The sequence below is a fragment of the Oncorhynchus keta genome, chromosome 11 (genome assembly GCF_023373465.1).
Source record: "Oncorhynchus keta strain PuntledgeMale-10-30-2019 chromosome 11, Oket_V2, whole genome shotgun sequence".
Taxonomy (NCBI): domain Eukaryota; kingdom Metazoa; phylum Chordata; class Actinopteri; order Salmoniformes; family Salmonidae; genus Oncorhynchus; species Oncorhynchus keta.
The window spans coordinates 28403174-28465859 of NC_068431.1; the positions used below are offsets into that span (position 1 = coordinate 28403174).

Below are 62686 nucleotides of genomic sequence, written 5' to 3' on the forward strand. Positions count from 1 at the left end.
GAATTTCTTTCCTTCTCAATGCGTTTGAGCCAATCAGTTGTGTTGTTACAAGATAGGGGTGGTATTCAGAAGATAGCCTTATTTGGTAAAAGACCAAGTCCATATTATGGCAAGAACAGCTCAAATGAGCAAAGAGAAACAACAGTCCATCATTACTGCAGTCGCAAAAACCATCAAGGTCGATGATAAAAACTAGCTCTCATGAGGACCGCCACAGGAAAGGAAGACCCAGAGTTACCTCTGCTGCAGAGTTCATTAGAATTAACTGCACCTCAGATTACAGCCCAAATAAATTCTTCACAGAGTTCAAGTAACAGACTCATCTCAACATCAACTGTTCAGAGACTGAGTGAATCAGGCCTTCATTTAAAACATTTTTTTTTACCATAATTTTATCAGGTAAGTTGACTGAGAACACGTTCTCATTTACAGCAACGACCTGGGGAATAGTTACAGGGGAGAGGAGGGGGATGAATGAGCCAATTGTAAACTGGGGATTATTAGGTGACCGTGATGGTTTTGAGGGCCAGATTGGGAATTTAGCCAGGACACCGGGGATAACACCCCTACTCTTACGATATTTTAATGACCTCAGACAGCACCCTACAGAGGGCAGTGTCCCCAATCACTGCCCTGGGGCATTGGGATATTTGTTTTAGACCAGTGGAAAGAGTGCCTCCTACTGGCCCTCCAATGTATGAGTATTTATGCGAAACGCCCACGAATGGCCATCATTTGGTAAGCCAAGCTGACGACACATAGTGGCAGCTAGGTTGAGTTGGTAAGCTAGCTAGCTTGTAGCGTTCTAGTAATACCAGGGGAGAGGGATGCCTGGGTGAGGTAGTCCGAATCTCACATGGTATAGCTGGCTAGGCTAACAATCTTCCAAGACGGCGTGCGTGCTGAGACACTTATCTATGGAAAGTGACCTGTTCGAGTTTTAAATGGTCGAAGGATGACTAGTGCCCGGTGGCCTCGATAACGAGCATGGCAGTGGAGGATATCTTGACATTGTTAGCACCAGAGTATGGTGGCCAACACACACACTACCTGGTGGACTAATCCTGGACTTATATACTAGGCGGTGTCAGACGAAGGCCCAAAAAATGTACAAAGACTCCAGTCACCCAAGTCATAGACTGTTCTCTCTGCTACCACACAGAAAGCAGTACCGGAATGTCAAGTCTAGGTCCAAAAGGCTCCTTAACAGCTTCTAACCCCAAGCCATAAATAATCAAACAATGAATCAAATAGTCACCTGGACTATACCACCCCCCCCCCCCGCCCCTTTGTTTTTACACTGCTGCTACTCGCTGTTTATTAACAAAGGTATAGTCACTTTACCCTTACCTACATGTACAAATTACCTTGACTAACCTGTATCCCAACACATTGACTCGGTACCTTACCACCTGTATATAGCCTCATTGTTGTTGTACTGTGTTATTTGTTTTTTTAATTTTTTACTTTCGTTTATTTAGTCAACATTTTCTTAACTCTATTTTCTTAAAACTGCATTGTTGGTTAAGGGCTTGTAAGTAAGTATTTCACTGTAAGGTCTACTATACCTGCTGTATTCGGCGCATGTGACAAATAACATTTGATTTGATTCAAGTCAGCATAAGACAAGGAAGCCCGATATCCTCCGATATAAAAGGGATAGGTAGGAGAGAGCTGTCACAGCCTTGGAGGGCGAATTTCACACTCCGACCCACAGGTCACAGGCTGTTGGTTACAGACTGACAGTATACACAATAGCTTTAGATTACCCAACCGGTACCTGGGAATACCAATCAGAAAAACAGGAGCCGCAGAGCAATTGGCTAAGCTAACTTTGCGAGAAGAAATAGGAGACAGTGCATGGTTTTACATGCACCGTGGGGCACATCCTCCCACGCTGTCACGTCACTGGCGTGACTTTGTTGTTATTATTACTTGACCTGCGCAGAGCGAGAGGGATATAATCCATACTTTCAACTGTACTGACAATTATATTTTGGGTTCTGATGGGGTATGACAGTTGAGCTAAGCTCATGAGGCATTTCTAAGTTAAATTATTCAAGAATTAATGGGTATACATTACATTATTAATTTAAAAGTCTAAAAAAGATATCTAGCAATCACAGATTGCTCTTTTAAAGACCAAACTTCCACAATGAAAACAAGTGATAAGCAAAATTTGAACAGATTTGTCAACTCCATATTTAATTTATTACGTCAATTCATTTTGACGGCTTGAGCATTTCATAGTATCCATCTGTAAAACCCAGCAAAAACAACAAGGTGAAAAATGTGTAATGTTTAAGAATTATGCATTATCAAAAGTTTGCTGTGGTTCCCATGAGTGAAACACAGTAACAGTGATGATACAGAGCATAGCACACATAATGTACCACTATCAGCATGAAACACCCGGGTAGGGCACGTGTCATCTTCTGATTGCTTCACCATTTCAAAATGTTCTCACTTGCACTTGTTGGCGTTGCCAAATTTCAACGACTCCCACTTATTCGCAACATTATCAACATCACCATTAGCAACATCAACAACCTCACCATAAAGAGGAAATGGCTACTGTATGATGGATTAGGCAGCACCATTATTGCATTACAACCGGTAAGCCCTTGTCCCATTAAGAAATAACTGTGTGTTCTTATGAGTTTTCTGTAGCTAATATACAGAGCAGGATATAACAAACATTTGCTTGATGAACATTGTGCTGCTGGAGCCAGTTGACTCACCCGGAAGTGGAGATGTGCACATTTCAGATTAAATGAAAAATTTGCAGAAATACCTAGACAAGATTCCCTTGAACACTCAAGCCAAATCTCAAAGCTCTGATTCATATGTACACTCCTTGGTGCTCCATACCTTATGCCCTACAAGAAGAAAAGTACACATTCTCTCTACTTCTCTCTTTGTGTTGGAAGATGTGCTGAGTTTGCACATTGAACTGAACGATTTGTACATTGTGGTTTACAGGGAAGCTTATATGACGCATGGCGGCAGCATACCATCAATGATTCAAAGTGAAACCGCAGCACAAAAGGAGGTGCATATTTTGACGTCATATAGCAATATAGATATGAAAGAAACCAAGTCATCACAGTCTCATTCAGCAAGGACACAACAGCTAATGTTTGACCTGTAGGGTGGGGGTCTGTTAATGTGTCAGAGTGACTCAGTGTAGTCTGTACCGGTGTCAACATAGACACTGCCACACCTTTATAGTTTTATGACACCGAACATTGATAGTCTATCAGCTTGTATACGACCCAGAGGAACAGTAAAACAGATCCTCACCTGGAACATCAACTGTCCTCAAACAAAATCAGGCTTTTATTGAACACTTTTTAAAGCGGTTAACGTCATCACATCCTAACCTTGAAAGGAAAGGCATATGAAACTCTCCTGGGTCAAATCAAATAACCTTTTAACAACAGATTATGCTGGGGACTGGCATAACGAGTATGTGTACAGACATTAAAAACAAGTAACATAGAAATTGTAACTATCATTCACTTAATCAGAACTGTTATGAATGTCATCGCATCATCACAGTTCACATGTGAACTCAAGACAGCCTGTTTGCATCAAATCTGTAATTCCTCCTTTATTTAAAAAATAGCACCAGTACAGACACAGAGTGATTACCATGTAAGGCTGGCTGGTAAGAGGCAGGAGGCTGATGTGTGTGTGTGTGTGTGCGTGCATAACGGGATGTATTGCATTACACCAGGGATTTCCCCTGTACTTGCAGAGGGAACATGGTGGACGCTTTAGTTAGCGCAGGCTTTTGAGTTGACTCTCTGTTAGTGTGGGCTATGATAATCACACCAAGCTTCCCTATAGCAACAAGCTAGCATGGGTCCAGTTCAGTTACATCTTCAGAAGAAAATGCAGGGCTTCTTTCAGATGGATGCTTAGTTGTAAAAACTCCTACTCCATCTCAACATTATCATTAAGTTTTTACTCAATGAAGTGTGTAGCATGAAACATACTGAATGTTTTGAATTTAAGGTGGACAATATGAATGAAAGGATAGATTGTTATGATTAACACATTACAAAACAACAAAAAAAAATCAACTGACACTTGACATGCCACTGAAAGAAGACATGCCCAAAATTGTTTCTTTAACATACTTTTACATTTTTCTTCCCACTTAGTAGTGACACGTCAGGAAATACTTTTGAATCTGTCAAGGGAAATGCCCACAGACTCCAGCCCATATTGTATCCAGTGTCCTTGTGAAGCAACCAACAGGGTGGCATGATGCATCCTATCAGCACATTCACACAAACACACACACGACCGATTACTCAGTGCAACTCCCTGCTCCCTAATGGTAGGTAGGATAGTAGTCTGACAAATAGCTGCAATTTCATACTTCTATTCATGATTAACACTGCAGTGTAAGTGACAACAGAATCAGTGCCCCATCTAACATTCCAAACCTTCAGCTCTTCCCAAGAATTGTGATGCTTTGGAAACTTTGATAATACCTCGAATCATTTAACCGTTACAGTCTAATCTATGGACGTAGAGTACTTTAGGCAACTACAGTGCCTTCAAAAAGTATTTATACCCCTTGACTTATTACACATTTTGTTACAGCCTGAATTCATTATTCATTCACCACACACAATATCCCATAATGCCAAAGTGAAAACATGTTTTCAGAATTTTTTGTAAATGTATTGAAAACAGAGATATCTCATTTAGATAAGTGTTCACACCCTGAGTCAATACATGTTAGAATGACCTTTGGCAGCAAATACAGCTGTGAGTCTTTCTGGGTAAGTGATCCGTTCCCCAGTTTCTGTGTTGAAGTTTGTGTATTTGCATGTGTATATTTCAGGAAATGGCTTCCTGAAATCCCTCAAGCAGCTGATTGGTCGACTCTATGGCTAATTGGAGCTGACCCCGCCCCCTCGTCAAGTTACAGCTGTATCCCATTAGACTCCTTCTCCAGTTATAAAAGCCAGTAGTGTTCTGTTGTTCAGGAGAGAGATCATTGTTGGAGAGATTGATTGTGATATGGAGAATTAAATTGCTGAGAGCGGTGTTGGTTGCTTTTCAGGGAGCTGAGGGTTATATAGCGTTGGTTGTTTCTCAGAAAGTGATTTGGTATGTACTATGTTAGTTGTTGCTGAGGGAGCTGATTGGGTATGTCTATGTGTCAATAGGACGCACTGTTTTGATTATTGAAATTGTTTGTGTTATTCTGTTTAATTTGTTCCCAGGGGGGAAGGCACCTAGGGAGTGCTTAGGCAAGAGGCCTGCGGGCATACATATACCTGTAGTATATTCACTGTCTAGGTACACTAGGTAAGACCTGGGTGGACCACCCCCTGTATTTTGGTTAAGGCACCAGGTGGTGCTAAATTAGGTAAGTAATGGTTAGGCAGGTAAGCTAGGAGAGGTAGCTTTGATATTTACTTTCTTTTCTTTGGTTCTGTCCAGCCCCTTTTCCCCATATTACCATGTGAATGAATAAATTCCTAGTAAATGCTAAATTCTCTGCCTTTTGTCATCCTTCCTCGCACCTACAGTCCATACCTCTTTCACTTCACGGAGAGTTGAGTTGTAGTAGGGTGTTGCGTTCCCTCTTCATAGAGGCATGCGTAACATAATGGGGGCTCATCCGGGATCATTCCATTAAACCCAAAGAGCTCGAAGAGCTTTACATACCTGGATTGTACAACATTTGCCCATTATTCTTTTCAAAATTATTCAAACTCTGTCAAGTTGGATGTTGATCATAAATAGAAAAACATTTAAGTCTTGACATTTTCAAGCAGATTCAAAACTCTGACTAGGCCACTCAGGAACATTCACTGTTTTAGGTTATTGTCCTGCAGAAAGGTCAATTCATCTCCCTGTGTCTGGTGGAAAGCAGACTGAACCAGGTTTTCCTCTAAGATTTTGCCTCCATTCCATTTACTTTTATCCTAAAACTCAAGTCCATAATGATTACAACCATACCCATAACATGAAGCCACCACTATGCTTAAAAATATGGAGAATGGTACTCAGTAATGTGTTGTATTGGATTTGCCCTAAACATAACACTTTGTATTCAGAACAAAAAGTGAATTGCTTTGCCACATTTTTTGCAGTATAGCATGTGCCTTATTGCAAACAGGATGCATCTGTTAAAATGTTTATTCTGTACAGGCTTTTCACTGTCTATTAGGTTAGTATTGTGGAGTAACTACAATGTTACTGATCCATCCTCAGTTTTCTATCACAGCCATTAAACTGTTTTAAAAGTCACTATTGGTCCCATGGTGACATCCCTGATTGGTTTCCATCCTCTCCAGCAACTGTGTTAGGAAGGAAGCCTGTATCTTTGTAGTGACTGGGTGTGTTGTTTTTTTCATCTACCAATAGGTGCCCTTCTTTGCGAGTCATTGGAAAACCTCCCTGGCTTTGTGGTTGAATCTGTGTTTGAAATTCACTGCTTGACTGAGGGACCTGACAGATCATTGTATGTGTGCGGAACAGAGCTGAGTTTTTTATTTTTTTATTACTATTATTGCGCATAGAGTGAGTCCATGTAACTTGTTAAGCACATATTTACTATTTTATTTTTACTTCAGGCTTTTGCCATAACAAAAAGGTTGAATACTTATTAACTCAAGACATTTCAGCTTTTCATTTTTAATTAATTTGTAAAACTTTCAAAAACATAATTCCACTTTGACATTATGGGGTATTGTGCGTAGGACAGTGAAAGAAAAATCTATATTTATTCCATTTTAAATTCAGGCTGTAACACAACAAAATGTGGAAAAAGTCAAGGGGTGTGAATACTTTCTGAAGGCACTGTATGTCACTGGAAAGTGATGTTTAACAGCAGAATAGACTATTCGTAGTATAACTTTCCATCATTGTTCATTACTGAATATATGTTTTAAAGATGTCATCTCGGGAATTCCAAATTATACTGACAGGGTCATCAGTGATGTAATGTGGTTTCTTGTGTAAACCTCAATCTTTCCATATTTTCTGCTGTGCTCAACACCATAAACATCTATAGACAACTCAGTAAGAAAGAAACATGACATACAGTGCATTCGGAAAGTACTCAGACTTATATATGTTACATCCTTATTCTAAAACAGTGACATTTTTGCATTTAAAAACTGAGGGGGTCCTTGGAGATGTTGAGCCCGGACCTGACAGACCAGAATCAGCTTTGCCGCCCTTGATCCAGAAGTTCCCGCGCCTTCCTTGGGGGCTTCCCATTCAAGATCGGCTCCGGAGGTTCCTGCGTCTTCTTCCTCTGTTCTGTCTTCCTCTCCGGTGGCTTCTACCTTGGGTTCAGAACCGGGCAGCAAGGATGGCTCTTAAAAGTACACAGAGAGCTAACATTAATGACATGCATGTCAATCTCTCATGGCTCAAAGTGGAAGAGAGATTGACTTCCTCATTCCTTGTTTTTGTAAGCTGAAGGTACCGAGCTGTCTATTTAAAATACTAGCACACAGCTCGGACACCCATGCATACCCCACAAGACATGCCACCATAACAGACTATGAGAGGCGCAAAGTACTACATAGAGCCATGACTACATTGAACTCTATTCCACATCAGGTAACTGATGCTAGCAGTAGAATCAGATTCAAAAAGCAGGTAAAAATAGACCTTATGAAACAGCGGGACTGTGAAGTAATACAAACATAGGCACAGACATGTATACACACACATAACATACACACATATATGGTTTTTGCGTTGGACATGTGTGGTAGAGGAGTATGGGCCTGAGGGAACACAGTGTGTTGTGAATTCTGTAATGAATGTATTGTAATGTTTTTTAAATTGTATAACTGCCTTAATTTTGCCTTGTCAGCAGCTAATGGGGATCCATAATAAATACAACAGCAAATAATGCTTGAGGAATCTTAACTAAAGTGCCTGTGAATAACACTAGGACGCTGTGTTCCATGCTATACAAAACCCCCTCAGGGACAAGAGTAACTCATAAAGGCAATAGCAGAAGCAGAGTATCAGTGGAGATAGTCTTGAGCACTAACACATCACCCATCCAAAAGGCACAGGATGGCAACTGGGCAACGAGCCACCATGTTGGCTCAATGATGAGTAATGATCACATACAGTATGTCAGGGGGAGGGAGCGATCATTAGCACCCCAACACTCTGGCTGTGGAAGGATGGAGGGAGTGTGAGTACAAAGAGTTCTTTGAAAACCACAGATGAGCACCAGAACCAGGCTAAAGCAAAAACTGTGAACTTCTCAATGTGAAGTGATCACTGAAGACTTGTAAGGAAAATCTTTACTCATTGCAGCAAAGTGTTGATTTCTATCATGCTAACTCTACGGACCATCACACTTCAACAAATCTCCATGTAAACCAAATGAATTGCATGCCCATATTAAGCTTTCTGGCATGTAATCATATTCATTGGGAATGTCATTTTTCTCCTTTTCACATTACAGGATGTATGCAAAAAATTGATCAGAATTCGGTAGACCTCAAGATTAAATGATTCATTCAATTCCGGATAACCTGACTGGTCATAATCTTTGTGCAAGGTTTGTTCACCAAGATGCAATGTAAGATGCCTTACTCGTATGTATTATAAAATAGATTACTTGCATTCAAATTAGAGCTGCTTAGAACTATTGATGTTTCATTTCAGTACAAACGTACATTTTTCAGACTAAACAATACCAGTCCTCTATCACTTTCCCTTATTAGTGCAAACCACCAGTGCCAAACTATGAAGAATGAATGAAATAAGAATGAAAGAGAAAAAAATGAATACATTGAGGGTGTGACAAAGGTGTTGCAGTTTTAGTCACACAGAGGGCTGACTTTGCTTATTGAAAGTATGGTGACCTGCTCCATCTTCTGGACAAATATAATATTGCAAATTGGAAAATAAAAATGGCAAATTCAGAGAAATAGGCACAATCAAAGAAAGAAAAAAAACACCCCCGCTCAGGTTAATTTATCAGTTAAAGAGAAGACTACTTACTAATGGTTTATATAAACTACATAACCAAAAGTATGTGGACAAATGCTCGTCGTACAACTCATTGCAAAATCATGGGCATTAATATGAAGTTGGTCCCCCCTTTGCTGCGATAACAGCCTCCACTCTTCTGGGAAGGCTTTCCACTAGATGTTGGAATATTACTTGCTTCCAGTCAGCCACAAGAGCATTAGTGAGGTTGGGCACTGATGTTGGGCGATTATGCCTGGCTCGCAGTCGGCGTTCCAATTCATCCCAAAGGTGTTCGAAGGGGTTGAGGTCGGGCTCTGTGCAGGCCAGTCAAGTTCTTCCACACAGATCTCGACAAGCCATTTCTGTATGGACCTCGATTTGTGCACGGGGGCCTTTCCCAAACTTGCACAGAATCGTCTAGAATGTCATTGTATGCTGTAGAGTTAAGAATTCCCTTCACAGGAACTAAGAGGCCTCGTCCGAACCATGAAAAAACAACCCCAAACTTTACTGTTGGCGCTATGCATTAGGTCAGGTAGTGTACTCCCGGCATCCGTCAAACCCAGATTCGTCCGTCGGACTGCCAGATGATGAAGTGTGTCCATCAGTCCAGAGAAAACGTTTCCACTGCTCCAGAATCCAATGGTGGCAAACTTTACACCACTCCTGTCGACGCTTGGCATTGCGCACAATCTTAGGTTTGTGTGCAGCTGCTCAGCCATGGAAACCCATTTCAGGAATCACCCAACAAACAGTTATTGTGCTGACGTTGCTTCCAGAGGCAGCTTGGAACTCGGTAGTGAGTGTTGCAAATGAGGACAGGCGATTCATCAAATCCAAATACATATTTGTCACATACATGTGCTTATCATATGTTATTGCAGGTGCAGCGAAATGCTTGTGTTTCTAGCTCCAACAGTGTCGTAATATCTAACAACTAATATCTAACAATACACACAAATATAAAATAACGTAATGGAATTAAAAATATATAAATATTTGGGGACGCGCAATGTCAGAGGTATAGACACATACAGTAGAATGGAATACAGTAGATTAGGATAGAATATAGTAGAATAGGATATAATGAGATGAGACATGCAAAATATGTAAACATTATTAAAGCTGCCAGTGATTTCAAGTCTATGTACACTACCGGTCAAAAGTTTTAGAACACCTACACATTCAAGGGTTTTTCTTTATTTTTTTTTACCATTTTCTACATTGTAGAATATTAGTACATCAAAACTATGAAATAACACGCATGGAATCATGTCGTAACCAAAAAAAAGTGCAAAATAAATCAAAATATATTTTATATTTGAGATTATTCAAATAGCCACCCTTTGCCTTGTTGACAACTTTGCACTCTCTTGGCATTCTCTCAACCAGCTTCATGAGGTAGTCACCTGGAATGCTGTTCAATTAACAGGTGTACCTTCTTAAAAGTTAATTTGTGGAATTTATTTCCTTCTCAATGTGTTTGAGCCAATCAGTTGAGTTGTGACAAGGTGGGGGAGGGTATACAGAAGAGCGGCTCAAAAAAGCAAAGAGAAACGACAGTCCATTACTTTAAGACATGAAGGTAAGTCAATACGGAACATTTCAAGAACTTCTTCAAGTGCAGTCGCAAAACCCATCAAGCGCTATGATGAAACTGGCTCTCATGAGGACCGGAACAGGAACAGAAGACCCATAGTTTTCTGCAGCAGAGGATACGTTCATTAAAGTTAACAGCACCTCCGAAATTGCGGCCCAAATAAATTCTTCACAGAGTTCAAGTAACAGACATCTCAACATCAACCTTTCAGGGGAGACTGCGAATCAGGCCTTCATGGTCGAATTGCAGCAAAGAAACCACTACTAAAGGACACCAATAAGAAAAAACTTGTTTGTGCCAGGCAACACGAGCAATGAACATTAAACCGGTGGAAATTTGTCCTTTCGTCTGGAGTCCAAATTTGAGCTTTTTGGATCCAACCGCCGTGTCTTCGTGAGACACGGTGTGTGTGAAAGGATTATCTCCTAATGTGTATATCCCACTTTAAATAATGGAGAAGGTGGTGTTATGGTGTGATGGTGCTTTGCTGTTGACACTGCCAATGATGTATTTACAATTCATGACACACTTAACCGGCATGGCTACCACAGCATCCTGCAGCGATACACCATCCCATCTGGTTTGTGCTTAGTGGGAGCATCATTTGTTTTTCAAACAGGACAATGACCCATCACACTTCCAGGCTGTGTACGGGCTATTTTACCAAGAAGGAGAGTGATGGAGTGCTGCGTCAAATGACCTGATTTACACAATCCCCAGACCTCAAAAACTTTTTTTTTAGGTTGTTTGGGGATGTGTCGGACCGCAGAGTGAAGGAAAAGCAGCCAACAAGTACTCAGCATATGTGGAAACTCCTTCAAGACTGTTGGAAAAGCATTCCAGGTGAAGCTGGTTGAGAGAATGGAAAGTGTGAAAAGCTGTAATCAAGGTAAAGGGTGGCTATTTGAAGAATCTGAGTTTTTTTTAACACGTTTGGTTACTACATGATTCCATGTGTTATTTCATAGTTTTGATGTCTTCAGTATTATTCTACAATGTAGAAAATAGTAAAAAATAAAGAAAAACCCTTGAATGAGTAGGTGTTCTAAAACTTTTGACTGGTAGTGTATAGGGCAGCTGCCTCTTATGTGCTAGTGATGGCTATTTAAACAGTCTGATGGCCGTGAGATAGAAGCTGTTTTTCAGTCTCTCGGTCCCTGCTTTGATGCGGACCATGCCTTCTGGATGATAGCAGGGTGAATAGGCAGTGGCTCGGGTGGTTGTTGTCCTTGATTATCTTGGCCTACCTGTGACATCAGGTGCTGTAGGTGTCCTGGAGGGCAGGTAGTTTGCCCCCAATGATGCGTTGGGTAGACCGCGCCACCCTCTGGAGATCCCTGCGGTTGCAGGCGGTACAGTTGCCATACCAGGCGGTGATACAGCCCATTAGGATGCTCTCAATTGTACATCTGTAAAAGTTTGTGAGGATTTTAGGTGTCAAGCCAAATGAAGAGGCGCTGTGATGGGTACACCGAGGAACATGAAGCTTTCCACCTTCTCCACTGCGGTCCTGTAGATGTGGATGTGGATGGGGGGTGCTCCCTCTCAGAATTTGTTGACGTTGGGTGAGAGGTTGGCACCACACTCCCAGGGCCCTCACCTCCTCTTTGTAGGCGGTCTCGTCATTGTTGGAAGTCAGGCCTACTACTGTTGTGACGTCTGCAAACTTGATGATTGAGTTGGAGGAGTGCGTGGCCACGCAGTCATGGGTGAACAGGGAGTACAGGAGGGGGCTGAGCATGCATCCTTGTGGGGCCACAGTGTTGAGGATCAGCAAAGTGGAGGCGTTGTTTCCTACCTTCACCACCTGGAAGTGGCCCTTCAGGAAGTTCAGGACCCAGTTGCACAGGGCGTGGTTCAGACCCTGGGCCTCAAACTTAATGATGAGCTTGGAGGGTACTATGGTGTTGAATGCTGAGCTATTGTCAATGAACAGCGTTCTTACATAGGTATTCCTCTTGTCCAGATGAGATAAGGCAGTGTGTGGTGCGATGGCAATTGCATCGTCTGTGGATGTATTGGGGCGGTAAGCAAATTGAAGTGGGTCTAGGGTGTCAGGTAAGGTAGAGGTCAAGGATCATATCACTAGTCTCTCAAAGCACTTCATGATGACAGAAGTGAGTACTACAGGGAGATAGTCATTTACTTTAATTATCTTTGCTTTCTTGGGTACAGAAACAATGGTGGACATATTGAAGCATGTGGGGACAACAGACTGGGATAGGGAGAGATTAAATATGTCCGTAAACACTCCAACCAGCTGGTCTGTGCATGCTCTGAGGACGCAGCTTGGGATGCCATCTGGACCGGCAGCCTTGCAAGGGTTAACACGCTTAAATGTCATACTTACATCAGTCACGAAGGAGAGCCCACAGTCCTTGGTAGCAGGCTGCGTCCGTGGCACTGTTTTATTCTCAAAGCGGGTGAAGGTGTTTAGCTTGTCCGGAAGCAAGACATCAGTGTCCGCCACATGGCTGGTTTTCACTTTGTAGTCCATGATTGTCTGTAGACTGTGCCACATACGTCTCATGTCCGTGCCGTTGAATTTCGACTCCACTTTGTCTCTATACTGATGGTTTTCCTGTTTGATTGCCTTACGGAAGGAATAACTACACTGTTAGTATTTGGCCATATTCCCAGTCACCTTGACATGGTTAAATGCGATGGTTCACGCTTTCAGTTTTGCGCAAATGCTGCCATCTATCCACGGTTTCTGGTTAGGGTAGGTTTTAATAGTCACAGTGGGTACAACATCTCCTATACACTTCCTGATAAACATCCGTCACCGTATCAGTGTATTCGTCTGTTGTTCTCAGAGGCTACCCAGAACATATCCCAGTCCGCGTGATCAAAACAATCTTGAAGCATGGATACTAAATTGGTCAGACTTGAATAGTCCTTAGCACGGGTTCTTCCTGTTTGAGTTTCTGCCTATAGGAAGGGAGCAGCAAAATGGAGTTGTGATCAGATTTGCCGAAGGGAGGGCAGGGGAAGGCCTTGTCGGCATCCCGGAAGTTGGAGTAGCAGTGGTCGAGTGTTTTAGCAGTGCGAGTACTACAGTCAATGTGTTGATAGAACTTCGGAAACATTTTCCTCAAATTTGCTTTGTTAAAATTCCCAACTACAATAAATGTGGCCCCAGGATATGTGTTTTCCAGTTTGCGTAAAGTCCAGTGAAGTTAGAAGGCCGTCGTGGTATTGGCTTGAGTGGGAATATACACAGTTGTGACTATAACCGAAGATAATTATCTTGGGAGGTAATACAGTCGGCATTTGATTGTGAAGTATTCTAAGTCCAGTGAACAGAAGGACTGGAGTTCCTGTATGTTATCACAATCACACCATGAGTAGTTAATCATGAAACATACACCCCCGCCCTTGTTCTTCCCGGAGAGATATTTATTCCTGTCTGCACGATGAACTGAGAACCCAAATGGCTGAACAGACTCAGACAGTATATCCCGAGAGAGCCATGTTTCCGTCAAAGAATATGTTACAATCCCTGATGTGTCTCTGGAAGGAAATCCTTGCCCTGAGCTTCTCAACTTAATTATCCAGAAACTGAACATCAGCGTGCACGCCTCCTGAGTCAGACTAAAAATCCACTCCGAGTTTTGGAACAGCCTCTGGGATCAGTTCAATTGCACTGGGGGATACGAACAAAGGATCCGTTTCGGGACAGTCGTATTCCTGGTTGTAATGCTGGCGAGTTACCACCGCTCTGATATGCAAAAGTTCTTCCCAGCTGTATGTAATAACACAAAACGTTTTCCTGGGCTATTAATGTAAGAAATAACACAAATAAAATACTGCAAAGTTTCCTAAGAGCTTGAAGCACAGCAGCCCTATCCGCGCTTCAGCACTAGGCGGTCCTGTGTTGTAAGCATGTGGCCAATCACTTCACGGCTGAGCCGTTATTGCACCAAGACGTTTCCACTTCACAATAACAGTAGTTGACCGGGGTAGCTCTTGCAAAGCAGAAATTTGACGAACTGACTTGTTGGAAAGGTGGCGTCCTATGACGGTGCCAAGTTAAAAATCACTTAGCTCTTCAGTAAGGCCATTCTACTGCCAATGTTGTAGAGATTAGAGATTGCATGGCGGTTTGCTCGGTTTTATACACCAGTCAGCAACGGGTGTGCCTGAAATAGCCAAATCCACTCATTTGAAGGGGTATCCAAATACTTTTTATATATAGTGCATTCAGAAAGTTCAGACCCCTTGACTATCTCCACATTTTGTTATGTTACAGCCTTATTCTAAAATTGATTAAATCGTTTTCCCCCTAAATCTACACAAATAACCCATAATGACAAAGCCAAAAACAGTTTATTTGCAAATGTCTAAAAAAATGTAAAACTGAAATATCACATTTACATAAGTAATAAGACCCTTTAACTCAGTACTTTGTTGAAGCACCTTTGGCAGCGATTACAGCCTCAAGTCTTCTTGGGTAAGGTACAAGCTTGGTACACATGTATTTGGGGAGTTTCTCCCATTCTTCTCTGCAGATCCTCTCAAGCTCTGTCAGATTGGATGGGCAGCATTGCTGCACAGCTATTTTCAGGTGGTCCTTCTGTAGCACAGTTGGTAGAGCATGGCGCTTGTAACGCCAGGGTAGTGGGTTCGATTCCCGGGACCACCCATACGTAGAATGTATGCACACATGACTGTAAGTCGCTTTGGATAAAAGCGTCTGCTAAATGGCATATATTATTATATATTATTATATTATTTCAGGTCTCTCCAGAGATGTTCAAGTCTGGGCTCTGGCTAGGCCACAAGGACATTCAGAGACTGGTCCCAAAAGCTACTCTGTCTTGGCTGTGTGCTTAGGGTCGTTGTCCTGCTGGAAGGTGAACCTCCGCCCCACTCTGAGGTCCTGAGCAGGTTTTCATCAAGGGATCTCTGTACTTACTCCGTTCATCTTTCCCTCAATTCTGACTAGTCTCCCAGTCCCTGCCACTGAAAAACATCCCCACTGCATGATGCTGCCCCCACCATGCTTCACCATAGGGATGGTGCCAGGTTTCCTCCAGACAGGACGTTTGGAATTCAGGGCAAAGAGTTCAATCCTTGTTTCATCAGACAAGAGAATCTTGTTTCTCATGGTCTGAGAGTCCTTTAGGTGCCTTTTGGCAAACTCCAAGCAGGCCGTTCTGTGCATTTTACTGGGGATTGGCTTCAATCTGGCCACTCTACCATAAAGGCCTGATTGGTGGAGTGCTGCAGAAATGGTTGTCCTTCTGGAAGGTTCTCCCATCTCCAGAGTTACTCTGGAGCTCTGTCAGACTGACCATCGAGTTCTTGGTCACCTCCCTGACCAAGGCCCTTCTCCCCCGATTGCAGTTTGTACAGGTGGCCAGCTCTAGCAAGAGTCTTTGTAGCTCCAACCTTATTCCATTTAAGAATGATGGAGGCCACTGTGTTCTTGGGGACCTTCAATGCATCAGTCATTTTTCGGTACCCTTCCCCAGATCTGTGCCTAGACACAATCCTGTCTCGGAGATCTACGGACAATTCCTTCAACCTCATGGCTTGGTTTTTGCTCTGACATGCACTGTCAACTGTGGGACCCTACATAGATAGGTGTGTGCCTTTGCAAATCATGTCCAATCAATTGAATTGATCACAGGTGGACTCCAATCAAGTTGTAGAAACATCAAGATCAATGGAAACAGGATGCACCTGAGCTCAATTTCAAGTCTCATAGCAAAGGGTCTGAATACTTATGTAAATAAAGGTATCTGTTTTTATTTGTATTAAATCAGCAAAAATTTCCACAAACCTATTTTCGCTTTGTCATTATGGGGTATTGTGCATAGATTGATGAGGGAAAGAATGTATTTAATCCATTTTAAAATAAAGCTGTAAAGTAACAAAATGTGGAAAAGGTCAAGGGGTCTGAATACTTTCCAAATGCATTTTAAAGTATATGTGAACCACATGACTTCCATGACAAAGATCCAGACCACTTTATCAATGTGCTTCATTCAGAAAATGTTGTTCATAAACATACACCGAAGATTGACCATTGAGCATAGACCTAATGATTCTTACTCTCTCACGACTGTGTTGAGGGGAAAAAAAAGTGCCAAATTTGCTACGTAGATTTCCAGAAAATGAAGTGGTCATTGAAGGTCTCACATGCTGAATAGGAGACAATTCGTTGGTTTAAGGGAAAGAGGGATAGAAAGAAAAATAGGTTAGAAAAATACCAAGACAGAGCATAAGGAAGAGACCCTCCCAGGAGAATGGACTGGTTTTGAAGGTAAATAAGCACACTGTCAAGGCTACATATGATAGCGACATACAGGAAGGAAAGAGAAGCCAGAAAACAACTAAAATATTACAGCAAAAAAAGTAGCCATCACCAGTCATTCCACTTATGGATTAGATGTGTGAGTGGCTCAAGTGTAACCAGGGAGGAGTCCCTAATGGCACCCCATTTCCTTTATAGTGCACTACTTTTGACCAGGGCCCATAGGGTTCTGCACTATGCAGCGAATAGGATGCCATTTGGGACAGACCTTGTTATCGGGACAGACTGTATGGCGCTCGGCTGACTGGGACCGGACAGGGCCATATACACGGAGTATACAGTACCAAACATTAGGTGCACCTTCCTGGAGTTGCACCCCCTTTCACATTCAGAACAGCCTAAATTGGCCAGGGCATGGACTCAAAGGTATTGAAAGCGTTCCACAGATATGCTGGCCCATGCTGACTCCAATGCTTCCCACAGTTGTGTCAAGTTGGCTGGATGTCATTTGGGTGGTGGACCATTCTTGATAAAGACATGGGAAACTGTTGAGCATGAAAAACTCAGCAGCAGTGCAGTTCTTGACACAAACCGGTGTGCCTGGCACCAACTACCATACCCCATTCAAAGGCATTTAAATATTTTTGTCTTGCCCATTCACCCTCTGAATGGCACATATACACAATCAATGTTTCAATTGTCTCAAGGTTTAAAAATCCTTCTTTAACCTCTTCTCACTTTCATCTACACGGATTTATGCGAATTTACAAAGTGACATCAATAAGGGATCATAGCTTTCACCTGGGTCAGTCTCATGGAAAGAGCAAGTGTTCTTAATGTTTTGTATAGTCAGTGTACAGTCTGACCTTTTAAGGCATATTTGAGACAAAGATTTGGGGATGGTATTTATTTAGAAACGTCTAAAAAGTTATAATAATACCAGTTAATTTTCAAAGTGTTAAGATGAATGAAAATACAGAATTTCAGGGTGTTAATTCACATTTTAAATTTAACATTACTTGAAAAAGTAAAAAAGGCACAACGCTCGCTCAACATTAAAATGTTATTTTTTACCTCTTGAATGATAGGGCAAACTGAAGATTTCTGCCTAAATAGACATACCCAAAAGTTACAATTTTTCATGATGGCCATAAACAATAACAGGTAATGTTGCATAGTTTTAGAAATGTCTGGAACTCACCTTTCTAAGAAAAAAATGTTTGAAATTGCCGAGGTGTACTCACTTTAGAGGACACAAGCTCAAGTACATAGTAAAAACATGAAAATATGAAATGAAATCTATATTTTTTTTCTTTCAATGCAACAAAAATGGAGAAATAGGGCTTGAAATGACTGATGCTTTGTAAATATAGTAACAATCAAATGATAAATGACTTACTATAAAATTGCACCTTTCTTTAAAATAAACATGATCATACTTCATTACAGTACAATCAATACGGTCACTATTTCATATAACTGACAGAATTTTCTTCTAAATGTCCACTGAGCAGCACAGAGACAATTCAAATGTGTGCAGACTCGTTACTTCAGCTTTAAGCACGTGATTTCATCAATCTGTGACCAAGAAAAAGTGGTCTTGTTTAAATTTTAAGAAATTAATTAGTATTATTTCATGTTAAGAGCTCTAAATCCGGCTGAGAACATCAGAGATGAAACCACAACTGCTGGATTCGCTAGACTGTCCCCTTTTATATATGTATCAGTTACTCAGAGGAAGAGCAAATCGATTCTGTCTGGACAGGGCAGAAAATGTGACATGTCGCTCCCTTTGCAAATGTCGGGTCCACTGAGCGAGAGTGGGCACTATGAGGCACAGGTCCCTATGACATTCAAACAGCGCCTCGTACACCAAACTGTCAGTCGGAATTGCTCCAGAGCCACGCAAAGTGCCCCATATAGGAGACTTAACATCCTAAGTAAAAATGCTTGATTTTTCAGCCATCAATGGCCTTCCTCAGAACTAGGTTGATGGCAGAAACATCAAGCTTTTTAACTTTGCTTAAATAAAACAAGGAATTTTAAAATGCTGAGTGTTGTACCTTTTTATTTTCAATTAAGGTGCCCTTCACTTCTTCCAAATTAAAAAACATTACTTACATATTATTTTACAGTTTAAATGAAAAGGTTAAGTTTTTTTGTAAACGGAATGTTATGGGAAGTGTCCAAACTTTGTATTTCACTTGGTTTTGACAAACTTACCCCACTGGTGATAAACTTCATCATGCTTGTTCTGCAGTTGCAGGGTCACAGATAAAACATGAACAAACTCTTCAAAAACACCCAAATACATCCTTTTAGAAACGGTAATGCTCTCAGTATAGCAATGCAGGTCTTGAGAAATGCCCGGAGAAGGCCTACACGGAGAAGTATCACTTGAGTCAACAAATTAGAATTTAAAGTTTGGAATGACGTCTAAAGAGTTGCATCGTTATACTGAGAGCAATGCTGTTTTTAAAAGGACTTATTTGGGTGTTTTTGGAGCTTTTGTTCATGTTATATCTGTGCGCCTGCAACTGCAGAACGCGCATGAGGAAGTCTATGGCAGGTGGGGTAAGTTTCTCAAAACCAAGTGAAATTGCAAAAAAGTGTCTGGACACTTCTATAAAATGCCATATACATCCAAAATACAGATTTGGTTAAAATAAAGTGAACCTGTTCATTAGGTAAAAGACAAATACAGAGCCTGTTCAGTACAAATACATCTTCTACATTTAAGTATACAGATTACTCTGAGCCTCAGTGATTATGGCAAACTTTCGGAGGACGTCAGCGCTCAGACAAGGCTCCAACTGGGGGTAAAATGTGTGGAGAGAGAGGGCGAGAGAAAGAGAGATCAGCAAAAGACAAAGCTTTTGAGAACCCTGAACAGTGATGAATAGCTACCATTAGGACATTGATACTGATACTGGGATGACTTAGTCGGGATTGCAACTTAACGTTGAGTTAGAATACAAAAGCTGCAATTTCGAAATGTGGTTGTAAGCTACATTTGTTTGATCGGTAAGTTAGTTTTGATAGCTGGCCGCTAGACTTGTAGTAAGCATGGTCGAATTACTGACTGGGATAGGCCCCATTGTTCATCAGTTATATTGAAAACTGCTAACATTTGCCTCTATCTTATGGCAAAATGTCTAGAACTGCAGGAAATGAGTTATAAAACTGCAAAGTCTTCTCTCCACCCCACGGCAAAATGGGCAGAATTTTAGGAAATCAAATTTAAAGCGCAAAAATGTTCTGCTCCCTGCTCTACAATGTATTCGCTCACCTTGACCAACTTGCTTAGACACAACAGGGCAGGTTTGTAGGTTTCCATGGTGATAGAGTCTGGGCTGATGACATCAGTGTAGCATTGGTACAGAACAGCTGGAATCTGATGGACTTGGCAGTGGCTCAGTACTGAGGAAAGAATAGAGATCCATTTTAGTATTTGGGTTATTCTGTGTGAAAAGGAAGCAGAAATTAACCAAAAATAACCATAATGTAATCCATAGAAAGGTCCTAAGGAGAAAGAATGACAAATTCAGCAAGTTGGCTAATATGCATGATATGGCAAGAATCTTTGACAAATTAAATCATGTTCCGTTAATGCAAGTGCTTTTACGCAAATAATACATGCCTGAACATGGTTGGGGGAAAATTCCATTTCAAAGTCGATCAATTTAATGAATTGAAAATAGTCCATTATTTAATTACGTGGAATTAAATGGAAGACTTCAACCCAGGGAATCAAAGACATCAGTATGGTGGTACCTGCAGCTGGCAGTCCAGTGAGGATGTTTGGCTGCTCTAGTGCAGGGCAGAGGGCCTGGCCCTTGGAGGCACTGCTCTTGAGGGAGCGTAGGAAAGGGACATCGCTACCGTAGAGGTAGTCTGGCGTTTTGTACTCAGCCACAGGGCTGTCCGACAGCACCATCACAGTGAGCCCTCTCTTCTGGAGGCAGCCAAACACCTAGAACCAGAAGGAAGGAGGGAGAAAGAGAAGAGGCCGTAGTCATTGTTGACCAGTACTTTTACAGTCACATCTACTTATAGTCATATCAAGCAGTGGGCAACCTGAACCTCTAAGGCATCTATAAAATCACAAGAGCATTACCTTTTCTGTCCATTGAAACAGTTGGTCCTCCGCAATGTAACAAGTGCTTTGGCAGACCAGGACCTTCAAAAGCAACACAAGAATATACTTTAAAGCAGTCGTCACCAACCAGTCGATCGCAAGGCTTTCCTAGTTTTTCCCTTCCTCCAAGGCTTTCCTTGTTTTTTTAAACACTTTTTACCCCTTTTTCTCCCCACTTTTAAGATATCCAATTGGTAGTTAGTCTTGTCCAATAGCTGCAACCCCCATAGAGGCTCAGGAGGGGCAATGGTTGAGAGCAATGGTTGAGAGCCATGCGTCCTCCAAAACACAACCCGCACTGCTTGACACTGCTCGCTTAATCGCTTAACCCGGAAGCCAGTAGCACCAATGTGTCAGAGTTAACACTGTACAGCTGGCATTAAAAAAAGAAGAAGCCCAACGATAAATCCTCAAGTTACTATTTTTTAAAATTAGTTTTGCACTGTTTGTGGTAGGTGCACTTGATTCAACTGCCCTTCACACCGGGTATCGTAGTGTTCCCATTTGAACCATTTCATGTGCCTGACGGTACAAACTCTACTCGCCCGGGGAGCAAATTAAGTACACCCATAGGTCTACCACTGGCCAATCAGATAGCTCAGATCACCGTGTCTGGAGCGTCCACAAGCCCACAGTGAAGCTGATAGTTGACTCAGTGTGAGATTTCAAAACATTAGCAATCATGACTAGAACCTGTCAAAAAATACAGCAAAGAGCTGCTGTTTTAGTCAGCACTGTCACATTTACAAGCCATAAAATAAACCTCCCAGTGAAGCACCAGTGACTCGGTCAATAAGAAAGTGGTCAGATGAAGCAGATGCTAAGCTACAGGACTGTTTTGCTAAGCTATAGGACTGTTTTGCTAGCACGGACTGGAAAATGTTCCGGGATTCTTCCGATGCACTGAGGAGTACAACACATCAGACACTGGCTTCATCAATAAGGCCATTGATGACATCGTTCCCACAGTGACTGTACCTATATACCTCAACCAGAAGCCATAGATTACAGGCAACATTCGCAATGAGCTAAAGGGTAGAGCTGCCGGTTTCAAGGAGTGGGACTCTAACCCAGAAGCTTATAAGAAATCCTGCTACACCCTCCGACAAAACCATCAAACAGGCAAAGCGTCAACACAGGACTAAGATCGAATCGTACTAAACCGGCTCCGACGCTCGTCGCATGTGGCAGGGCTTGCAAACTATTACAGACTACAAAGAGAAGCACAGCCGAAAGCTGCCCAGTGACACGAGAATACCAGACGAGCTAATTTAGTTCTATGCTCGCTTCGAGGCAAGTAACACTGAAGTATGCATGAGAGCATGAGCTGTTCCGGGCGACTGTCTGATCATGCTTACTCATAGCATGCGCTGACCAGCTTGCAAGTGTCTTCACTGACATTTTCAACCTCTCCTTGTCTGAGTCTGTAATACCAACATGTTTCAAGCTGACCGCCATTGTCTCTGTGTCCAAGAACACTAAGGTAACCTGCCTAAATGACTACTGACCCGTAGCACTCACGTCTGTAGCCATGAAGTGCTTTGAAAGGCTGGTCATGGTTTACATCAACACCATTATGCCAGAAACCCTACATCCACTCCAATTTGCATACCGCCCCAACAGATCCACAGATGATACAATCTCCATTGCACTCCACACTGCCCTTTCACCCCTAGACAAAAGGAAGACCTATGTGAGAATGCTCTTCATTGACTACAGCTCAGTGTACACCATAGTGCCCTCAAAGCTCATCACTAAGCTAAGGATCCTGGGACTAAACACCCCCCATTGCACCTGGATCCTGGACTTCCTGACGGGCCGCACCAAGTGGTAAGGGTAGGTAACAACACAGCCGCCATGCTGATCCTGAACACGGGGGCCTCTCATGGGTGCGTGCTCAGTCCCCTCCTATACTCCCTGTTCACTCATGACTGCATGGCCAAGCACCACTCCAACACCATCATTAAGTTTGCTGATCACCGACAACGACGAGACAACCTATAGGGAGGAGGTTAGAGACCTGGCCGTGTGGTGCCAGAACAACAACCTCTCCCTCAATGTGATCAAGACAAAGGAGAATGTGTACTACAGGAAAAAGTCGGCCGAGCACTCCCCCATTTTCATCGACGGGGCTGTAGTGGAGCAGGTTGAGAACGTCAAGTTCCTTGGTGTCCACATCACCAACAAACTAACATGGTCCAGGCACACCAAGACAGTCGTGAAGAGGGCACGACAAAACATATTCCCCCTAAAGAGACTGAAAAGATTTGGCATGGGTCATCAAATGGTTCTACAGCTGCACCATGGTTGCATCACTGCCTGGAATGACAACTGCTCGGCCTCCGACCGCAAGCCACTACAGAGGTATTTTTTCTTAATACTGCATTGTTGGTTAAGGGCTTGTAAAGTATGCATTTCACTGTAAGGTCTACACACCTGTTGCATTCGGCGCATGTGACGAATAACATTTTATTTGATCCACTCGCACTACAAAATTTATCGAGACTTGTGTCGCTATTAGCGGCTTGCCTTTCTAATATCGAGGAGTAGCCTATTTCACGTTCTCTGATCATACGAGTAACATGAATTGGTGCATGAGTCAGAAAACCATCAGAGGTAGCCTCTCACAAAACCCACCCTCTGCTGAGACTGACCATCAGATGCAGGCACCATCAGTCCAGTAAAATAAACAACTTCAATTAGTAATGCTACAAATGATATATTACCAGTGGGATCATATACCTCAGGTTTTGAAATATATATATTTTTAAATGGTCTGAGAAGCACGACATTGGCTGGGCAATTCAAGAATAGTCTATATGCATTGAGAATGTATTGAGCTTATAGCCTATGCACAAACCTCACTGCTACAGAACTGATTTTGATAGGTTAATGTTGCATAGGCTTAGGATGAAGTCATGATTTTTTTTTATCACAGCCTGCATTTTGACAAAGTGATCTCAGCTCATGAAAGGTTGGTGACCACTGCTTTACAGAACCTGCTATAATCGCTGAGTCACTGACTACAGCAGCAATGAAAATATTGCTGGAACACACCTTTAAAGGTAGAGTCAGCAATCAAGAAACATTTATGAAGGTGAAGCGCAAGGCTTAACTTATGTTTTTATCCCACAGCTATAATATTGCAGCAGTGTGAAGCGCACGTGTCTTTATTTTTGGAAAGTGCAACGTCTGACATAGCGCTCATCTGCAATATTTGCGGTTCATCCTACTGCTCGTTGCAACGTCACATCACTGCATCTCAGTTTAATTTGTATACCAACTCAGCGGCCTTGTGGTTAGTGTCCATCCTGAAATTGGACGATCGATCCCTGGTTGAGTCATACCAACGAACAGGACCATATGCCTCTCTGCTTGGCACTGAGCAGATGGATTAATGCTGCAACAGACTAGTGTCCAAACACAGGCTTCTGAACGATGGGCCGTTGTGGTTTGGACAAGGCTTAGACCTTTAAGTGTATCCTATGTGCAATTGTTGGTGTGCATTGTGTTTGATCAGCCACTCACTGCTGGGTTGTCCCTGTGTCGGTAGAAGAGGCAGGCTGGCTCTCCAGGCAGTGGGGCAATGCTCTGTCTACTGGAGCCCCTACTCCTCTCATTCCATAGTGACACATGGCCCACTGCATCCCAGCTTTCAGTGTTCAACACATATGCAGACAGAAATCCTGAAAACAATAGGAGGGAATTTTCATTCCTTGAGAGAAAGAGTTAGACCAGGAGTGTATTCATTAGTCGGATTATGTTGCAAAAGTTGACAGAAAGCTGTTTGGTTGCATTTCGTTCTTAAACGGAAGTTGTAGTTCATTTTAAAAGTATGGTTTTCATGCGTTGCCATGTCCATCCCAATAGTCTGCAGAACGCTTGGCACAAGCTGCACATCTATAAATGACCAAATCTTCCATACTCCAAAGTGAAATCAAGTGAAATCCATAGGGTTCCTTCCACCAGTCACTTTGTTTTTTAAGAGAGGTGACTGAACTACAAATTCCGTTTAAGAACAAAACAGGACTCAACAGCTTTTCATTTTGAAGAGCGTTGAGTAAACTGTTTGTTGTAAAACGTTTTACAACGGAATCCGACTAATGGATACACCCCAGTCGTCACAGGTGAGCTTTTATTTAACTAGGCAAGTCAGTTAAGAACAAATTCTTATTTACAATGACCGCCTAACCCGGACGACTCTGGGCAAATTGTGCGCCGCCCTAAGGGTCTCCCGATCACGACCAGTTGTGATACAGCTTGAAATCGAAACATGGTCTGTAGTGACGCCTCTAGCACCGAGATGCAGATGCCGTGCTTTTGTCCGCTGCGCCACTCGAGAGCTTACCTGCAGCATTAGTGCCCACGGCAATGATGAGGTCTGAGCATTGCAATTTGTTGCTGCCAGAGTCCTCAAGTGATTGTGCGACTTCAGGGCACCACACAATATGGACCTCCCTGTTGAACCAGAACACCAGTCAGTGAAAAACTTTACACTTAGTCACCGTGTACTAACGTATTGAAATAATAAAAGGAGTTGTGTACAGTTGAGAACAGAGGACATGTTATTTTGACAAGCGATGGATATTTCAAAAAAGCCATCTACTGCATAAGCTACAAACGCGAACCATTTCAAAGCCTTCGCTAACTAGTTGCCAATTGAAACTGAAAGCTCAATAGCGTGCAGTTTGTGAGTCGTTAGCTAGCTTTGTGTGAGTCGTTAGCTAGCTTAGCTACCTCTTTTCTTCTATCTCTCTGTGAATTCGCTCATCTTCGTTTTCATCATCCAGATCATCGTCGTCTTCTTCGACTGCACGCGAGTAAACAGATAAAACCTCTCCGAAAAACGTTGCCATCGTATATTGTATGACTGTAGCTAGCTAGATGACCGTGCTGACAAAAAAATGGGAGAATCTCAATTGTCACTCCTCGCGTCCTCTCTCTAAAAACCCATTGGAGGAGCAGGTCAGAAGGTCTGGACCAGCTGGTTTTCTCATCCAATGGATTTTGAGAAAGAGGCGAGGAGAGCAGTGTTGCCAACTGATTTTCAGGGGAAGTTGCTAGAGGCAGGTCGATTTGTTGCTAAAAGTTGCTAAATGACGTTGTGATCATTGAGCGGAATACACAATAACGTTACTCAAATTGACTGAAAAAAGTTTGGATGTTGCCACACACATACCTTACTTGTTAACAAAATTAAGGAAGTTTCCTTTAAAATGATTCATAAATATTATCCTGCCAACCACTATATGAAGAAGTTTAAGGAAAACAAACTCAAATTGCTCCTTTTGTAATGACCACACAGAAACAGTGTTGCATCTTTTTTGGCATTATATGCATGTAAGAAAACTGGCAAGACATTGTTAATAATAGGGTATGTAGAAGGGCGAGCCGGTCAAGGATCGATTCAGACAAGGTGGTAAAATTTGTACGACAAGCGACAGTTTATTTCAGAGTGAGAATATCTGGTACACGTAAATACGGCTCTCCCGTTCGCTCGCACAGAACAGCAGGAAAAGAGGCCGTTAAGAATCAGTACAGCCCTAATATACGGCACAGAAAGTAGGTTGATTCTGGGAGATCGGATCTTTGGATTGGTTCAGCTGGGGTGTAGTCTGTAGTCTTCCGCCATTGGCTCAGTTGTCTGTCCGTCATCGTAGAATCCTCTTCGGGCACACAGTGTTCGACTAAAAAGGGAGATTATGTGTGTAATGTGGGAGCTATCCTGTAGGGGACCCCACAGGCTTTACTGTGAGTTGTAGCCATGTATTTAGCAGTAGGCTGGTCACTTGCATAAGAAATAGCAATTCTTTACAACATCAGTAGGTTTATAATTGAACACATTTATGAAGATTTGACACTATTGTGGAGAGATGTACTGTTTGGATTCTTTACATACAATAGAAATAAGCTAAAACATTTTTATGTAATTCATTTCATTATTATTTTGGCCAAATTTCATATACACAAATGTAAATTTACAAACAGAAAACCACATTTTCGTGCCCTACAAAACGAAATTGAACTGTATTTTAAGACGGTTAAATGCTCTACTAACAAAAAAGCTGTTAGAATTGTAAGTATATGCATGTCCCTTAAGGTCCTTGTGTAATTGTAATGTGATATTGTACGCCCTAGCTCGAATGTACATTGTTTGTAATCTATGTATGCTTGTGTTCCCTCATGTGCTTTATGTATTGATTTGTTGTTCATAAAAAAATAAATACATTTTAAAATGGAACGTGTGATGTGACTGAGTGTGTGACAGAAAATCGTTTTTGTGTCATTTAGAGGGAAATGCATTTTAGCGTTTGAGTCACTTTTCAAAAGTTGCTAAAAGTTCCAAATACATTTGTAAAAGTAGCTAAATTTGTTGCTAGGTGCTGTTTGAAAAAAAGTTGTCAGGGTAGACTGAAAAGTTGCTAAATATAGCATCAAAATTGCTGAATTGGCATCAATGGAGGAGGTAACGCTTACGATTCCTCGTGTGTACTTCCTTCGTTTGATTTTTCTCAGTTTTTCCCTTGAGTTCAACGCGACAGTTACCCCTATCACCGCCTATCGTGCTGGAGTGTAACAAAATATACAGTCGCTAGTGAAAGTCTACACCTCTTGCAGTCACATTTTGCTGCCTTAATTTAAATCTAAAACGGGATCTAAAACGGGTAAAGCTTTTGCTACCGATCTACACAGCCTACTTGACATTTTCAAAGTGAAAGAAAATTATAGAGCATTTTCCAATTATTATTATTATTATTATTAACTATGATGTATTGATTGTGTATGTTCTCACACCCAATCATTAATATTTTGTGATGGTGGAAGCACCTCAGGCAGCCATTACAGCTGTGAATCATTTTGAATAAGATTCTAACAACTTTGCACAACTTGTAGAGTAAAAAATACTGTATATCGATTGGTTTTGTCAACATTGCTCAAGCTCAGTAGGCTGAATTTGGTTAGGAATCATTGATGGACTGCAATATTCAAACATTGTCTGTGATTTTCAAGCAAATTTAAGTCAGGACTGAGACTGGAGCACTAAGCAACACAACTTGGAAAGCCATTCTGGTCTGTTTTTGGCAGAAAAATGTGTGGAATTGTCCCGCTCTATCCCAGGGTTAGATATTCAGACAACTCCTCAGTCCCTGCCGGTGGCAAGCATACCCATAACATGATGCTGCCACCACAATACTTGAAAATACAGGTTTCACTCTGTGTTGTATTGGATTTAACCCATCACATCTGAAGTTTTTAAATTTAGACCTAAATGTTCACTTCCTACAAGTTGTCTTCTAGTATTACTTAACAGCCTTGTTGCAAACAGAATAGATTATTTGGAGTGTAATTTTTTTCAACACAAACTTCCATCTTTTCACATATTTTCATACAGTCCAGTAATGTGGAGTGAATGTAATGTTGTTGATACTCTGTATTTTCAATTATTATGGTAGCAGCATCATGTTATTGGTATGCGTGTCACCAGCAGGGACAAGGGAGTTTGTTAGGATCAAAAGAAATATGAAAGAAGCTAAACCCAAGTAAAAAGTTAGAGGAAAACCTGCCTCAGACTTCTGAATATATACCCTTGGGTGGAGTTTTATTTTTCAGCGAGACAATACACATTTTATTGCCAAAGACACACCCGAATGGTTTTCCAAGTGCTGTTGAGTGTTCCTGAGTGGTCCAGACTCAGTCCTGATTTAAATCTGCTTGAAAATCAGAGACAAGTTTTGAATATTTCTGTACATCAATGATTCCCAACCACTGAGCTTGAGCAATTTTGACAAAAACAATGGAATGCCACCTGTGAGTCGCAGCCTTCTAAGGCACTGTATCGCTGTGCTTGAGGCAATTGGATATCACGAAATTGGGGAGAAAAAGGGGGTAAAATACACAACAAAACATTTATGATATACTGTCTGTTGCCCCAACAGTAGTGCAAAGTAGGTAGAATCTTATTCAAATCTGTGCGTAAAGTAGAGAATCTCACACATGCACAGAAGTTTCGGACCTTTACCTATTGGGAAGAGGGTTCCAGAGGATATTTTTGCTTTGTTCATAATGTCTAGTCAATTCTTAAATACGAGCATACGACTGGGAAAAATCCACTTGAACACCCCTCCAACTCGTAATTACTAGTGGTAAACTAGTCTATCATTTCTGAGCTCCCACATGATGAACTCCAACTTCACCTACTATTTTTAATTAATTATTTTTTCGAATGTGACAACTGTGCAAGGAGCGTGTAGACTTTCAATAGGCATTATAGCTCTGCTGGAACCCATCTGTCTTATAGGTAGATTAGATAATATAAAATCCACGTGCTTACTGTGGGTGAAAAGCTTACCCTTAGATCAGACCGATATTATTATTTAATTTATTGTACTTTTTACCCCAAAATTGGTAGATACAGTCTTGTCCCATTGCTGCAACTCCCGTACGGACTCGGGAGAGGTGAAGGTCGAGAGCCATGCGTCCTCCCGAAGCACGACCCTGCCAAGCCGCACTGCTTCTTGACACACTGCTCGCTTAACCCGGAAGCCAGTCGCCCCAATGTGTCGGAGGAAACACCGTCCAACTGCTAACCGTGTCAGCGTGCATGCGCACAGCCCGCCACAGGAGTCGCTAGAGCACGATGGGACAAGGACATTAACCTGGTAAAGGAATACACTTTCTGGCCTAAATTCAACACATCACTTAGTAACTGCCTCCTTATTTTCAAGCATGGTGGTGGTTGCATCGGCAAATATTGGGGAGTTTTTCAGGATAAAATTAAACAGGATGGAGTTAAGGCTGTGAGAGGATTTCACCTTTCAGCAGGACAATAAACTACAACACAAAGCCAAATCTACACTGGAGTTGCTTACTAAGAAGTCAGTGAATATTCCTAAGTGGCCAAGTTACAGTTTTGACTTAGATCTGTTTGAAATACTATGGAAAGAAAATGTCTGTTTAGCCACTATTCTGACAGAGCTTGAAGAATTTTGAAAATAATAATATGTAAATATTGCACATTCCAGGTGTGCAAAGCTCTTAGAGACTTACCCAAGAAGACTCACAGATGTTAGTGTTGTCAAATGTGTATGGACTCAGGGAGGTGAATACTGATGCAACGTCTATCTACATTTGATTAATTAAGAAATGTTTGCATTTTTCTTCGACTTTGACAGAGTATTTTGTGTAGATTGTTAACAAAAAATGACAATTACATCTATTTTAATCCCACTTTGTAACACAAAAATTATGTGAGGAAATCCAAGGGGTCTGAAAACTTTTGCAAGGCAATGTTCATGTAGAAATGGCATCAGAACATTAACATAAGGTTTAACCATATGTATCTTTCCATCCTAGGTCTCTGCTAGATGCACAGTGAAGTGTCCACATCAATGGTCACAGAAATGTCTTGAGGAGTGCTGTACTGGTCTGAGAGTGGAGGAAGTTAGTATGAGTATTGTCCCAGTATCCCAGGTCCAGTGGTGATGTCATGGCCTCCACGGAATGATCCCAAACTGTGTTAAGGGAAAGGCAGGAAGCACAACTTTTCTCATAAGGCTGACATGTTTATATGCAACCACATTCTCAGATCAGTACAACATTTTTGTCATTTCTAACCCCAATGCTGCCAGTGCCTTGAAGTCATATTTGTGTTGAGCAAGGTAGGGTGAAAATTCTATTTCCTAGGATATGTGCTACTATGGTATAGCAGTGTATCCCCAATAATAATTTAGCATGTTGACGCCACTCCCCAAAATCTAATAAATATAAAACATTTTCAATATATACATTACCATTCAAAAGTGTGGCACACCTACTCATTACAGGGTTTTTCTTTATTTTTTACTATTTTCTACATTGTAGCATAATAGTGAAGACATCAAATCTATGAAATAACACATATGGAATCATGTAGTAACCAAAAAAGTGTTAAACAAATCAAAATATATTTTATATCTAAGATTCTTCAAAGTTGCCACCCTTTGCCTTGATGAAAGCTTTGCACCAGCATCAACCAGCTTCATGAGGTAGTCACCTGAAATGCATTTCAATTAAAAGGTGTACCTTGTTAAATGTTAATTTGTGGAATTTCTTTCCTCCTTACTGCGTTTGCGCCAATCAGTTGTGTTGTGACAAGGTAGGGGTAGTATACAGAAGTACATCTAAAATAAGCAAAGAGAAACGACCGTCCATCATTACTTTAAGACATGAAGGTAAGTCAATGCGGAACATTTCAAGAACTTTGAAGGTTTTTGTGACTGCACTTGAAGAAACTATCAAGCGCTATGAGGACCGCCACAGGAAAGGAAGACACAGAGTTACCTCCACTGCAGAGGATAAGTTCATTAGAGTTACCAGCCTCAGAAATTACAGCCCAAATAAATGCTTCACAGAGTTCAAGTCAGAGACGCATCTCAACATCAACTGTTCAGAGGAGACTGATTGAATCAGGCCTTCTAAAGGACACCAATAATAATGAGAGACTTGCTTGTGCCAAGAGACACAAGCAATGGGCATTAGACCAGTGGAAATCTGTCCTTCGGTCTGATGAGTCCAAATTTGAGATTGTTGGTTCCAACCGCTGTGTCTTTGTGAGACGCAGAATAGGTGAACGGATGACCTCCGCATGTGAAGCATGGAGGAGGTGTGATGGTGCTTTGCTGGTGACACTGTCAGTGATTTATTTAGAATTCAAGGCACTCTTAACCAGCATGGCTACCACAGCATTCTGCAGCGATACGCCATCCCATCTGGTTTGCGCTTAGTGGGAATATCATTTGTTTTTCAACAGGACAATGACCCAAAACACACCTAGAGGCTGTGTAAGGGCTATGTCACGAGAAGGAGAGTGATGGAGTGCAGCATCAGATGATGTCTTCCACAATCACCCGACCTGAACCCAATTGAGATGGTTTGGGATGAGTTGGACCACAGAGTGAAAAAAAGCAGCCAACAATTGCTCAGCATATGTGGGAACTCCTTCAAGATTGTCGAAAAAGCATTCCCCATTAAGCTGGTTGATAGAATAACAATAGTGTGCAAAGCTGTCATCAAGGCAAAGGGTGACTACTTTGAAGACTGTAAAATGTATTTTGATTTGTTTAACACTTTTTTGGTTACTACATGATTCCATGTGTTATTTCATAGTTTTGATGTCTTCAATTTTATTCTACAATGTAAAAAATAGTAAAAGTAAAGAAACCCTTGAATGATTAGGTGTGTGAAAACATTTGACTAGTACTGTATGTACCGTTGAAGTCAGAAGTTTACATACACCTTGGCCAAATACATTTAAACTCAGTTTTTCACAATTCCTGACATTTAATCCCAGTAAAAATTCAGTGTTTTAGGTCAGTTAGGATCACCACTTTATTTTAAGAATGTGACATGTCAGAATAATAGTAGAGATAATTATTTATTCAAGCTTTTATTTCTTTAATCACATTCCCAGTGGGTCAGAAGTTTACATACACTCAATTAGTATTTGGTAGCATTGCCTTTAAATTGTTTAACTTGGGTCAAACCTGTTGGGTAGCCTTCCACAAGCTTCCCACAATAAGTGGTGTGAATTTCGGCCCATTCCTCCTGACAGAGCTGGTGTAACTGAGTCAGGTTTGTAGGCCTCCTTGCTCGCACACGCTTTTTCAGCTCTGCCCACAAATTTTCTATGGGATTGAGGTCAGGGCTTTGTGATGGCCACTCCAATACCTTGACTGTTGTCCTTAAGCCATTTTGCCACAACTTTGGAAGTATGCTTGGGGTCATTGCCCATTTGGAAGACCCATTTGCGACCAAGCTTTAACTTCCTGACTGATGTCTTGAGATGTTGCTTCAATATATCCACATAATTTTCCTTCCTCATGAAGCCATCTATTTTGTGAAGTGCACCTGTCCTTCTTGCAGCAAAGCAACCCACAACATGATGCTGCCACCCCCGTTCTTCACGGTTGGGATGGTGTTCTTTGCAAGCCTCCCCCGTTTTCCTCCAAACATAACGATGGTCATTATGGCTAAACAGTTCTATTTTTGTTTCATCAGACCAGAAGACATTTCTCCAAAAAGTACAATCTTTGTCTCTATGTGCAGTTGCAAACCATAGTCTGGTTTTTTTTATGGCAGTTTTGGAGCAGTGGCTTCTTCCTTGCTGAGTGTTTCCTCCAGCATCTTCACAAGGTCCTTTGCTTTTGTTCTGGGATTGATTTGAACTTTTCGCACCAAAGTACTTTCATCTCTAGGAGACAGAACGCGTCTCCTTCCTGAGTGTTATGACGGCTGCGTGGTCCCATGGTTTTATACTTGCGTACTATTGTTTGTCAAGCAGAGGCACTGAGTTTGAAGGTAGGCCTAGAAATACATCCACAGGTACACCTCCTATTGACTCAAGCTTCTAAAGCTTCTAATTTTCTGGAATTTTCCAAGCTGTTTAAAAGCACAGTCAACTTAGTGTATGTAAATGTCTGACCCACTGGAAGTGTGATACAGTGAATTATAAGTGAAATAATCTGTCTGTAAACAATTGTTGGAAAGATTACTTGTGTCATGCACAAAGTAGATGTCCTAACTGACATGCCAAAACTATAGTTTGTAAATAAGGAGTGGTTGAAAAACAAGTTTTAATGGACTCCAACCTAAGTGTATGTAAACTTCCAACTTCAACTGTATGTATGTATGTATGTATGTATGTATGTATGTATGTATGTATGTATGTATGTATGTATGTATGTATGTATGTATGTATGTATGTATGTATGTATGTATGTATGTATGTATGTATGTATGTATGTATGTATGTATGTATGTATGTATGTATGTATGTATGTATGTATGTATGTATGTATGTATGTATGTATGTATGTATGTATGTATGTATGTATGTATGTACTACACACACACACACACACACACACACACACACACACACACACACACACACACACACACACACACACACACACACACACACACACACACACACACACACACACACACACACACACTTTTAAGTTCAGAGTGACAAGTTACAATGTATATTTGTAGCAAACAGAGTGAGCGGTGGCAATTAAAGACATTTTAAAAGCTTTTGATGCATTCAGAGTCCTTTGGTGGTTTTCTATTAGGTAAATTTAGATGGGCAACCCTATGCTGCAGCCTAATTATTTAAAACATATATGCTGCATCACTTGGGCTACAGGTTATAATGCTTTTAAAGGGTCAATTATATTTCAGATTGGTTCAAAGTAATTACATTTTCATGCATTTTGGAATAGAATGTCCATTGCAAAAAGTCACCAGAAGTGACCTTCTCACAGTCATTCTACAAAAACAAATATCCCCCTACTAGCTTTGCCCCCGCTGCTGAAAAACATCCCAGGGTAAACTCTGGATATGGTATTGTATTGTATGGCATGAATTTTAAGTCGCTCTCGATCAGAGCATCTGCTAAATGACTAAAATGTCAAATACGTGTGTGCCTCACCCATCTAGTAGCAGCACAGCTCCCAGCAGCAGTAGCAGGACAGCCAGCAGACAGGAAGAGATCACTGTGATGACCACCATTCCCCCAGAGCGCTTCCCTGTCCACTCATCTATGGAGGACCAGGACCTCGCTGCACAGACAGAGAATACTTTAAAAAATGTTTTTTTACCTCTGACTAAAATTTGCCTTTAAGAGGGAACACAATAAACCCTTTTCAATTCAGGCCAGGGCTATTAGCTCCCCCAAGTGTAACAACCGTTAAACATCTTGTGCTGATTATAGGCTATATCTGTGTAATAATAATGTTCATAATTTATTTTAGTGGCTTTATCTTACTTGATGTTAGAAAAATGGGATATGACCATTTAGACTCTGAGACCACTCCTCTGGAGACTGGATCAATGAGGATGTACTTCACCCTGAACAATAAGAAAATACACATTTACACGACTGACCTTAAAAAGACCACAACAAATCCATCAATTATACTTTTCAATTAGTTGGGATTTAGACATTCCGAGCTGTTAAAAGTCGGTTGCTTTCAAGACTGTCAATGACAAAAGCATCCTTGATGTATATTGCTATGGTATTGATACCTGACAGTGGAACCCGGAGGTAGGATCCCATTGCAGTTGGTGTTGGTGCAGTTGCCCTCCGCACCTACTCTGAAGTACTTGATGCCAGGCAACTGGCCACAGGGGAAGTCCTTAGGGCGACCCAATTTGGTGACAAAGTACATTCTATTAGTCTGGCTGCTGAAGGCAATAGGGTATGGAGAGGCACTGACGATCTGTACTGCTACCAGCTTGTCAATGTCAAAGTTGTTGATGCCTGATGTGCAAAAGGGCCATGAAAAAAGACAAAATGATCAATGGGCTGGACAATCGTACATCTATCTAGTATCTGATTTGATTTTGATTTAGCTGCACTGGAATTGTAATCTGATGGATGAATCAATATTAATGATTGTATCAAAGTTAAGATACGGTCCCTCGATGTCTTTAAATACTTTGCCACATCCAGTTGAGACCTACCTGGTCCAGAGGCGATGGCAGCCCATACTTGACAGGTGCTTTGACTGCATTTGAGCTGGGTCAGTGTGTTGAAGTAGCACAGAGGCTGGCCCAGCACAATGGTAGTGCTGGTTACCCTGCCGCTTGCCTCATAGGGGAGAATCTCAGGAATATGATCCAGAGACACAACTACACAAACAGAACAGGAAAACGATGTTCTACTTTTTACTACAGGGTTTGGATGCTATCTGTGGGAGAGCATAAGAAACATGACTCTTGTTTTTCCTCCCAGTCTTGTCATGTTACAAAATTATTGAATCTGTCCCTAGTCTCAGACAATTGGAGGACAATACATGCTCAAATGATAATTACTGTAGAAAGGCCTAATTATGCTTTCTCAGATTGTCATTACTTTCATATGGATAATTGTATTCACTACAGTGACTATTAATATCATAACTAGCTGTACTGATCTCTGATGCTGCAGTAAAAGTGCATAGAAATCTAATTTCTTGTTTTGGATAGTGAAAATCCCACACACATGTAGTGGCTCAATGAGGAGCTAGGCCATGGTGTATACAGACAACATTTGCACTGCAAACATCTGTTAAGGTTGAACAGTAAAATATGTGGGGGTAAGCACCCTGAGCAGGAGAAAGCCCCATGTCCATTTTCCTGAAAAACCAGTCTATCCTATTATTTATCATCCAAGAGGAATTTTTCCTTTCGAAAAATATTGAAGGGCATGTTTGGAATAAGGACACATTTCACATCCAACTAAAAACAAACACTTATATTCAAGTAACCATCCTTCACCTGTTCGTGCTCTTTTAATGTTGCCCAAAAACATAATTTATGGAGTAAAACTGTCCTAAAAACGATTCTATGACCTGTTCTACATCAACAGCATTTATCAATTTTAGCTTAGCAATTGATATTGATAAGACCAAATCGAATCATTCAATCTGCTAATAAAAACGCTAACCAGTATGGCTACATAAAGCTATAAAGTATTGTTAAGTATTCTGTTTACGATCATCAAACATTGATTTGGGTCTTGTAACACTTTGATCTTTATTAGTGATAGCCTATTTTCAATAACTTAAATATAATAAAAACTAAATTAAGAGCATTCTTTCAACATGATAGCCTGTTTATACGTGAAGGGTGGTTAGAATAAAATAAAATATTAGGTCTATTCAAAAAATGTCGGCATATTAAAAGATTTAAAAGATTAACTTGGACAATGTTTGTTATCACTACCTCCCCCGAAACATATAGGCTTGGCTGTAACACTTACTTTGCGGTCGGACTCCGAACATAACTACACTTAAGATAGATGTATATGATAACATGTACGTCCAAGCCATCGCAGATATTTTGAGGTTGATACTGTCAAAAATGTGCCCCCGATGTTTCTACTATTATTATTTCGCTCGACAAAATATATTTTCCAGTAAGTTACCGTGCCTTCTCTGTGGTGTGTGCAGGTGAACTAAAACTGTAGGTGTTACGTTAGTAGTCTGTGGGAGTTAACAGTTCCCAGGGAAACGCTATCAAACGTTTGTCAAGGACAAAACTTTTAAAGTATAATTACATTTGCTAAATTATAACCACTAAATCGTAAGTCTCCAATCATAATATAAGATTAATAAATTCCTACAAAATAAATAAATGCCAGTATGAGTATATGTACAGTACCCTAAAACTGTAGGTGTTACATTAGTAGTCTGTGGGAGTTCCCAGAGAAACGCTATCAAACGTTTGTCAAGGACAAAACTTGAAAAGTATAATTAAATTTGCTAAATTATAACCACAAAATCGTAAGCCTCCAATCATAATATAAGATTAATACATTCCTACAAAATATACTTCCATACTTTTACTCAGGGCCAGACATGCATAAGCGATATAGGCGGCCAATTTGGGTCCCGCCACCAAAAATATATACAAAACTTAGTGTTGAGAGTTAGAATAGTAGAATACACAAGGTGATGTTTCAAAATGTGTTTCTGCATCATAAAGGTCTACCTGAACCAGAATGCCTGAGACCCGAGCGGGTCCAGGTCCAGAATTCTAACTTGTCCCTCTGTCTGGATCAGGTCCTGTTTGATTGTCATCGGGTCTTGGGTCTATGTAACTACAGCTGACAGACCCGAGTGGACCCGACCATGGCTCTACATTGCCTATAGCATATTTATTTTATGCTAATAAAGTGAATTTATTGAGTTATAGAAGGCCTAGCCAACATTTAAATATATATTGTTAACCAGAAGGGCAATCAATCAACCAATCAAATGTATTTATCAAGCCCTTTTGACATCAGCCGATGTCACAAAGTGCTGAAAGTTAGAATTTGGCTGAAAAACATCATTTTGTCACTTTGGTCCAATCGGGTCTGGTCTAGAGCCGGACTTGTTAGGGTACGGGATCTAGGACTGGTTGTCCTAGGGTCCATTCGGGTTTGGGTCTGATTGTTCTGTTTGGGCCCGAGTCCACCCCCTTTTTTATTGATTGAGTCAGTAAGGGTGCGGGTCTGATTGTCCTTGGGTCCATTCGGGACCAACTTTTTGGACCAGAGAAGACCTCTCGTGCATCAACAGTTTCCCCCTTTGTTATGTCAGTCACTGACAGTCAATCAAGTAGCCCATATCAGCTCAAAAAAATTCAGTTGGTAGGTTAGTCTAGCCAGCTATCTAAAACTTGTATACACCTAGAAAAAAGGGTTCTTCAGCTGTCTCCATAGGAGAACGCTTTTTGGTTCCAGGTATAACCCTTTTGGGTTCCATATATAACCCTTTTGGGTTCCATATAGAACCCTCTGTGGGAAGGGTTTTACATGGAACCCAAAAGGGTTCTACCTGGAACCAAAAATTGTTTTTCAAAGGGTTCTCCTATGGGGAACAACATTTTGCTTACGGCCCCAAAAGGGCTTGGGGGCTTACTGTACATTAATGCTGCAAATCTGAACACACCAGGTGTGTTTACACATTACACAGTAATGATGACGCCATATAGGGGACATGAGAGAAATGGGTTGTTATTATTATGTTCTTCCCTTTCTATTTTAATTATTGTAAAAATATAAAAATACAACTAATATGAGGTTAAATAAGCTTGATTCACTTGGTGCACCCAATCATTGCCTCCAAATACATGTAGCCTATAATATGTGACATTCAGCATTGTATTTTAAACATGGCTCAACTCAAGTTATTTTTAATGAAACAACAAAAGTAGACCTCTAAATAGCCATCAAACTAGTTATTAATTTGCATTCTCCCCCAGCCGTAATATCATAAACATATTGATCATGAATGGACCACTAAATGCAACATTTTCCTCTTTCAAACCCTCACTACAATTCTGTGGCTGGTTTTGGCAAATCATAGTCAGTGTAGCTCTTGAGCCTAATTGGGTTAGTGGAATTTTGGACACGGGAGGCTGTGGTTCTCTGTGGCTCATTCTCATAAGCAGGGTTTACATAGGGGGACGGATCCTTCAAGCTGTGAGTGGCATACATGCGCAATGATAATGGAAATTGGATGGTCTGTTTCTCCATCCGAAAGCAACTGCAGAGGACATAGAGGGTTGGAAAAATCAATTAATGTCAGGTAGCATATTAGATACATGCTACACAGCAGACTATGGAAATGGACAGTCAAATCCAGATAAACTCAGCAAAAAAAGATACTTCCCCTTTTCAGGACCGTCTTTCAAAGATAATTTGTAAAAATCCAAATAACTTCACAGATCTTCATTGTAAAGGGTTTAAACACTGTTTCCCATGCTTGTTCAATGACCCATAAACAATGAACATGCACACGTGGAACAGTCGTTAAGACACTAACAGCTTACAGACGGTAGGCAATTAAGGTCACAGTTATGAAAACTTAGGACACAAAAGCCTTTCTACTGACTCTGAAAAACACCAAAAGAAAGATGCCCAGGGTCCCTGCTCATCTGCGTGAATGTGCCTTAGGCATGCTGCAAGGAGGCATGAGGACTGCAGACATGGCCAGTACAATAAATGGTAATGTCTGTACTGTGAGACACCTGAAACAGACCTACGGGGAGACAGGACGGACAACTGATCGTCCTCGCAGTGGTAGACCACGTGTAACACCTGCATAGGATGGGTACATCTGAACATCACACCTGCGGGACAGGTACAGGATGGCAACAATTGCCCGAGTTACACCAGGAACGCACAATCCCTCCATCAGTGCTCAGACTGTCCACAATAGGTTGAGAGAGGCTGGACTGAGGGCTTGTAGGCCTGTTGTAAGGCAGGTCCTCACCAGACATCACCAGCAACAACGTCGCCTATGGGCACAAACCCACCGTCACTGGACCAGACAGGACTGGCAAAAAAGTGCTCTTCACTGGCGTGTCGCGATTTTGTCTCACCAGGGTGATGGTCGAATTCACGTTTATCGTCGAAAGAATGAGCGTTACACCGAGGCCTGTACTCTGGAGTGGGATCGATTTGGAGGTGGAGGGTACGTCATGGTCTGGGGCGGTGTGTCACAGCATCATTGGACTGAGCTTGTTGTCATTGCAGTCAATCTCAACGCTGTGCGTTACAGGGAAGACATCCTCATCCCTCATGTGGTACCCTTCCTACAGGCTCATCCTGACATGACCCTCCAGCATGACAATGCCACCAGCCATACTGCTCGTTCTGTGTGTGATTTCCTATATGACAGGAATGTCAGTGTTCTGCCATGGCCAGCGAAGAGCCCGGATCTCAATCCCATTGAGCACATCTTGGACCTGTTGGATCGGAGGGTGAGGGCTAGGGCCATTCCCCCCAGAAATGTCTGGGAACTTGCAGGTGTCAAAGAGTGGGGTAACATCTCACAGCAAAAACGGGCAAATCTGGTGCAGTCCACGAGGAGGAGATGCACTGCAGTACTTAATGCAGCTGGTGGCCACACCAGATACTGACTGTTACTTTTGATTTTGACGCCCCGTTTGTTCAAGGACACATTATTCAATTTTTGTTAGTCACATGTCTGTGGAACTTGTTCAGTTTATGGCTCAGTTGTTGAATCTTGTTATGTTCATACAAATATTTACACATGTTAAGTTTGCTGAAAATAAACGCAGTTGACAGTGAGAGGATGTTTCTTTTTTTGCTGAGTTTAGATACACACGTCAGCAGCTGGACCATCTCCATCCCTATTTTAAACCATTATGAACCAACAAGCACAACTCCTGGACCTGTTGTTTTGGGCATAATGTGGCATTACATAGAACTTCCCAACAATGGTCCCGATGTCTATGAAATTCAACTGGGAAAAGTGGTAGGTTATGTAGATAATCATGATGAGCAGCAGCAGCAAGGCCAAGAAGGCACACAGAATAGATGTTATGACAGTCATGGCCGCCGACCTTCCCGCAAGAACATCATTAATGCTATCAGGGTTTTTCACTGGAGGAATAGACAATGGTATTGTTTTTAAGTTAAGCAGAGGTACAAGGACATTTCCGATTGACTGTAAAGTTTTAGAAAATGTATGGGAAGCACTTACAAGAGTAAAGAGTGATGTTGCTGGACCAGAGACAACTGCAACAACTGTCTAGTTCGCTGGGAACACTTAAATCTGAGAAAGGAGAAGACATATTATCATATTCTTGAAGGTCATAATTAAGGTTGGTTGCATTGAATCCACAAAATGGTACTTCAACTTAGATCCAAAGTCAATGAATGCATTGGGGTGAAGGAGGGGTTCTGATCTGGCAATGGTATCAACAGGCAATACTCCATTACAGTTAATATTGGAACAGTTCCCATCAGAGCCAGCCCTGGAGTATACTGCTACAAGGGGGGGGGTAGTTATTCGAGGCATTGGAAGAGAAGGTGGGCAGATCATGAGAGGCTGTCAATTGTCAATGTTGGAATTCGTGTTGTCGGCATCAAAAGTGCTGCCTCCTGTAGAGCAGTAACAAGGATGTAGAATAAGAAATAACAAAAATTCAATTCTGTCCTTTCTTTTTATTTGTTCTTTCTGTATGTGAAGTACTTCATACTGTAGTAACTTCGGTGCACCCAAACTTTCTAAAATGTTGACATTGCATGTCTTTTTATTTATAAATCAAAGATGTAAGAATGTTCAATTGCTCTTCCTGTGTGCCATATGGTTTTATATTTCCTTTGAAAAAAGAGAATTCCAGTACCTGTATCTATTGCCGGTACCAGCCATATTTCACAGGTAGCAGAAGAGCAGGACGCATTTTTCAGACTGTCGAAGTAACACCTTGGAGGCATCAGTATCACTGAATTGGAGGTTAGTTTCCCAGCCAAGATGGAAGGTGTTATTGCAGGAGTGTTGTTGACTGATAAAACTGTGAAAGGACAAAGATAAATACATAGAAAAGCTAATTTGATCATTAGAATGACATAGAAAAGGTTCTTATCTAAAATCCTCTTTGTTTTACAGATACTGCTTTTCCCTGAAACGTTCCAACACTCACCTTTAGGGTGTGTCGAGTGGAACTAGAAGGTTGTATAAAAAGCAAGGCCCACTGTTATGGACTTTCTATCCAACTTCCCAGCAATATATTTTTAAATAGAGACACATGTCATGTTTGATCATGTTGCACTTAATAAATAATGGCCCGATTTCTTAATACTGGCTAAACCAGTGAGAGAGGTCATGTTATTGTGCAACAAACTGTATGAGAGGTCACACTATGTTCAGTCATGCCAATTGGATCTGAACACTATACCTACCAACTGACCACACACTGGTTGAATCAATGTTGTTTCCACGTCATTTCAATGAAATGACGTTGAACCAATGTGGAATAGACGTTGAATTGACGTCTGTGCAGAGTGGGTAGTAATTGATTCTCCTCTCAAATTGTAGGTGAAGTAGAAATATTAACCATATGAATACAGGTTTTCCAACCTGTATTTAGGGGGTTAAATCTGTCAGTTTAAACAAGAGATAAACGTCTCAATCCACTGCATCCACCTATGGCTGCCTCCTACATCTGGGGCGGCATGGTAGCCTAGTGGTTAGAGCGTTGGACTAGTAACCGAAAGGTTGCAAGTTCAAATCCCCGAGCTGATAAGGTACAAATCTGTCATTCTGCCCCTGAACAGGCAGTTAACCCACTGTTCCTAGGCAGTCATTGAAAATAAGAATTTGTTCTTAACTGATTTGCCTAGTAAAATAAAAAAATTAAAAAATACATCTGCTGTGGAAGGTGGCCGAGCTACAGCGGTATTTGTCAGACCATGAGACATTCCGTGAAAAGATTTTTTGGTCTTCTCACGAAAACATCGGTATGATTTGGACTACCAAACTAATATGTTTGACCCTCACGAACACGATGGTGTTCTCCGTTTTCCACATTTTGTTACGTTACAGCCTTATTCTAAAATTGATTACACTCCCCCCCCTCAATCTAGCAGATTTATTAAAAATAAATAACGGAAATATTACATTTACATAAGTATTCAGACCATTTATTCAGTACTTAGTTGAAGCACCTTTGCAGCGATTACAGCCTCAAGTCTTCTTGGGTATGATGCTACAAGCTTGGCACAACCTGTATTTGGGGAGTTTCTCCCATTATTCTCTGCAGATCCTCTCAAGCTCTGTCAGGTTGGATGGGTAGCGTCGCTGCACAGCTATTTTCAGGTCTCTCCAGAAATGTTCAAGTCTGGGCTCTGGCTGGGCCGCTCAAGGACATTCAGAGACTTGTCCCGAAGCCACTCCTGCATTGTCTTGGCTGTGTTAGGGTCGTTGTTCTGTTGGAAGGTGAACCTTCACCCCAGTCTGAGGTCCTGAGAACTCTGAAACAGGTTTTCATCAAGGATCTCCGTACTTTGCTCCATTCTTGTCCTCGATCCTGACTAGTCTCCCAGTCCCTGCCGTTGAAAAACGTCTGCCACCATCATGCTTCACCGTAGGGATGGTGCCAGGTTTCCTCAAGATGTGACGCTTGGCATTCAGGCCAAAGAGTTCAATCTTGGTTTCATCAGACCAGAGAATCTTGTTTCTCCTGCTCTGTGAGTCCTTTAACTGCCTTTTGGCAAACTCCAAGTGGGCTGCCTTTTACTGAGGAATGGCTTCGGTCTGGCACCTCGACCATAAAAACCTGACTGGTGGAGTGCTGCAGAGATGGTTGTCCTTCTGGAAGGTTTTCCCATCTCCACAGAGTTACTCTGGAGCTCTGTCAGACTGACAATCAGGTTCTTGGTCAACTGCCTGACCAAAGTCCTTCTCCCCCGATTGCTCAGTTTGGCCAGGCGGCCAGCTCTAGGATGAGTCTTTGCGTTTCCAAACTTCTTCCATCTAAGAATGATGGATGCCACTGTGTTCTTGGGGACCTTCAATGCTGCAGAATGTTTTTGGTATCCTTCCCCAGATCTGTGCCTTGACAATCCCACCTCGGAGCTCTACGAACACTTCCTTCAACCTCATGGCTTGGTTTTTGCTCTGATATGCAGTCAACTGTGGGAACTTATATAGACAGGTGTCAGCCTTTCCAAATCATGTCCAATCCATTGAATTTACCACAGGTGGACTCCAATCAAGTTGTAGAAGCAGCTCAAGGATGATCAATGGAAACCGGAGCTCAATTTAGATTCTCATAGCAAAAGGGTTTGAATACTATTTTTTTTAATCAATTTGCTAACATATTTAAAACCTGTTCCATGAGAGTATTGTGTGGAGATGAATGAGGATTTTTTATTTAATCAATTTTAGAAAAAGGCTGTAAAGTAACTAAATGGAAAAGTCAGTGTAGTTTTGTGCCAACCCCCTAAAAGGGCTTCATTTGTTTTAAAAAAAATAATTATATATATATGTATATATATATATATATATATATATATATATATATACACACAATACCAGTCAAAAGTTCACACATCTACTCATTCAAGGGTTTTTATTTTTACATTTTAGAATAACAGTGAAGACAAAACACACATGGAATCATGTAGTAACCAAAAAAGTGTTAAAACAAATCACAATATATTTTTGATTCTTCAAAGAAGCCACCCTTTGCCTTGATGACAGATTTGCACAATCTTGGCATTCTCTCAACCAGCTTCATGAGGTAGCCACCTGGAATGCATTTAAATTAACAGGTGTGCCTTGTTAAAAGTACATTTGTAGAATTTCTTTCCTCCTTACTGTGTTTGAGTCAATCCGTTGTGTTGTGACATGGTAGGGGTGGTATACAGAAGATGGTCTTTTACCAGATAGGGCTAAGTCCATATTGCGGCAAGAACAGCTCAAATAAGCAAAGAGAAACGACAGTCCATCATTACTTTAAGACATGAAGGTAAGTCAATGCGGAACATTTTGAAAGTTTCTTTAAGTGCAGTCGCAAAAACCAAGCGCTGATTAAACTGGATGTCATGAGGACCGCCACAGTAAAGGAAGACCCAGAGTTACCCCCACTGCAGAGGATAAGTTCATTAGTTACCAGCCTCAGAAATTGCAGCCCAAATAAATGCTTCAGAGTTCAAGTCACAGACACATCTCAACCTCAACTGTTCAGTGGAGACTGAGTGAACCGGGCCTTCATGGTTGAATTGCCGCAAAGAAACCACAAAATAAGGACACCAATAAGAAGAAGAGTCTTGCTTGGGCCAAGAAACACAAGCAACGGACATTAGACCAGTAGAAATCTGTCCTTTGGTCTGAGTCCAAATTTGAGATTTTTGGATCGAACCTCTGTCTTTGTGAGATGCAGAGTAGGTGAACGGATGATCTCCACATGTTTATATTATTTTACCTTCATTTGACCAGGCAAGTCAGTTAAGAACAAATTCTTATTTTCAATGACGGACTAGGAACAGTGGGTTAACTGCCTGTTCAGGGGCAGAACGACAGATTTGTACCACGTCAGCTCAGGGGTTTGAACTTGCAACCCTGCCGCCCCAGGGTAGCCTAGTGATTCCCACCGTGAAGCATGGAGGAGGTGGCTTGCTGGTGTCTGTGAATTATTTAGAATTCAAGGCACACGTAACCAGCATGGCTACAACAGCATTCTGCAGCGATACACCATCCCATCTGGTTTGTGCTTAATGGGACTATCATTTGTTTTTCAACAGGACTAAGGGGCCTAGCCCAAACAATGACCATTATTCCTCTTCCACCAAACTATACAGTTGGCTCAATGCATTGGGGCAGGTAGCGTTCTCCTGGCATCCGCCAAACCCAGATTCGTCCGTCGGACTGCCAGATGGTGAAGCGTGGTTCATCACTCCAGAGTCCAATGGCGGCAAGCTTGACACCACTCCAATCAACGCTTGCCACTGCACATGGTACCTTAGGCTTGTGTGCGGCTGCTCGGCCATGGAAACCCATTTCATTAAGCTCCTGACAAACAGTGCTTGTGCTGACGTTGCTTCCAGACGTAAGGTGTGTTGCAACCGAGGACAGAGTTCTGTGAGCTTGTGTGGCCTACGACTTTGCGGCTGGGCCGTTGTGTCTAGATTTTTCCACTTCACAATAACAGCACTTACAGTTGACCAGGGCAGCTCTAGCAGGACAGTAATTTAACAAACTGACTTGTTAGAAAGGTGGCATCCTATGACTGTGCCATGTTGAAAGTCACTAAGCTCTTCAGTAAGGCCATTCTACTGCCAATGTTTGTCTACTGAGATTGCATGGCTGTGTGCTTGATTTTATACACCTGTCAGCAACAGGTGGCTGAAATAGCCAAATCCACTCATTTGAGGTGTCCACATACTTTTGTATATATAGTGTATACTCAACTTTCACATAAGTTCAGTAGGGGGAAAAAGTAAGTTATCCTATTCAGGTCAAACACTTACTATAGGACTTGATACAGAGATTAAACGGTGTAGGATGCGTTTTTCAAATTAGGACAAAACCTGATTCCTCATTTATGTAAAACTGTAGAGATGTCACTGGAGGACCCTTGACAATAGCCACCGAACCGGTCTGGCAGGTGTGAAAACTGAGTAACTGTGGGTGATAGTCCTGTGGGTGATTGTTGGCAATCAACAATACACATATTTGAGGAAGGAAAATAAAGCATTACACCAATCTTGTTGTACAATGGAACCGCCGATTTGCAAGTCAAGGTCAAAAGGTATGCTATACCAGCAAACTAGTTCAAAACTCATTCCATTAAAGACTACAAATACTAGTACTAGACTACTCTTGTTACAAATACTAGACCAATTCTATTATCCTTCCCCAAATGAATTTCACACGGAGGGTGGAATGAGTGTAGTGACCCCTATGAGTATTATGTCCTGCTGAGTATTGTGGAAATAGCTTGAAAGTGCTACCTAAAGTAATTGTATATCTAGTGAAATTGGGTTATCATTTAGTAATACATTCCAGAAGATTATATTGGGGTAAAATACAGCAAATATAGGCCCAATTCTTCCCAGATGTCTATGAAAAATATATACAAGCATAGTATAAAATAAAATGTGAGAAATGACGCTATCACACAACAAGTTTCAAAGTAGAGACATGCATGAAATTAACACCTTGATAATCATATTCATCAGGGCACACTGTAGCAAAAGGTTTTTTGCAACGAAAAACAAAAACGAGCCAGTCTTATTTCAAGTTCAGGTAGTCCCTCCCTGTTACAGACCATTTGGTGCCTAATGAATACAACCCAGCTTTGTCATCCTCAATTCAAAGAATCTAACTACAACCACAAGTTGGGAAGAACAGCAGTTACCTAACAGAGGCTTATCTCCCTTGGTTCACTCTCAGATAATGTCTCAAATCCATGACATTGATCAAAGCTAAGCTGTGTTGCTTGGCTGTGTTGACTTCTGAACTGGTATTAGATGTTGTCCCACTGTTCAATTTCATCTTGGAGCATGTCTCATGACCTGGAGCCATGCATTCATCTCTTCCCCATGACGAAACTGGGCGCCTCTGCATCATCCTCAGCCTCCCTCTCCTGGTCGTCCTCTTCACTGCTGGAGGAGGACTTCTCAGAATCTAAAGAAAGGGGACACCAAAAATAGTCAAAATCAGTCTCTTCTGCCATAACTTTTTACCATGACCATTTTCCACTAAGAAACTGTACTGCACCGGGTTTAGAAACGTTAACATCTCTGATCGGTTTCCCAAAACCATCGTTAATAACATTGCACTTGTAATCTAACAAATGCATCAGACCACTCGTAGAACAGCCAAGTGTGTCGTTAGATTATATTTTGCATTCCCAAGTCACTTGACAACATGAGGTAGAAAGCGGGCTCTAGATGGCTGTAACTCCTTTTAGAAGAGATTGCCATTGATGGCTTCCACCATTTAAAAAGTAGTCAAGAGGGTGGGGAATTTCTATGGGTTGGGAGCAATCAGGCAATGATCGGCACTAGGGCTGGCACGCTAATTGTGTACAATTGCGTAACCGACGTGAATGGGAAAAAAAAGCCGTCAAAATATATTTGCTAAAATTAATGTATTATCAACTTGATTCAAGTAGTAGATATACTATCCCAATTTCAGTAGTGTAAATTGATAATTGTTTTGCTACCTGAATGCATTTATATCAAACTGTCTCCATCTCCTCCCAACGCACACTCTCCTTCAAAATGCCTCCATTATCTGTACAACAGTGAGCATAACTCTGCACGTTCTCTGGTTTAAAGATGGTAAAATACACCCGTAAAAATCCCCACTATGCTAAAATGAGCTACCAAATATCATCTTGGTGAGTGTGGACATTTATAAGCTAAAGTCATCAATGACGTTATAAAAACCAAGTCGAGAGCCATGCTAGGCTAGCAAACATCAAGTATGTGAGCAACGTGTATTTACATTTTTTTATTTAACTAGGCAAATCAGTTAAGAACAAATTCTTATTTTGAATGACAGCCATGAACAGTGGGTTAACTGCCTTGTTCAGGGGCAGAACAACAGATTTGTTCCTTGTCAGCTCAGGGATTTGAACTTGCAACCTTTCGGTTACTAATCCAACACTAACCACTAGGCTACACTGCCGCTCCGTAGTGGGAGAGTAGACTCCAAAAATAAATACAATTTGCCTAGGCAGCTAGGCTGACGTAGGCTACCAATTAGCCTTGTATATTTAGGTTAGTATACATTGTCAGACGGCTCCATATGCATTCATAATCAATCACCCAGTTAATTAGTGTGTGCGCACATCTGACATTGCAGCTGTAGCACTTGTGCTAATTTTGGTCCGTTTTGTCAAATTTCAGTCAGAGCAGGAGCCGGAGTCATTCACCACTACCTGGAAGTGGAGAGTAGACTCCAAAAAGAATTGATTCCTCGACTCCTTGCCCTTTGACTCCCGGTGTCGACTCCCATTTCTGGGTGTAAAGCTTAGATTTCACTAAGAATCGACTCCTAGTCAGCATTTTTGCAACGGAGGAGACCGAATAGTGACCGTAGGCTACTTCAAACAACAGAAACTCTTGCATCTTGCACGAGCGAAAGCGAGAGGCAGTCAGGCATAGGGCAGGTCGGAAATCAGACACTGCACTTGACACATTTATGAAATTGCTTATCCCAGTTACTAATAAGCATGCACCCATTAAGAAAAATACTGTAAAAACTTAAATACACATTTTAATTTAAAAATTGTTTGTCTGAGCGGGATGAGGAAAAAGGAATAGCAAATAAGTGTCTGCACAACTGAACTGCAATTTGAGAAATCATGTGATTAAACCAAATAAAAATAAATCTACACTATGAAATAAAGATAAATGACAAATTATAGTAAAAAGCTTTGGAGCACCTTAAAATGACATTTTGTGCAAAAAGCTCCATCATTCATTGAATTAGCTGGCTCGTTCATCACAAAACCCACTGATATTGCCAACTACTTTAAATTATTTTTTCCATTGGTAATATTAGCAACTTAGGCATCACATGCCAGCAACTACAGGGTTCTTTCTATTCAATAGAGCACACCACAGCAAAATGCTCTGCAACAAATTGGGTGGGTGTTTGTTATTGGACAATTTTTTACGGTATCTAATTGGTAGTTAGTCTTTTCCCATCGCTGCAACTCCCGTACGGACTCAGAAGAGGCGAAGTTTGAGAGCCATGTGACCTCCGAAACTCAACCCTGCCAAGCAAACCGAAAGGTTGCAAGTTCGAATCCCCGAGCTGACAAGGTACAAATCTGTCGTTCTGCCCCTGAAAAGGCAGTTAACCCACTGTTCCTAGGCAGTCATTGAAAATAAGAATTTGTTCTTAACTCTCTTGCCTAGTTAAATAAAGGTTGAAAAAAACATTTTAAAAACCCGAAAGCCAGCCTCACCAACGCGTCGGCGGAAACGGCGTACAACTGGCGACCGAAGTCAGCATGCATGCGCCCGGCCCGCCAGGGTTGCTAGAGCGCGATCGGACAAGGACATCGCGGCCGGCCAAACCCTCCCCTAAGCCGGACGATGCTGGGCCAATTGTGCGCTGCCTCATGGGTCTCTCGGTCGCGGCCGGCTGTGACACAGCCTGGGATCGAACCCAGGTCTGTAGTGACGCCTCTAGCACTGCGATGCAGCGCCTTAGACCGTAACTGTCTTATGTTGCTGGACACCAGAAAAAAAAAGGGGGATCCATAATAAATACAACCAAAGAAAATGTACTGCTTTAAAATTGAGATGGCCTCAATGGTGCTATCCATGCTGTCACAGATACCATAATGGCAGATACAAAGAGGAGTTCACTTTCTATCTCTATGCTTTACACACAAGATCTCAGCCAAACACAGATCAAATTGTGTATCTGTCTCTTTGTGACCATCGATAACATCATAGTTTAATACAAATATGAAGATGGCAATGTTATAAACAAGCGAATCAAGGTAAAAAAAATGTAAAAAGGATCTAATGAAAACCAATGACTGCATTAATGTTACAAGATTGCTTTTATAGGCTACATATTTCAATCATATTAAAATAATTTTCATTTAGTTATTTTTCCAATATTTGTCAGCATTGTGTAATCATTCTAATGTGAGGGTAAGAATGTGAATAGAGAAAGCTGATCCGAAGGCAGTGTCGCCTTCTTTCGATCCTATCGATATTAACATACACAGTGCACACAAAACAATTAGGAACACTTATTTCCATGACAGACTGACCAGGTGAACGCTATGATTCCTTACTGATTACACCTGTTAAATTCACTTCAATCAGGGTAGATGAAGGAGAGGAGACAGGTTAAAGAAGGATTTTAAAGCTTTGAGACATGGATTGTGTATGGGTGCCATTCAGAGGGTGAACCGGCAAGACAATAGATTTAAGCGCCTTTGAACGGGGCATGGTAGGTGCCAGTCGCACCAGTTTGAGTGTGTCAAGAACTGCAACACTGCTGGGTTTATCATGCGCAACAGTTTTAATGGCAAAAGGGGATGTAGTGCAACTCAATATTAGGAAGGTGTTCCTAATGTTTTGTTCACTCTGTATACAACAACACACTTAAACCTTGTTCACACTGCAGGCCTTAATGATCAAAACAGTTTTGTTTTTCAAATCCCTTTTGGAATAGTGACTGTCCGAACAGAAAAGACATTGGATTTGTGTGTTCAGACTAGTCATTTGCGGACATTGCTACACTAGTTGTCATGGTAATGGCAGGTCCTTCTGTAGCTCAGTTGGTAGAGCATGGCGCTTGTAACGCCAGGGTAGTGGGTTCGATCCCCGGGACCACCCATACGTAGAATGTATGCACACATGACTGTAAGTCGCTTTGGATAAAAGCGTCTGCTAAATGGCATATTATTATATTATTAGGTATGTATGCAGTGGCATAGGGTCATTGGTGGTAGTGCTTCTCACTCAAAAGTTGTGTGGTAAGCTAAGATGTCATTGCCTGCCATTGGAAGTATCCCAGTTGCTTTGAACGTTCAAAAATCATAGTGTAACAACACTTTTAGAGCCTCAAAGAATAAGATGTTTTGAATCAAATCCTTTTTGGCTTACCACAACAGTCAACTAGCTAGCTAGCTGGTTGGTTAGCTTGCTAGCACATCAAATGTTATTGGTCACATACACATGGTAAGCAGATGTTAATGCGAGTGTAGCAAAATGCTTGTGCTTCTAGTTCCGACAGTGCAGTAATATTAACAAGTAATCTAACAATTGCCCAACTACCACCTTTTACACACAAATCTAAAGGGATGGAGGAGAATATGTACATGTAAGTATATGGAAGAGTGTTGGCCGGGCGGCATAAGCAAGGTGCAATAGATGGTATAAAATATGACCGGAGTAATGTAAGATATGTAAACATTATTAAAGTGTCATTGTTTAAAGTGACTAGTGATCCATTCATTAAAAAGTGTCCAGTGATTAGATCTCAATGTAGGCAGCAGCTCCTCTGAGTTAGTGATTCCTGTTTAGCAGATTGATGGCCTTGAGATAGAAGCTGTTTCAGTCTCTCGGTCCAAGCTTTGATGCACCTGTACTAACCTCGCTTTCTGGATGGTAGCTGTGTGAACAGGCGGTGGTTGTTGTCCTTGGTGATCTTTTTGGCCTTCCTGTGACAATGGGTGCTGTAGGGGTCATGGAGGGCAGGTAGTTTGCCCCCAGTGACACGTTGTGCAGACCTCACTACCCTCTGGATAGCCTTGCGGTTGAGGGAAGTGCAGTTGCCGTACCAAGCTGTGATACAGCCCGACAGGATGCTCTCGATTGTGCATCTAAAGGTTTGTCAGACTTTTGGGTGATAAGCCAAATTTCTTTAGCCTCCTGAGGTTGAAGAGGCGCCACACTTCGTGTGGGTGGACCATTTCAGTTTGTCCGTGGTGTGTATGCCGAGGAACTACATCTCCAATGCACTTCTTTATAAACTCACTCACTGAGTCAGCGTATAGATCAATGTTATTTGAGGCTGACCGGAACATATCGCGGCCCACGTGATCAAAAGAATCTTGAAGCGTGGGTTCCAATTGGTCAGACCAGCGTTGAATGGTGCTAGTCACTGGTACATCCTATTTGAGTTTCTGCCTATAAGACAGTAGGAGCAAAATGGAGTCGTGTTCGGATTTGCCGAAGGGAGGGCGGGGGAGGGCTTTGTGTGCATCGCGGAAGTTAAGAGTAGCAATGATCAAGTGTATTACACCCAAGCGTAGTGCAATCAATATGCTGATAGAATTTAGGTAGCCTTGTCCTCAAATTTGCTTTGTTAAAATCCCCAGCTACAATGAATGCAGCCTCAGGATATATGGTTTCCAGTTTACATCGAGTCCAGTGAAGTTCCTTGAGGGCCGTCTTGGTGTCTGCTTGAGGGGGAATGTACACAGGTGTGACGATAACTGACGAGAAACCACTCATTTGTTTGTAAAGTTTTAACAACCTAGTTGACTGTTCAGAAGAGTTGCATGGCCAGGAAACAGATTTATTTATGAGTGGTTTGAAATTTGGCTGGAAATATCTGATTCCAAGTGCTCTTTGGCTATTCAGACTATAGGAAAAAATATCAGATTTAAATATGCAAAAATAGAATTTGAGTCACTTCAAACTGCCAGTGTGAACAAGGCTTTAGTGAGCATTCTCTACGTGCTAGCCTAGCAGTTAAGAGCATTGGGCCAGTAACCAAAAGGCTGACACATCTGTCAATGCGCCCTTGAGCAAGGCACTTAACCCTAATTGCTCCTGTAAGTTACTCTGGATAAGAGCTTCTGCTAAATTACTAAAATTAAAATATGTTTTGGGAAACGCATGTTACATATGTCTGTAAAAAAAACAATGCATCATTAAAACACTCATAGGCTTAAGTTCCATGCTATTGGGAAACCTAGCCCTGTTCTCTAGCACAATATGCAAGTACAATTTGGCTCTTGCACTGCCCTTACGAAAAATATTGCAGTCAGTGTAGTATAACTGCAGTATGCTGCAAATACCGCATCCAAAATACATTTTTTTACTACTGCAATTACTGTGTCCAAAATACCACAGTCGACAGCAGTTACTGCACTTTTACTGTAGTTTCAAAACTATTATTTTTTTTGTAAGGGTGGCCATAGCAAAACTAGTTGTGGACTTGCTCTTTGTCACACTTCTGAACATCTGAAGGGAACATGTTTCAATAAAATCCATCACTTAAATGTCATTTTTTTCCTTTTACCTTCACCTTTGTTGGCATCCTGCTTGGCTTTTTTTGCCATAAGCTTCTTCTGCTTCAGCTTTTCCCTGAAATACACATACATATGTGTAACATAAACCATCACCAAGTATAGAGATTACAGCAGAGAATCAAAGAATAAAGGCCATGTATGCTCTATACATTTTTATTTTATTTAGCGGCTCCATGATTACTGCACCAACCTTTTCTTCCTGCGTTTGGCTGTTCTTTCATCAGCTGCCTGTTGGTTATCTGACACCTTGTCAAGATAGTCCAAATCCATCTTTTGCTGCAAGAACATTTTATTATTAAAATCTTAGTGGTTACCCCCACCGCTTGAAAGAAATTGGTTCCCATGAGAAACGATGTGGTCGGGTGTCCTTAGGGAGCCTGTAATAAAAAATGCCCACCTTCTCAGTCATCTTGTCCAGGAAGTCCTGTCTCTGATACTCTCGCCTGCGAAGGTGTCTGTACACATGGAATTCTCCACTGCCAGCTCCTGCACTGGAGCCTGGAGAAGATTCATTACATATCTCATTAGTGGGTTTAAAACATATTGCTTAGGCTTTAGTGTTTTTGAAAAATGCGTCCATACGCCTCGCTTGCAAGGGTTCGCTCTACTCTTGGACAGCAAAACAAGGGAATCGTACATGCCCTTGCCGCTACCTGAGAATTCACAAATTCATCCGCCAAATTGCAGGCTTACCCATCACATCCCGCACAAACTCCGGAGGAGCCCGGGGGTTCCATTCTTTCGGTCGGTCTGGGATAGGAGCAGGTTTATCCTGCAAACATACGTGAGTATTCATAGCTTTTTACGATAAATTAACTAAATACTTGCTATAGTCACACACTGTTCTATCTACCGTAACGTTAAGCACATATTCGCTGGTGCTAACGTCCTTAGTTAGCCTGGCTAGCTGTGGAGATAAACATGTGCCATTTGAAGATATCCTCAAAGGCCCGAACCTCCCCAGCCACTTACAGGGTTTCTCATCAATCTCTCCAATTTCAAGCGTTGCTCCTCTGCTGGAGTTTTGGCAATAATCAAAGGCTGCGATTCCTTTCCTGGCTGTTTCCCTGGTCTCCCATCTTTTTCCTTGATCACCGCCATCTTTCGAATATGATGTTTGTCTTCTTCTACATTGATTTGTAAGTACAAGGTTTAGCACCGCCTAGCGTACTGGTGGGTGCATTCCTGGAAACGATACATTAGTATTGTGCTAAATTGGTTATTATTTTACTGTTGGTTTATTAGACATGCACTCATAGAAAAACACAATGAACGATGTTCTTTCATAGTAAGGTAGTTGATTTACCTTGCAGAATGTTATTCTAAAGTAGCACCTCCTTGAGAAAGTTGTAATGCAGAAGTCTTGATAGGCCAACAGGGGGCACTCCCCCCCCCCCCTAGTTCAGGGATCATCAAATACATTCACGTGGGCCGATTATTTTTATTGAGCGGATGGTCAGGGGGCCAGAACATAATTAAAAATAATTTGTAGACTGCAAATTGACCGCATGAAGCCCAAACAGATAGACCGTTTGATTAAAACATAGTAATTTCAAACATTGCTTATATTTGTATACAATCACATATTTTTATTTAACCTAGGCAAGTCAATTAGTGCCTGCCTAATATACCAACAGGAACAGTGGGTTAGCTGCCTGTTCAGGGGCAGAACGAGAGATGTGTATCTTGTCAGCTCAGGGATTCGAACTTGCAACCTTTGGGTTACTAGTCCAACACTTTAACCACTAGATGACCCTATTGCCCCATATATCTCTTGATTGTGCATGTGAATACTTGGAGCTGGTGTTTTTAGAGTATTTTATGTCCAACAATTTACAAAAATGTAATTAATATATATATATATATATGCCATTTAGCAGACGCTTTTATCCAAAGCGACTTACAGTCATGTGTGCATACATTCTACGTATGGGTGGTCCCGGGGATCGAACCCACTACCCTGGCGTTACAAGCACCATGCTCTACCAACTGAGCTACAGAAGGACCACAATTAAAAATAAATGTCAGCTCAGAAAACTTGGGGACCAAGTAAAAATGACCCAGAAACCAAATTAGGCACGCGGGCCGCCAGTTGGGGAACCCTGCCCTAGTTTAATCGGCCAATCTTCAGTTTCTACTACCATTTGTGGACATAAATTAATGATATGTACCCACTGATTTTTGAAGAATATCTAATTGCGGCCATATATATTGGCACCCTTGCACTTAATTGTTTTTTAAAATTTATTCTAAAATAAATTGAAATTGATTATTGGATTTTCTTGTTATTGGATTTTTAACATTACAGAAATAAATATATTTTTGTAAAACATTTCTTGAAATTCTCAAACAATCAAACATGGGGAGTTTTGATAATGTTGTGGGGTTGCTTTTCTGCCTCTGGTACTGGGGAACTTAAACATGCAAGGCATCATGAAGTCAGCAGATTATCTACGGCGAGATCATAAAACACCAGTTGATGGAGAGCACCCCTCAAACATTGAAGAATTAAAACAGTTTGCTGGTAAAAAAAAAAGGGGGCCAAATCACAAAGGTGTAGCAAGCTCATTGATGGCTACAAACAAGTGTTTGTTTGCAGTTATCATGGGAAAAGGCTGTGTAACCAAGTACTAGCTCCGGGGTGCCAATAATTATAATTTTGTCCATGCCATTTGTCTCCATTATAACTTAAGTTTACAAAAAATACAATTTGTTCTGCAATGTAGAAACTCCAATAACAAGGTGTTATTCATTATTATTTCGACTCATTTTTTTAGAAGAAATTGGGAATTATTTAAGAAAGGTGCAAGGATGGCAATTTATTTCACATCAATTTTAACTTATAAATGCCTCATGAGCTTTAGTTCAACAGTCATACCCAATCAGAACCCAAAATATAGCCTAAGCTTGTTTTACTCCAATGTTTGTGAACAAAATTACTTACAGTACTTACATCCATAGCTCTGTCTATGAATTTGAGTGGTTGCATTACTCCAGCCCCATCCCTCAGCTTTTTACCGAAACAGTGGTGGGGGCAACGCTTTGTTATTGTTTCAACAGTGGTTTTGCCCCTTTAAAGGCAAAAGCTTGGGAGACTTGGCTCGATCCTGCCTTGAAAAACATATTCCACAACCCTTTCACCTTAAAAATGACATCCCATTTATTGTGACAATGTAACCAACTCCCCTATGATTTCTTTGTTGGCCATTGCTCAACAACTAATGCTTGTTGGGCATGTTGGCATAAGATGATGCATTAACATCACCCAGGAGAGGAGCGAGCGTAAGGTTAGCCTTAAAAAAATAACGCCATTCCTTTCCATAATAGCAATATTTTGTTATATTTAGTGTTGTTTTCCTAGTCAGACTTTGAACATCAACATCATGCATGTTGTTCAGTACAGAGCACCCTCACCTATCGATACCAAAGCCAACACACAATCGATGGTCTCTGTTATGACAATAAGCATATAACAAATCTTATTCAAAATACTCTGAATGGTCAAAGCCACAGTGTTACAGAGTTTCAATTAGGCTAACTTTCAGTCCCTCCGAAAGCGGCAATTACGCAAGACAAATATGATACACACTCAAAATGCATCAACTCGTTGCATCTGAATTAATTAGACTGGTTACATCCTAAACAGAGAGCAATAGGGATATTTCCCCCCTTTACACATCAACCGTAGGGAGAATGTTTATGTTGAGTCAACCAGGCAGATATAAACACATTTGAACTCCCAATAGGCACACATACACCATACACACTTACTGTGTGTGTGTGTGTGTGTGTGTTTGTTCATTCCTGCGTTTGTGCATACACGTATGCTTAACAGGTTGAGGGAGGTCCGGAAGCAACAGGGGTGGTTTCTCCCAGTAAACTCTGTCTGAGCTGGTTTGTGAATGCACTCGAAGACCCCCTCAATTAATGTCAGCCCATATTTTGATAGGCTGTGGCAGCTCTCACAACAGCTCCCTGACTAAAGTGGACACTGTACTCACCCCTTGCTCGGTTACCCCTCAGACCCCCCAACCTCCCATAGAGTTTCTCTCTAGGGTACAGGACTTGTTTATGCCACTCGCTCTGCGTGGCATTCTCTGGAGGCGTTGTGTGGGCTCTAGTCAAAATGATTTCATTTTCCCTATTACACCCACAGCATCTTAATGGCAGCAGGGATGTGCCAGTTACGTAATGTAGCACACTCACGATGGGATGTTTAAAACATGCAGATGGGCGCCAAATTGGGGATTAGTAAGCAAGAGAACATCAGCCAGAGAAAGGGAGACTGAGTGAGATGAACTATATGCTGTTCTACAGCCCCCTGTCTTTGGGGCACAGGGGCTTATGTTAATTTGATACGGCTCTCGTTAATTTGACATTGATCGGCCCTGCCCCTTCCTCTCCTCAAATTCAGTTCTAACTCAAACCACTCACCAGATAGACCCTGCTAAAAGATCAAAGGCGGATAACTGTCTGGACAGAACATCACAGCTTCTCGCTGTGTTGCCTTTCAACTGACCCTGTCTTTCGTTGGGCCTTCACTTAACTGAACTCCCCTCCCCCAACAACCCCTACAGGGACATTTGATAGGGCTAATAAGCAACATAAACAATCGCACGCGCACACATTGTTTTCACCTGATCCCATACTGTGAATAATTGAAGGGAAAATAAATATTTCTGCCTTTATTAAACATCAAACATCCACCTGACTTAAATCTCTATACTGTACATAGGAAAAAGGCAAATCTGCTTTCATAGATCAAATGTATCATTCAACTATGAAATATAGCTGATGATTTTTATGGTGTGTATGCAAAGGATTGGAGCTGGAGTTAAGCTTCAAGGAAATTGAAGGCCCACCTAATCACTGTGCCAAAACATTTAATTTGCATTGACTGGGTTACTATGGTGAAAATGGTCATTATTCCACACATGACCACGTTTTATAAGATCACATCAATGTTAGGGTGTGGTAGGTTAAGACTAGAGCAAAATGCTGCATTCATTGTGCTCTAATGTAAGTGAATATCTCAAACCTGAAGTATTTGCTGTTCCTGATCAGTCCATATTTCTAACATTATCAATGCTGCTTTCATGAATTCAAAAAGAGTATTTCTTCGTAATAAACTTAGCAAAAAAAGAAAAATCCCCTTTTCAGGACCCTGTCTTTCAAAGACAATTTGTAAAAATCCAAATAACTTTATAGATATTAATTGTAAAGAGTTTAAACACTGTTTCCAATGCTTGTTCAATGAACCATAAACAATTAATGAACATGCACCTGTGACGGTCGTTAAGACACTAACAGCTTACAGACGGTAGGCAATTAAGGTCACAGTTATGAAAACTTAGGACACGAAAGCCTTTCTACTGACTCTGAAAAACACCAAAAGAAAGATGCCCAGGGTCCCTGCTCATCTGCGTGGACGTGCCTTAGGCATGCTGCAAGGAGGCATGAGGACTGCAGTGTCTGTACTGTGAGACGTCTAAGACAGTGCTACAGGGAGACAGGACGGACAGCTGATCGTCCTCGCAGTGGCAGACCACGTGTAACAACACCTGCACAGGATCGGTACATCTGAAAATCACTATGATCACTTGGCTACATAGCTGATGCCTGCTGGACTGTTCATTTAATCACGGTACTCCATTTTGTTTATTTTATATATCTGTCGGCCCCAGCCCCGAACTCGGGCCCTGTGTGTAGTTAACTGACCCTCTCTGCCCATTCAATGCCATTTTACCTGTTGTTGTCTTAGCTGATTAGCTGTTGTTGTCTTACCCGTTGTCTTAGTTAGCTCTCCCAATCAACACCTGTGATTGCTTTATGCCTCGCTTTATGTCTCTCTAATGTCAATATGCCTTGTATACTGTTATTTAGGGTAGTTATCATTGTTTAATTTTACTGCGGAGCCCCAAGTCCCACTCAACATGCCTCGGATACCTCTTTTGTCCTATCTCCCACACATACGGTGACCTCATTTAGCATAACTAGTGCCTCCAGAGATGCAACCTCTCATTGTCACTCAATGCCTAGGTTTACCGCACCCTACCATACCCCTGTCTGTACATTATGCTTTGAATCTATCCTACCACACCCAGAAATCTGCTCCTTTTATTCTCTATCCATATCGCACTAGACAACCAGTTTTAATAGCCTTTAGCTGTACCCTCATCCTACTCCTCCTCTGTTCCTCGGGTGATGTAATGGCTAACCCAGGCCCTGTGTGTCCCCAGGCGCTCTCATTTGTTGAATTCTGTAACCATAAACGCCTTGGTTTCATGCATGTTAACATCAGAAGCCTCCTGCCTAAGTTTGTTTTACTCACTGCTTTAGCACACTCCGCCAACCCTGATGTCCCTGCCGTGTCTGAATCCTGGCTTAGGAAGGCCACCAAAAATTCTGAGATTTCCATCCACAACTACAACATTTTCCGTCAAGATAGAACTGCCAAAGGAGGAGGAGTTAGCCTGAAAAGTTCTGTCATACTTTCCAGGTCTATGCCCAAACAGTTCGAGCTTCTAATTTAAAAAATTAATCTCTCCAGAAAAGTCTCAACTGTTGCCGCCTGTTATAGACCCCCCTCAGCTCCCAGCTGTGCCCTGGACACCATATGTTAATTGATTTCCCCCATCTTTCTTCAGAGATCATTCTCTTAGGTGACCTAAACTGGGATATGCTTAACACCCCGACCGTCCTACAATCTAAGCTAGATGCCCTCAATTTCACACAAATCATCAAGGAACCCACCAGGTACAACCCTAAATCTGTAAACATGGGCACCCTCATATATATTATTCTGACCAACTTACCCTCCAAATACATCTCTACTGTTTTCAATCAGGATCTCAGCGATCACTGCCTCATTGTCTGGATCCGTTATGGGTCCGCGGTCAAACGACCACCCCTCATCACTGTCAAACGCTCCCTAAAACACTTTTGCGAGCAGGCCCATGGAAGGATATTGACCTCATCCCATCAGTAGAGGATGCCTGGTTGTTCTATAAAAGTAATTTCCTCACTATCTTAAATAAGCATGCCCATTCAAAAAAATGTAGAACTAAGAACAGATATAGCCCTTGGTTCATGCCAGACCTGACTGCCCTCGACCAGCACAAAAGCATCCTGTGGCCTACTGCACTAGCCTCCAATAGTCCCCGCGATATGCAACTTTTCAGGGAAGTCAGGAACCAATACACACAGTCAGTTAGGAGAGCTAAGGCTATCTTTTTCAAACAGAAATTGGCATCCTGTAGCACTAATTCCAAAAAGTAAAGTCCATGGAGAATAAGAGAACCTCCTCCCAGCTGGCTACTGCACTGAGGCTAGGAAACTGTGTCACCACCGATAAATCCACGATAATCGAGAATTTCAATTTCTCTACAGCTGGCCATGCTTTCTTCCTGGCTACCCCAACCCCGGCCAACAGCTCTGCAACCCCCGCAGCTATTTTCCCAAGCCTCCCCAGCTTCTCCTTCACCCAAATCCAGATAGCAGGTGTTCTGAAAGAGCTAAAAAACCTGAACCCGTACAAATCAGCTGGGCAACACAATCTGGACCCTCTCTTTCTGAAATTATCTGCCGCCTTTGTTGCAATCCCTATTACTAGTCTGTACAACCTTTCTTTCGTATCGTCCGATATTCCTAAATATGGGAATGCTGCCGCGGTCATCCCCCTCTTCAAAGGGGGTGACACTCTAGACCCAAACTGTTAAAGACCTACAGTTGAAGTCGGAAGTTTACATATGCCTTAGCCAAATACATTTAAACTCAGTTTTTCCACAACATTTAATCCTAGTAAAAATTCATTGGTGTAACTGAGTCAGGTTTGTAGGCCTCCTTGCTCGCACATGCCTTTTCAGTTCTGCCTACACATTTTCTATAGGATTGAGGTCAGGGCTTTGTGATGTCCTCTCTAATACCTTGACTTTGTTGTCCTTAAACCATTTTGCTTTGGAAGCATGTTGGGGTCATTGTCCGTTTGGAAGACCCATTTGCGAAGCAAGCTTTAACTTCCTGACTGATGTCTTGAGATGTTGCTTCAATATATCCACGTAATTTTCCTACCTCATGATGCCATCTATTTTGTGAAGTGCACCAGTCCCTCATGCAGCAAAGCACCACCACAACATGATGCTGCCACCACAACAAGATGCTGCCACCCCGGTTCTTCACGATTGGGATGGTGTTCTTCGGCTTGCAAGCGTCTCTCCTTTCCCTCCAACGTAACAATGGTCATTATGGCCAAACAGTTCTATTTCTCCAAAAGGTATGATCTTTGTCCCCATGTGCAGTTGCAAACCGTAGTCTGGCTTTTTCATGATAGTTTTGGAGCAGTGGCTTCTTCCTTGCTGAGCTGGCTTTCAGGTTATGTCGATGTAGGACTCATTTACTGTGGATATAGATACTTTTGTACCTGTTTCCTCCAGCATCCTCACAAGGTCCTTTGCTGTTGTTCTGGGATTGATTTGCACTTTTCGCACCAAAGTACTTTCATCTCTAGGAGACAGAACACATCTCCTTCCTGAGCGGTATGTTTGCTGCTTGATCTCATGGTGTTTATACTTGCGTACTATTGTTTGTACAGATGAATGTGGTACCTTCAATTTGGAAATTGCTCCCAAGGATTAGCCAGGCGTGTGGAGGTATACAATAAAAATTTCAGAGGTCTTGGCTGATTTCTTTTGATTTTTCCCATGATGTCAATCAAAGAGGCACTGAGTTTGAAGGTAGACCTTGAAATACATCCACAGGTACACCTCCAATTGACTCAAATTATGTCAATTAGCCTATCAGAATCTTCTAAAGCCATGACATCATTTTCTGGAATTTTCCAAGCTGTTTAAAGGCACCGTCAATTTAGTGTATGTAAACTTCTGACTCACTGGAATTGTGATACGGTGATTTATAAGTGAAATAATCTGTCTGTGAACAATTGTTGGAAAAATTACTTGTGTCATGCACAAAGTAGATGTCCTAACCAACTTGCCAAAACTATAGTTTGTTAACAAGAAATGTGTGGAGTGGTTGAAAAATGAGTTTTACTGACTCGAGCCTGTGTATATAAACTTCCGACTTCAACTGTATATCCATCCTGACCTGCCTTTCTAAAGTCTTCAAAAGCCAATTT

At 41.6% G+C, this 62686-nt stretch overlaps 3 protein-coding genes across 5 annotated transcripts; all 3 read right to left on the bottom strand.

The window, feature by feature from the left end:
- Window positions 1–6644: 6644 nt before the first annotated feature.
- psmg1 (proteasome (prosome, macropain) assembly chaperone 1) lies at window positions 6645–26902 on the bottom strand. 2 transcript variants are annotated; one of them, XM_035780121.2, is made up of 7 exons: window positions 25720–26902; window positions 25331–25440; window positions 24511–24668; window positions 20962–21024; window positions 20619–20817; window positions 20134–20264; window positions 6645–7354 (listed from the first exon to the last, which is right to left on the bottom strand). In XM_035780121.2, the coding sequence occupies exons 1-7, from the start codon at window positions 25836–25838 to the stop codon at window positions 7319–7321; spliced, it is 816 nt and encodes a 271-aa protein (XP_035636014.1). In that variant the 5' UTR covers window positions 25839–26902; the 3' UTR covers window positions 6645–7318. The 2 variants fall into 2 exon arrangements, with proteins under 2 accessions (XP_035636014.1, XP_035636013.1); XM_035780120.2 differs by lacking the exon at window positions 6645–7354 and adding an exon at window positions 18896–19657 and having other exon boundaries at window positions 25720–26891.
- A 3282-nt stretch (window positions 26903–30184) lies between these two features.
- Window positions 30185–36986, bottom strand: LOC118390012 (uroplakin-3b-like). Its single transcript, XM_035780122.2, has 6 exons — window positions 36770–36986; window positions 35491–35658; window positions 35053–35287; window positions 34793–34875; window positions 34457–34586; window positions 30185–30494 (listed from the first exon to the last, which is right to left on the bottom strand). Exons 1-6 carry the CDS (start codon window positions 36837–36839, stop codon window positions 30425–30427), a joined length of 756 nt encoding a protein of 251 aa, XP_035636015.1. The 5' UTR covers window positions 36840–36986; the 3' UTR covers window positions 30185–30424.
- Window positions 36987–44364: 7378 nt separating this feature from the next.
- Window positions 44365–54694, bottom strand: LOC118390013 (PRKR-interacting protein 1 homolog). Of its 2 annotated transcripts, none has more exons than XM_035780124.2 (6): window positions 54526–54694; window positions 54247–54325; window positions 53951–54051; window positions 53744–53829; window positions 53550–53608; window positions 44365–47438 (listed from the first exon to the last, which is right to left on the bottom strand). In XM_035780124.2, exons 1-6 carry the CDS (start codon window positions 54652–54654, stop codon window positions 47341–47343), a joined length of 552 nt encoding a protein of 183 aa, XP_035636017.1. In that variant the 5' UTR covers window positions 54655–54694; the 3' UTR covers window positions 44365–47340. The 2 variants fall into 2 exon arrangements, with proteins under 2 accessions (XP_035636017.1, XP_035636016.1); XM_035780123.2 differs by having other exon boundaries at window positions 53544–53608.
- Window positions 54695–62686: the final 7992 nt, after the last annotated feature.

Coding starts and splice junctions, on each gene's coding strand:
- psmg1 (XM_035780120.2), bottom strand. CDS start 25,838: ATGGCAACGTTTTTCGGAGAGGTTTTATCTGTTTACTCGCGTGCAGTC. Junction 25,441..25,719: donor AGAGAGATAGAAGAAAAGAG/GTAGCTAAGCTA, acceptor CTGGTTCAACAG/GGAGGTCCATATTGTGTGGT. Junction 21,025..24,510: donor GACACAGGGACAACCCAGCA/GTGAGTGGCTGA, acceptor TTGCTTTTGAAG/GTCCTGGTCTGCCAAAGCAC.
- LOC118390012 (XM_035780122.2), bottom strand. CDS start 36,839: ATGGCTTGGACGTACATGTTATCATATACATCTATCTTAAGTGTAGTT. Junction 35,659..36,769: donor GTTCGGAGTCCGACCGCAAA/GTAAGTGTTACA, acceptor CTGTTTGTGTAG/TTGTGTCTCTGGATCATATT. Junction 35,288..35,490: donor TGCCATCGCCTCTGGACCAG/GTAGGTCTCAAC, acceptor TTTGCACATCAG/GCATCAACAACTTTGACATT.
- LOC118390013 (XM_035780123.2), bottom strand. CDS start 54,654: ATGGCGGTGATCAAGGAAAAAGATGGGAGACCAGGGAAACAGCCAGGA. Junction 54,326..54,525: donor AGAGATTGATGAGAAACCCT/GTAAGTGGCTGG, acceptor GTATGTTTGCAG/GATAAACCTGCTCCTATCCC. Junction 47,439..53,543: donor GGATGCCAACAAAGGTGAAG/GTAAAAGGAAAA, acceptor CCCTTTCTTTAG/ATTCTGAGAAGTCCTCCTCC.